The 64,526-nt window shown below is 36.2% G+C and overlaps 7 protein-coding genes and 2 pseudogenes across 7 annotated transcripts; 5 read left to right on the forward strand and 4 right to left on the reverse strand.

The window, feature by feature from the left end:
- Positions 1–10,212: 10,212 nt before the first annotated feature.
- On the reverse strand, positions 10,213–10,958 carry LOC112088038 (annotated as a pseudogene).
- Positions 10,959–12,449: 1,491 nt separating this feature from the next.
- Positions 12,450–13,002, forward strand: LOC112088045 (uncharacterized protein At4g04775-like). Its single transcript, XM_024158200.1, has 3 exons — positions 12,450–12,626; positions 12,704–12,936; positions 12,990–13,002. Exons 1-3 carry the CDS (start codon positions 12,450–12,452, stop codon positions 13,000–13,002), a joined length of 423 nt encoding a protein of 140 aa, XP_024013968.1.
- Positions 13,003–13,418: 416 nt separating this feature from the next.
- Positions 13,419–15,722, reverse strand: LOC112088051. Its single transcript, XM_024158207.1, has 6 exons — positions 15,330–15,722; positions 14,715–15,269; positions 14,595–14,646; positions 14,335–14,517; positions 13,566–14,230; positions 13,419–13,484 (listed from the first exon to the last, which is right to left on the reverse strand). Exons 1-6 carry the CDS (start codon positions 15,720–15,722, stop codon positions 13,419–13,421), a joined length of 1,914 nt encoding a protein of 637 aa, XP_024013975.1.
- A 167-nt stretch (positions 15,723–15,889) lies between these two features.
- LOC18010227 lies at positions 15,890–22,523 on the forward strand (annotated as a pseudogene).
- A 9,418-nt stretch (positions 22,524–31,941) lies between these two features.
- On the forward strand, positions 31,942–33,048 carry LOC112088062 (glutathione S-transferase T3-like). The gene is made up of 2 exons (XM_024158216.1): positions 31,942–31,945; positions 32,378–33,048. The coding sequence occupies exons 1-2, from the start codon at positions 31,942–31,944 to the stop codon at positions 33,046–33,048; spliced, it is 675 nt and encodes a 224-aa protein (XP_024013984.1).
- A 3,434-nt stretch (positions 33,049–36,482) lies between these two features.
- On the forward strand, positions 36,483–38,883 carry LOC18010252 (tRNA-dihydrouridine(20/20a) synthase). Its single transcript, XM_006392173.2, has 11 exons — positions 36,483–36,791; positions 36,887–37,141; positions 37,233–37,302; positions 37,387–37,489; positions 37,567–37,684; positions 37,794–37,875; positions 37,962–38,023; positions 38,119–38,191; positions 38,271–38,354; positions 38,440–38,520; positions 38,601–38,883. The coding sequence occupies exons 1-11, from the start codon at positions 36,649–36,651 to the stop codon at positions 38,769–38,771; spliced, it is 1,242 nt and encodes a 413-aa protein (XP_006392235.1). The 5' UTR covers positions 36,483–36,648; the 3' UTR covers positions 38,772–38,883.
- A 149-nt stretch (positions 38,884–39,032) lies between these two features.
- LOC18010251 (agamous-like MADS-box protein AGL49) lies at positions 39,033–39,650 on the reverse strand. The gene has a single exon (XM_006392174.1). It carries the CDS (start codon positions 39,648–39,650, stop codon positions 39,033–39,035), a length of 618 nt encoding a protein of 205 aa, XP_006392236.1.
- A 13,814-nt stretch (positions 39,651–53,464) lies between these two features.
- Positions 53,465–54,621, forward strand: LOC112088076. The gene is made up of 2 exons (XM_024158231.1): positions 53,465–53,669; positions 53,876–54,621. Exons 1-2 carry the CDS (start codon positions 53,465–53,467, stop codon positions 54,619–54,621), a joined length of 951 nt encoding a protein of 316 aa, XP_024013999.1.
- A 3,732-nt stretch (positions 54,622–58,353) lies between these two features.
- On the reverse strand, positions 58,354–61,049 carry LOC112088080. Its single transcript, XM_024158233.1, has 5 exons — positions 60,875–61,049; positions 59,923–60,502; positions 59,271–59,681; positions 58,717–58,988; positions 58,354–58,586 (listed from the first exon to the last, which is right to left on the reverse strand). The coding sequence occupies exons 1-5, from the start codon at positions 61,047–61,049 to the stop codon at positions 58,354–58,356; spliced, it is 1,671 nt and encodes a 556-aa protein (XP_024014001.1).
- Between the last annotated feature and the right edge of the window lie 3,477 nt (positions 61,050–64,526).

The following is a 64,526-nucleotide window of genomic DNA, read 5'->3' on the forward strand; positions in this document are numbered from 1 at the left end:
ACTTTTTGAAACTCAAAAGAATTTTGAAAAGTTTTAAGAAAACAGAAAAAGTGAAATTTTTTAAGAAAAATGCAAAATGCAAAGGCTCATGCAACAAAAAGTGGTCAGTAAGGGATTGAATCCTCCCCCAGACTTAAATCACACTGCCCCCAGTGTGAAATAAATCAGGCAAGGATGAGAAATATAGTATGTGAAAATTTAAAAAGATAGAGGAAAAGAAAACTTACCTGGTGTTGGTGATGGATTGTGAGGTGGTTGTGGAGGTGGTAGGATAGTGAATGGTGGATGGTGCTTGATGTGGAGTGGTGTTTGATCAAATTTGGACTGAGTTGAATCAAGGTAGAGGTGGAAGTGGCCAAGGGTAGCCGGATTGGTGCTGGCCGCGGTTCAGGGTGTTGCGGTCGCGGTAGAACTCTTGCTGGCCATGACTGAACCTCCTTTGGCCGCGGTCAGTTCTTTTTCTTCTCTTTTTTTTTAGATGCGTACTAAGGCTTGTCGAAAATAAGAAAAGCAAAACTTTAATAGAAAAAGAAAGTTAAACAAAAAAAACAAATACTAAATGGGTTGCCTCCCATCAAGCGTCTTGGTTTATAGTCTTTAGCTCAAATTAGATCTTGTCCTAAGACAAGTTTTTTTCGAAATCCTCCTGTTCTGTCTTGCAAGTTCTTCATCACTCCAGAGTTCTTCTGGTTCAAATGCCTGAGCTTTATACTTTCCTCCTTTGCTCTTAAAAGGTGTAGATTCATAGAAGATGTCCTTATCGATATTTGCAAAAGAAACTCTCCGGTTAGACCAATTATGGAATGAATTTTCGTGGGCCACATGCTAGGTAAGTCTTATAAACTTTTAAAAATAATTTTTTTTCCTAGAAAAACAACATTTTAAAAGAGAAAAGAGGATTTTTGCGTCAAAAATGATCTTTCTCTTCATCTTCCCCAACAAGCTTGGAGATTTTGAGAAAAGACCAGTTATCAAATCTGTTGATTTCCATTCATATTTTCGACCCTATCTCACTCTTTTTCAAAGGAGATTTCAAATCTATCATTATCTCACACTTTTCTCATGGATCCAAATTCTTCACTTTTTCATATGAACTCAATTTTATGTTTCTTTAGATTCAGTAGAAATTCACCTTAGGATAATTAGAGATAGCTATTGAGCTTAGGAGTAGACTTCTGGGTAGTTTAATTTCATATTTTAACACCTAGCTGCTATGAATTTGAGTTTTTAAAATCTGAGATCTGTAACACTTAGGAGAAAATCGAATTTAGAGAAGCTCTATTGTCTAGAATTGTTAAATTTAGGTTGATTAGTGATTTTTAGTAGATTTCATATAAAATTGCATCAAACACATCTAATTTTGAATATTTCATATGAAGAACATTATAAATCCGAAATTAGTCATGAACTTCCTGATTTGTGATATGCGATGCATTTATACCTTAGTCTTCATGACGACTTTTGCATTGTTGGTGGGACTAGCGACTGCTTCAACCCACTTAGAGACGTAGTCTACTGCTACCAAGACGTAGTCTATTGTTATTAAATCTCTGTTAGTTCGTTTCTTTTGTGTTCCTAATTTTTTAAAAAAATTAAAAACATTTCGTACTTTAAATGTAGTTGTCTAAATCGTATGATATATACAATTTAGGATGAGGGAGGAAAGGACATAGTTAGAGAGAAAGATTGAAAGAGAGAGAAGGAGAGAGAGAAAGATAGGGAGAGACAGAGGGAAGGACAGAGAGAGACAGTTAAAGTTTAGGTACAGTTATTTAATTGAATATAAAAGACTAATGTAAACCAAATAAGATGAAGTCCGCAGTGACAAAGAAAGATGAAAGGCAATGAAGAAAGAAGAAAAAGTCGAAAGAGGAAGATGATGAGGAGAAGGTGACTTGTCTCTGACTTACTGAGTAATGACTTGGTTAAAGCAGTGGTAGAGATGAAGATGGAATCAGACATCAATAGAGAGATAAAGATAAAGATAGAGAGAGAGAGAGAGAGAGAGAGAGAGAGAGATGGAGGCCAGGTTGGAGAAAGAGAAAAGGGTAGGGAAAGAGAGATATAGGGAGAGGGAAAGAATGAGAGAGATAGGGAGGGACTGAGAGGGAGGGGGAAAGAGAGGAAGAGAAATAGGTAAAGGGAGAGACAAGGAGTGATAAGGAGGGATGAAAAGAGAGGTAGAGAGAATGAGAAGGAGGGATGGGAAGAGAGGGAGATAGGGAGGGAGAGAGAGAGAGAGAAAGCAAGAGTAAGAGAAATGGGTCGAAACACTTCATACTTGATAGGAAAAAGAAGTTTCTGCGAGACGTAAGACATTATTTTTGGGACGAACCTTATCTCTACAAGAGATGTGTTAATGGGTTATTCCGAAGATGCGTGGCTGAAGAAGAGATGGAAGTAATCTTATTCGGATGCCATGGCTCGTCTTATGCTGGACATTTTGCAACTTTCAAAACTGTTTCAAAGATCTTACAAACAGAGTTTTGGTGGCCTACTTTGTTCAAAGATACTCAAGCTTATATATCGCGATGCGATAAATGCCAAAAGATGGGTAACATAAGCAAAAGGAATGAGATGCCTCAAAAATTTATCCTCGAAATCAAACTTTTCGATGTCTGGGGAATAGATCTTATGGGACCATTTCCGAGTTCTTTCAGAAACCAATACATCTTGGTAGCAGTAGACTACGTCTCTAAGTGGGTTGAAGCAGTTGCTAGTCCCACCAACGATGCGAAAGTCGTCATGAAACTGTTTAAATATGTAATATTCCCGCGTTTTGGAGTTCCCAGAATTATGAAAAGCGACAGAGGATCACATTTCATCAACAAGGTTTTCAAAAATCTTCTTAGAAAGAATGGAGTTACACATAAAGTTGTTTCTCCATACCATCCCCAAACTAGCGGTCAAGTAGAAATCTCAAATAGAGAAATCAAGTCGATTTTGCAGAAAACAACTGCAGTACATCGCAAGGACTAGTCTACCAAGCTTGACGATGCATTATGGGCATATCTAACAGCTTTTAAGACACCATTAAGAACAACACCATTCAACCTAGTTTATGGAAAAACATGTCACCTTCCATTAAAACTCGAGTATAAAGCGCAATGGGCTATTAAGAAGATGAACATGAACTTGAAAACAGCTGGAGAAAGAAGACTACTTAAATTCCACGAGTTAGAAGAAATCTGACACAATCCTTACAAAAACTTGAAGATCTACAAATAGAAGACTATAACATATCATAATAAGAAGATTATTCATCGAAATTTTGCTCCTAACGATAAAGTTCTTCTTTTCAATTCTCGTCTTAAGCTTTTCCCAGGAAAATTACGTTCAAGATGGTATGGACCCTTCACGATAAAGGAATTCAAACCATACGGAGCTATTGTCCTATGGGACGAAACCGGAAATTCATTTACAGTAAATGGACAACGTGTCAAGCCATATCTGGTAGAAGAAATAGAAGACGAGAGAGAAGTGATGCTTTTGATTGATCCATCATCGGCCAAGAAAGAGATCAGGGAGTGTCACGACCCCGGAAAAGTCTAATTGAGCGAAAATGTCAAGCTAACAACTTAAAACAAGCGCTTAGTGGGAGGTAACCCACTTGGTATTTTATTTATTTCCCTTTGACCTTTATTTTTCTATTTTACTGCTTTGCTTTCGTTTCATTTAATTTCAGGTTTTTACAAAGAAGAACAACTAAAAGACGCGCAAAGATCATAGACCGGAGAAGAAAAAAACACCACGATTTCATAGAGATCAGCCGTGGAACATCCTTTTTCGACCAAGTTCAAGAAGTTTGAACCAGCGACCATGTCTCTTGCAACCATGGTAACATTGTTCTACGAACAATATTCACTGGCACGATAATTACACTTAAAGCTCATTGTCACAAGTGTAAACCATGTTGCAAGATGCATAAGTGTTGGATTCCTCCTTTTTCTTTGATGCTTGTGCAGTGATTGAGAAGACAGCTTGATCAAACAACCTAGATCTGGTCACATGAGCTAGGTCTTCAGTTGAATAGGTTTCAGAAAGAGGTTGGAAGTTGTCCCAATCTGAGAAATCATGCTCCACCACGGGTGAGGAGCTCGGAGCCGCGGTGGAAGTGGCTCTGGCTGCGGGTGAAGTGCTCGCAGCCGCGGTCAGCTTCCTCCGGCTCTCCATGCTTGCTTCTTCAATCTCTTCTTCTCCATTGTTGTTTTCTTGCTTCCAGTGGTTGTCAGACATGTCTTGGGTATCCAAATCATTGATTCCGGAGTTCAGATCATACTCCTTATGATGTTTAGAAATTTTTTCAACTTTCTCTTCTACTTCATCTAAAGCATAGACAACTTTGTCTAAAGTAGCATCAAGCTCTTCTGTCTTGTTTTCAACCTTTGCTACGCCTTGCCACAGCTCCAATGTGTAGTCGTAGGTCTGGCTTTTGCACTCGTTCAGCTCCTTATCCAATTCATCGATCTTAAATGTTAGGGTTTGCTGCTCCCTTTCATTCTGCCAAATGTTGAACTTGTTTTTGTCTTGTTCTTCCCTGACAGACTCTATTCTCTGATCCAACTCGTCATTAGCTTTGGTTCTCTGATCCTCCAGTGTCTTCACATGCTCAGAGATCACCAAACCTTTTGTTAAGGTTGATGATTATGTCGTCTATCCTTGTTTTCAGGGCAGCATCGATGATGGCTTGGGAGGCAAGGAACTGATTCAGCTTGGCTTCCAATCGATTAATCAGGATGTTAAGTCGATTGTTCTCATAGTTCTGGTGCAGAATCTGATGAGGAAGAGGATGAGATGGTCGACGATTCACCAGGTGTGGCGATTAGGGCTCATCTCGATTGTGTGGAGGTCGCGAGTCTCCATGGTGGTGGTTCGGATTAGGGTTCCGAAGATGATGATCAACATCACGCCTGGAGGGTGATTCACATGCGCATGGAGCTTCACACAGGTTGCAAGACCTTCGCTTGAGATTAGGATTTCTTCTTGGATGATCCATGCTTCAAAGGTTTCTGAAACTAGGACAAACAGAAGAAAGAATAAGCAGAAAAAAAAAAGTTAGGGTGTTTATGAATTTGATTTACTTCCTATGTTACTTTGGCAGAAACTCGACATATATATAGTTTTCTGCAGCTTCAACCTCCCAGGTTTAGACCTCCAGAGACTAAAATCTTCCCCGACAACGGTGCCAAAAACTTGATGGGCTTGCGGGCCTAGGGTTTTTTTTAACAAGCCCATTGGTCCTTCAAAAGTTTTAGATTTATAAAACTCTAGTGTCTGCAAGTGTACAGATGTACATTGTAGGACTTAGGGTGTCGATCCACAGGAAAGATGTCTAATCTGTGAGAAACAACAAACTGGGAAATAAGCAAAGTCATAAACCAATAAAAGTTTTGAGGTTTTTGGTTAAGATCCTAAACTAAACCTAATTTAATATTCACAAGACTAAAATGCAATGCAGGATGAATTGTTAGAAGAGTATCTAAAGCATATCGACTCAAACTAAAGACTCTTAAACTCATAGGGTGCGACTTAGACTTCTCCAGTTTACTCTAATCGATGTATGATGGCATTTCCAATTAGCTTCCAGGCGATTTATCTTCATCTGTTTATGGGAATCTGCATGGAACTAGAATAGACATATGTATGATTAACCAACTCTCGTCACCTTAATCCACTAATCACTTAGATCTAGCAATTAACTCTTGCTCTCATGCTAAACTTTAGATCATGCATTAGACATTGAATTCGTTTGCTCACATCTTCTCTATAGGTAGCTTTCGACTCCTATAGGGACTATGTTCTTCTGAAGCTAGGTACTGATGATCTTATATAACACTCTTGTGGTTCTGATCGGTCCTAGGCTCAGAGAATAGGTCATGAATCTACTCTCATGCTTTATGAACAACTTAGAAGAGATGATATCCAGAATATGGTTTAGAACAATAGAAATCCTAATGGATATATATGCTTATCGATATCTTCAAACAACTTGACAATTTGAGACTAATCTACATGATGTAAGGAATGATAAAAGACATACAAGAATGCAAAAGAATTAAACAGAAAATTTAATAGAATAGAAAGGAGATAGAACGATGGATCTGGGGAAGAATCCCCATCTCCATGAAAAACAGAGTTTTGTGGCTCAAATTCTCACTACAGGAGCACACACCCGTTTATGGCTGCTAAGAAATGTATTTATAGGTCTTAAGATCTTCCAGGTCTCATTTAGGGCTTCCCTGAAGAAGAATGGCGAAGTGGGCTTTGATGTTGGGCCTTGTGGCTCGTCCTAAGGTCCACCGGGGGCGAAAGTCTTCTGGGACTGGTGAACTGGGTCAAATTGTTCTTCATGTATCTTTTGATTCCACCGTTGGATCTTTGTGATGTAAAGTGCTATGAAAAGTTGGTTGTCTCGTCTTGATTGTATCCAAATTTGAGCTGGATCAGAGGGTGAGAAAGTCTTCATTTGAGGCTGAACTTCTGACGGTTTGACTCTGATATGAAAAAGTGGATTTTTTTCATTTTGCCATCATTTTTCCTAAGTTTCCTGAAAAGAACCTTGAAACTACACATACATGGAAATCATAATAAAAGTTCCTAAAACTGATTAAAACCTTTGAAAAAGCATTTAAAATCAATACTGAAAATGGGTCAAAATCAGGTGTTATCAGACTTTTATTTATGGAGATTCTTTTTGACAGGATATACTAGCTCATCTTATTTGGAATTGACTTAACTTGCTCATTGAAGCATTAGATCAGGGAAACGAATCATACATTCAGGACTCCTTTATCCTTTTACCATTTTTTGTTGATCCTGAATGGCTAGTTCATCTTTAGCTAGTTCCTCACCTAACCTAACCACTTTCCAACCACATGCATTCTTGTTTTTCATTGCCCTATATGCAGACATGTGCAAAAGCGTCGGAGAGAAAAAGGATCAAAGCGGTCTTCAGTCACTGAAGACAGAGACCTGCGATTTCACCGGAATGATTCAACAAAGGAGAGCACTTGGTTTTGCCTCAGAAAAACTGAAAAGCATTGGTATATTTTCGTCATTTAGACTATCTCTCTTAATAAAAGGTTGTTTCCCCTTCAAAAAAAAAAGAGAAGAAAAAACGGAAAAAAATGAAGGGAAAGGAAATGTAAACCATAAAGAGTCTAGGAGGATCAAATTCTATCCTTGAGACGAGCCTTGGTTCGATTATTTGGAGTTAAGAGAGATTATCTTTCTGATTCCCGAAAAAGATCTAAGTCTGGGGGAAGTAGCTGTTTACGACCAAGGAGGAAGGATTATGCAACATTTGGCAACGAGAAGTGACTGAAAATTGTGGACATCAACAGGTCCACTCTCTCTTGCGGTTTTGCATAATATCTTGCATCCTCCAAATTCTTCAGGTAACCCAAAACACTTAAACTCCACCGCTTAAATAGCCCTTAATACCAAACGCCGTCTATCCTGAAATAATGTCTTCGATGAGAACTCACTATTATACTTAATGAATGTAGAGAGCTAGTTGACTAGAAGTTAGATCTAAGTGTGTAAATTTTTGCATGACGGATTAACGGACTAGTTTTACTTGTATTGTTGTGAGAATTTTCTAGACTAGATCCAAATAGATGTTCCACAATAAGTTATGGTTTAGAAGGACGGTCACTGAGATATTGTTTAATTTCTGTGGATTTTTAAAGATTCTTTCTTGGCTTGATCTATGTTTTGTTTGAGGACAAACAAAGGTTAAAGTCTGGGGGAGTTGATAACACTGTATTTTGACCATTTTTATGGATCATAATGATGTCTTATGCAATTGTGTCAACTCTGTTTTCAATGGTTTTTAAAATGTTTTCAATGTTTTATAGTTTCAAAAGATTTTTCAGAAAACTTGAGCACAAGATATGCAATTTGGAACAAATGAGCAATTTTAGATAAATGCAGACCGTCAGAAGTGTGGCAAGCGATGAAAACCTTCTCACTGTCTAATCACCTCCAATATTTGATACAACATAGAAGATACAACCAGATTTCTAATGCACTTGATTTGGAGACAATCCAACGGTTAGATCTTCAGATACTCTCGATGCAAAAAAGACAGAAAATATAGTCTCGGAAGACAGCACAAGCCGGGACCACGGCCAATTCATGTTTCCCCACGGGTACAAGCACCGCGACCGCGGCCAGACAATTTTCACTTCCCAGACGACCTAATAAAAGCCCAAGTCGATTCCTTTTATTATTTTTGAAGCCCTAAGTGTCCAAGACAACTCCAGAAGCTATAAATACCCTCTTTAGGTCATTCTAAAGGGGGGTGGGGGGGGGGCGCAGACGTAGAGAGAGACAGAGAGATTTTCGTGTGTGTACCTCAGGAACCCTAAGGAGGCCGCCGTTTTCGAAGGAGGAGCCTCCGAGGGAGAGCATCATCGCGCCTCCACCTGCAACTCTGTTTTTCGTTTTACTTGTTTGTTCTTTTTAATTTCCAGCAATCTCAATACGTTTAGGATGTTTTGTTACAATATATTTGAGTAGTTTCCCAGTTGGGTTTAAAGGAATTTTCAAAGGAAATTTCATGTGTCTTCTTCTATTAATCGATAAATTTAGGATTTATAATCTTCTAGATATTCTTGGTTTACCTTTACTCTTACTGCGTGATTTTCTGCTGGCCACTTAGAATTTGATCTAGATATGATATGTTGCGAAAGTTTTCATTGATTGTCTGACCTAGGTGAAACGAGCAATTCTACTATAGGAGTGTAAACCTATCTATAGATGAGTTGTGAATGTTGATGAGTCTTGTTCAAACTATTGCATCTACTCCCTTCCAGGATCAGAGTGGAAACCTACTGGTCAGGGTTTCGAGAGATAGTTGTTTAGTGCTGCAAAAGTAGGTTATTCATACTTTCGTCCCTCGAGTTCTAAAACATACGTAGTCGATTACCTTTATCATTTACTTATTTTCGTCATAGCTTTAGTCCATGAATCTTTGCGATACCCTTGAGCCCAGCGTTTGTTTTTAATTGTTTACAGCCTTTGATTTGCATTCTACTTTCATTCGATTTTCACCTGATTTCACTTGCATTCATTTTCAATTGCCTTTTACTTGCTTTTTAGTTTAGATTTAGTGACAACCAACACCAAAACCCAACCCTGTCTAATTCTAGTTTGATTTAAGCATTAGCGTGAATTCATACTGAAACAATTAAGTCTCTGTGGATCGATACCATAAGTACTACAGCGCACATCTAAGCACTTGCAGATATTTAGGGGTTAAAAATTTAAAATCTGAAGCTTTAACTCTTTTTTGCAGAAATCATGTACCAGAAAGCTTTAACTCTCTCTCCCCCCCCTTTCTATTTCTCATTTCCATCCCTATCTCCCTCCCTCCATTTCTCCCTATCATTCTCTCTCTCCTCCCTTCTGTCTCTTTCCATCTCTCGTTCTCCATCTCGCCCCTTATCTCTCATTCTCTCTCTCCATCTCTCCCTCTTCCAAAATTCACTACAAGAAAACTGTCGTTTTGATATACATTTTTATTCTTATTTACCTTCTTTCTGATATATATTTTTGTTTTTATTTTTCATCGTCTCTAACTTTTTTACCATATTCATATTTTGGACTTTCTTTTTTTCTCCAATTTTTACTCCTTTTCGTCCCCATCCTCTCTTTCATATTCTTTTTCTTACTTGAATTCTTATATTCTACTGATTTTTCTTAGTCTCTCTCCTTATTTTCACCTTCTTCTACTTCATCTACATCATCTTCTCGTTTTCTTATTCTTCTACTTCATTTTCTTCATTGCCGGTTTCTTTTTTTTGTCTTTAACTTTTCCAACTTCTTATTCCTATTCTTCTGATTTTTTTATCTTTTTCATCTTTCACATGTTTTTATCCTAATCCTTCTTCTATATTTTATACTATCCATTTTTTTATTTTTCTTCCAGTTTTTATATGTTTTTGTCTTTGTCTTTGTCTTCGTCCTCGTCATTGTCTTAGATGAAGGCATGCAATTGATTTTCTCAACGACTGGAATATTTAATTTTCTCCTAAAATGGTCAAGTGAAAGACACTTATAAATGTCTTACTTAGAACAAAGTTCTCATTGACAGCACTAATTCTTACACAATAAAAATGACATTCACATTTCATCTCCCGAACAACTCTTTTCTCATAAAGGAAAAGGAAGAAGGTTAACCTGATTAACTTTATCTCTAACTTGCGCTAACTAATATTCGTCTTTTCTTGTTTTCAGAGAATCTTCCCTTAGACCAGAAGTCCCATTGATGAAGGTATCTTCAGGACAAGGGATCGTTAAGCAAGCCACCCATGGGATGATCGAACCCGAACTCTTCCTCGGATTCACTAAGCAAAGCTTGAAACGAAGACTGGCTCAAATTTGAGTCATGAACTATATATCACTTCTTCTGGACCTGGTCTGAGTCACCATACACCGCAAGAAACCCTTTTGACTTTACAGAAGGGCTAAGAATCTTCTTTTCACTCAAGAGACCTCTCACTTCAGCAGAGAATTGGCTAAGCCCCTGAATTATGATACAAAAAGGATTAGCACTTCTATAAAGAAGGAAGATTAGTCAATAAGGACTTACGCGGCAATGTCGTGTCCCATAAGGACATACGACCATCGTGTCCCATATAGGAAAGAGAGACAAGGAAGATTTCATTGAGGTGGTTGAAGAATAAGAGTGTGGAAAAAGACATTCAATAATCAATTATATCATCTAATGGCCATGATTCATGGAATATTGGTTTTGAAATTTTTTTGAGTATAAGAAATAAAAGATACAACTGCAAACTAAATGTGAAAAGCAAAACAATCATGGGGATGAATCTTTACTCTCTAAGTCTGCTGGTCAGTGTTAAGCTTGTTGGAAATCGTACCTTGGGTTTTGCTGCAAGATTTTCGTTACAATGATTTTCCAGATCAGGATGATGGTGAAGTGTAAAGCAAAATGATCAACTGAAAAAGAAAAAAAAAGATGGATACACAAACAAAACCACCGGATCGACATCTCAAACATAATCATAAATGAACATATCTATAAAACAAAGGTGTAACGAACGAACATAACCTCAAAACTCTTCCTTTTGGCATCTCGACAATAGATGTATTTAGAAAAACTGTACAACATCAACAAAGAAGAACCGAGTTTCGTAATGTCGTAATGGTAAATTAATACACATATATTTATAAACACCAATTGAGTAGGGCTTTATACAAAAATTTACGTTTAATAAATAACAGGCTGCCGAGCTACGAGCTCCAGCCCTAAACCCCTAAAGACTTACATATTAACAACTGGAAGAACATCTACGAAAAAAAAAGAAACAATGTAGATGATTAAAAAAAACGTGATCACAAAATCAACAAAAAAGCATATCGTCAAACATATCAATTACAAAACAAAAATAAATATTAAGTACTAACCTAACCAAACAATAGATCCGTTAAACACTTCAGCGGTCTTGGATCACTAAACAATAATCCTGCAAGAGAAAAAAAAAGTAAAAGAAAAGAAACAAAAAAAACAATAAGAAAAAAAACACAAAATTAAAGCTAGAGATGATGGCTAACGTATTAAAAAAAAACAAACAAAATAGATAAAACGAAAAATACAAAAACATGACTCATAAGAATAGATATGTGTTACTCAAGAAACAAACGTAAGAACATAGAAGACGGACTAAATACTCCCAATAATTTGGTCAACCTATAATCAGAAAAACAAACAATTTTATTAATAATTAACAAAGGACCACGAACTGTCAATGTAGTTAAAGATGAACTCACCTGTATGTGAATTTTTAGAGGTGTTATTCGATGAATGAGAAAAAAAGTAGCTACAAAAACAATGAACACTACAAAAAAAATAGAAATTATTGTACTTAGGATTTTCAAACACAATTTAGACGATGTATATAATGGTTGTATTTATATAACTTATGATAGCTAGGGTTTCAAAAAAAATTTCAAATGAATGTAGCGATATCAAATTAGGTGCCGACATTAAATTAGGTCCACACTTTTTTAATGTTTGGTAAGCATTTTTTAAAATAGGAAAACGACGTATTTCCCCCCACCAAGTTTCACATAGTAACCAATCCACATGATCTTTGAGGTTCGTCTTAAATCCCCACAGCGGTAAAGTTAAATACCAATTTTATCCCAATTTCAAAGTTAAAAACATAAATAACTCTTACTCCTGATTTAACTGGTTTGTGAGCTTAACCGAAGGTAAAACCGTGTTGCTCGATTGTAGACGGTATCTTACGACCCGATCAACCTGACCCAAAATCTAAACCCGCTCCTATAACCCGATCCATCTCCTAACGGTAATATTATGAAATCCCCAAATCGATTTAAAATCCCCAAATCGAGAGAAGAACCCTAAAACCCGAAAATTCCCAAATCAAAATTCTGAAACCCAGACTCCTTTTACGATGAACAACAACGACTCTGGGGCTTCTAGTGTGAACTCAGGTGGTCGGGAAAGAAGAAGAAATGCAGGTGTGCCGAAAAGGTGCTGGTGTGGAGAAGCAATTATCGCGAAAATGTCAAAGTCCGAGTCCAATCCATACCGGAGATATTATCGATGTGCATTTGCCATTGAGAAAAAGGTACACAGCTATATCTCGTATTCTCATTTTAAAGATTCCGAGTTCTCATTGTTTAGTGATTGTGTTGTTTTTTGTAGCTTTCTAATGATAGCCACATTTTCAAGTGGGTCGATGATGCTTTGTTGAGTGAGATTGAGGCATTGACAGTAAGAACTGAAAAACTGGAGCAAGTCGTGGCAGATATTACGAATGGGACAATGGAGGTGGCTAAGAAAATGTTTGAGGAGCTGCAAATGAAGCTAGAGAATGAAAGCGATCAAAGAGTGGACGAAGCTGTAGCTGAAGCTAAAAATGAGATGAAGAAAATGATGTTAGTTATCTGTTTAGGATCCACTGTTGTTGTTGGGTGTACCAAACTTGTAGGTTGATGCTTTAAGAAGAACAAGCTTGATGTATGATGTGTGTTTTGTGTTTGTCATTGGTTTTTGAGACCTTGTTATGGCTAGAGATTGTGTTTGTGGTAGAGATTGTGTTTGTCATTGGTATTTGGTAGCTTGTTTGTATTTTTTGAGACCTTGTTTTGTTTTGTGTTTCATTACAAGCTTCTGATCATAACATAAAAGAGGTTCATAACTAAAACAACTGACCATAAGTAGAGTAAAATAAAACTGATCTTAACATAAAACAGGTTAAAAAAAAGCTGATAGCATACCAAAAAGACAGCCATAACATAGATGCCGCGACACAAACTGATAAAGCACCAAAAAGAAAAGCCGAGAACAAGCTGTTAGAGTACCAAAAAGACAGCCATAAACATGAAAAAGCATCTAAAAACATGAAAATTCTTCACTTTCAATCCACTTGACTGAGAATTCCTTGTGAGGGTTCAACTTGAGATGATGCTTCAAGTAAAGGGACCTGCAAAAAAAAGAAGAACAAATAACATTAGCATAGACATCAAAAAAGTCATAAGAAAGAAAGAAGAACCACATAGTTTACCTCAGATGTCGAACCTTTCTTCTTCTTATTATGCCAGCGAGAGTTGTGACCAGCAGCTCCACAAACACCACAATGCATGACCCTCTTCTTCTCCAATGGGTCTGCCCTCCTCGTAGGAGACTCATTCCTGTCTCTCTTCCTCTTTTTATCTTGCTTTGTAACCTTTTCCTTTGCCTTATCCTTATCCTTCTTCCCACCAGGCATATTTGGAATCTCAGGATGAACAATCGATGGCTCTTCTCCTCTAGGCCAAAACTTTGCACCTCTAACTGGGACAATGCCATCTATATACAGCCTTCTCCACTTATCTGTCCCAAACCAATGGCACACATAGTGTTGAGCTTCAAGACCTTTTTTCAAGATAACACCATATGCATGCTCACACGGGATTCCAGTTATTTCCCGTCTCCTGCAGCTACAAGTCCTATTCGCCAAGTCAACCCTGTGTGTGCATCCATCGAGTGAACAAGCATACTGCATGTTAGTTGAAGGCCAAACAAAGCATCCTGAAGCTGCATCATGATACTCTGCAAGGTATTTCTTCACATATGATGTACAGAAACCATCATAGTTAGAAGCTTTATAATATCTCTTGGCTATTCGAACCATTGCCAACCTTGCAATGGTCTCTAGCATAGGCACTAAAGCCTTATCCCTGGCTTTTCCTGAGTACAACAAGGGCAAAAAACAATGAAAACAACAATGAAAATACAGTTAAAACAAATGAACTATCACCAATTCATAAGAAACCAACTAAAACAATTCATACCTATTGAGTTGTTGAATGACTCCACTGAATTATTCTCCACATCCTCACAGTAAGACCCGAGCTTGTAAAAAGCCCTGCACCATGTCTCCGGTTTTGTTTTCAGCAAATCTCGGTACAATGCCTCATCATATAACTCAATCTTGTTCAAGTTTTCTCTAAAATCTGGCTCATTGTATCTCCAAGCTAGATGCCATATCAACCCCTTCAACTCTGGATTTTTCCATGCCGAGACTTCAGGTTCATGTATATGTGTCCTGTACACATTCTATGCTTAATCTTTGGCAGGATCCTCTGAACGGCACTGATCAATCCCTACAAAAAAAAAACCAATATAGTAGCTATAGAAGTGAACTAAACAATAACTAAACCACCCATTTTACCTTTTGTCGATCAGAGATTAGTACAAAGCCATCTCCATCATGTAGTCCTAAATCATCTCTGATCTTAGAAAAGAACCAATCCCAATTATCTGCATTCTCCTTCTGCACTACAGCCCATGCCACATGGTAGATTCGGTTGTCTGCATCTCTACCACTTGCCACAAACAACTCACCTTTGTGAACTGTTTTTAAGAAACAGCCATCCACTCCTAACATTGGCCTACAGTTCTCTTTCCAAGACTTTTGCAGGTTATCAAAACATACATAGAACCTTTGAAACACATGCTGACCTTGATCATTCACAATGCAATCAACCTCCACTGAAGAATCCGGATTAGAACCTTCAATCTCTTTTGCATAATCTATTAGGCGTGCAAACTGTTCCTCATATTCTCTTTCAATCCATGCCAAAGCTTTGTTCCTTGTGTGCTTACATTGAGGCCGAGAAACAGAGATCTTCCATTTCTCCATAACCAACTCTTCAATCTTCATTGGCATGAAGTACTCCGGTTCTTCACGAATCTTGTCCACAAAGAGGCGAGCAATCACAGGCACCTTCATCATCGTGCAAATGCCATTCAGAACACAACAATTTTTAGATTCAAACACCGTTACCTGCCACATTGACGATCCACCTTTCCGAGAGCAGTAAATTCGCCATGTACAGTTCTCTCCTAAACACTTAAACACAAGCTTCGTCTTGTCATATCTTTTTTGGCTGATATTGTAACCAGTCTTCAAGGCGTAGTCCAAGAAACCTTCCTTGAATGCTATTCCACTGATGAAGACTTGTCCGAGGTACAAACTCCCATTGCCTCGTCGGATATGGTCGCGCCTCCGAGCTTTACGTTGAGCTGCTTCTTCTTCATCCAAATCCGGATACACATTGTGCCTGACAGATGGCTCATCCTCAAAAGCAGCTACAGCTTCCTCAATCATCCAATCATTCCTCTCCCTGCGATCTTCACCGTCGGAATCATACCCAGCTTGCCACTCCACTATCGACATTTGCAGAAGAAATCGACAGCTACGGTTTGAAGTGAAGTGGATTCGGAGTTAGGGTTTGCTCGAGATTGAAGTTTGATTCAGGATTTGGTTACAATTTCGGGTTTTCGATTGCGTTTCTGGTTTTTTTTTTGTTTTAGGGTTCTTCACAATTTGGGGGAAATGAAAGCATGGGAGAGGTTTCGCGGGTTTGTGTCGGGGTTTTAGCCGGGTTTTTTTTTCGCGGGTCAAATTTTTAATTGGGTCTAGATTACAGGTCAATCTATGGTTTAAGCGTTAAATCGGGTTTAAATTAGATAAATCTCTGTATTCATTGGGTAAGTCAGTTATCGGTAAACAGTAAACCGATCTAAATCATGGTCTATGTGTTTATTCGTATTTAACTTTATTTGGAGGGTTATTTATGTTTTTAACTTTGAAATTGAGGGGAAATTGGTATTTAACTTTACTGCTGTGGGGATTTAAGACGAACCTCAAAGATCGTGTGGATTGGTTACTATGTGAAACTTGGTGGGGGGAAATACGTTGTTTTCCCTAAATTAATTAATTAAAAATATTTATTTTTTATTAAGAGGTAATTAATTAGCTGAAAGTCAATACTCGGAACCTCCAAAACTTATTCTGAACTCGCTTCTAATTTTATATGATATCTAAAATACATCAGCCAAGTCTTATGTTGGGATCGATTTTTACTTTAAGCGTTCGACTTATACCTTGACTTCCCTTAGTTTTTGATAAAGTTGACTTCCCTTAGTTGACTAGCAGAAATTTCATTTTCTTTAGCCCAAGGAAACACCAATCATCCGAAAGCCGACGACGATAGAGATAACCTTCAGCAGGTTAATCATGTAGGACCGTGAAAATCCGATTGAAATTACGAATCAAAAATAGCAATATTATAAACAATATGTTAAGGTAAGAGATTAAAACGAGAGTTAGAAAATCGATTGAAAAGAGACGAAAAACACGGAGTCGAGTTATGATCTCTTTCCTTAACTCAATAAATCGCCCGTAATCTGTGACGGTTTGTTGCGATTTTTGAATCCCAGGATACAACCGTGATGAGACTATTACGCAACACCCGTAATAGAATCTGCGAACTGAGATTATACTACGCTGTAGCTCTCGAGACACTTACGATATTAAGACGAGAAGGATTTGCTGGAAAGAATTATTTGCTGTGTGTTTGGAGTATTCGAGAATTCGATTATTTGGAATGAGAGAAGAGGGCGTCTATTTATACTGGAAGGTTCAGCTTGATCCGCAAAGAATAAACTTTGGCGAAAAGGAATATTCGCGAGATATTCTCCTTTTTCCGCAAGGAAAAGGATTCGGAAATCTTCCGTTATTATCTGGACGCAATCTTTTATTTTCTAAGATTTATCCTTTCAATATGCAAAAAATATTTTGCAGGAACTAAGAAGCCCACGACCCACACCCAGCTATATAGAGCCCAAGAGCCCAAGAGCCAAAGAGCCCAACTAAAAAATGCAGCGAGCAACGAGTAACGAGTAACGAGCAACGAGCAACGAGCCTGAGCCTGAGCCCGAGCCCGAGCCCGAGCCCGGCACCGGCACCGGCGACGGCGGTGGCGGCGGCGCGTGTAGGTGTTTTTGCATAATGCCCTTTTACTTCCACAATGCTGTTGACCCTTATTGTGAGAAGGCCATATATATACAAGAGATTTTTCTTCTTGGTGAGCAATGTGGGACAAATAGACTTCCACTAAACTTCCACTTTTAGTTATAGCCAATAGGAACATTTCATTTCCATAGGCTCAAATCCAAATATCAAATGAATTTATAAGGCACATTTGCTTATTAAACTTCATTTCTTATTCACACACAAACTCAATATTACAAGTCCAAATGCTTATTAATATTGGGTTCCAACAAATAATTTCATTTCTTTCTGATTTTATTTATTTTCTGTTCTTTCTTCTTTCAAATGATATGTCCGATCGAATCTGATCTTAGTTCAATCGAATCTTGAACTGGATTTCCTTTTTTTTTCTTTTGAGCTCTGTTCATGTCAAAATCAGATGAACAAATGCGAATACAATTCGTGGATCTCTATCTTCGTATTGGACCATGTTCGTTTGCTCATTTGTCATTTGCATCCAGATGATCCATTTAAGAGATTCATCTGGATGAATCATCTGAATGATGCATATAACAAATAAACAAACAAAAATTTAAATGAGAAATTGACAAATGAACAATGAATCTTTATTTGTTTGGTCATTTTAATCTGAATATATATATATATATATATCTTTATTTTTATTTTTTAATAACAAAATTATTAAAATCTTAATTTAATCAAAATTATTGAACAAGATTTACTTTTTTTAAAAGAAAAATGAAATTTTTTGTTTTTGACGGGAAAACAAGATTTTATGTTTTAACGGGAAAACAAGATTTTATGTTTTTTGACAGGATCACGAAATTTTACGTTTTTGACAGAAAAATAAGATTTTACGTTTTAATGAGAAAACAAGATTTTATGTTTTTTGAAAGGAAAACGAGATTTTACGTTTTTGACGGGAAAACAAGATTTTACGTTTTAACGGGAAAACGAGATTTTACAATTTTTTGACGGAAAAACTAGATTTTACGTTTTTGACGGAAAAATGAAATTTTACGTTTTAAAGAGAAAACAAGATTTTAAGTTTTTTGACGGGAAAACTAGATTTTACGTTTTTGACGGGAAATCGAGATTTTATGTTTTTAACGGGAAACGGAATTTTACGTTTTTTGACAGGAAAAGGAGATTTTAAGTTTTTGACGGGAAAACGAGATTTTACGTTTTTTGACGGAAAAACAAGATTTTACGTTTTTGACAGGAAAACAAGATTTTACATTTTAACGGGAAAACGAGATTTTAATGTTTGTGACGGAAAAACGAGATTTTATGTTTTTGACGAGAAAATGAGATTTTACGGGGAAACGAAATTTTACGTTTTTGATGAAAAATTGAGATTTTACGAAAAAATGAAATTCACCCCTAGGGGTGAACCCAAAAATTGTCCTTTTATGTTTTTGACGGGAAAACGAGATTTTACATTTTAGATAGAAAAACGAGATTTTACATCTTTAATACGAAAACGAGATTTTTTGGACCGAGCCATGTTCATCCAGATTATTCAATTTGAATCAGTTGGATGAGTTTCAAATTTCTTTATAAATTTATAAGTCATTTAGGTGATCAGTCTAGATGATCCATCTAATTGAATTGATTTATGTGATTAAACGAACATCATTTGAATGCTTTCATCCAGATGAGCAAACGAACAGGCCCTTGCTGTTTTGAAATTATGATGCTAATTCTCCCTCTTCATCTATAATAGCTTGACTTCTGTGTTTTATACTAATTGAGCAGAAACTTATAGCTGCAATTATGTCATTTGGAGTCCAGAAGCTTTGGGAGCTCCTAAGCCAAGAATATGAGTGGTTGCATGGAGTTGATGGGCAAGTTATCTATTATATTAAAAACAGAAGCACTTTTAGTGCTTGCTTTCAAACACTCCCAAAGTATTTTTTATGATATTTTATTTTATATTTATATTTAATTTCTAAAAATTAATTATTAATTTAAATATTTTTAGATTTCCTAAAATCTAGATTATTTTTAATTTAAATTTCAAAAAATTATTAGAAATTTATGATAATTAAATTTAATTACAAAAATCTGCATTCAATTTAATTTAAATTCAAAAAATTCAAAAAAATTATAATTAAATTTTTTTACGAAAATTTAGATAATAATTTTAATATTTTAAAATTTCTTAAATACATGTTAAATTTAATTTAAAATTTTTGTACTAGCACAAAAAAATAAATGCAACATATATTAGAAATGAAAAATAAAAAATTCTTGTGTAAACGCAAGGGGTTAAAATCTAGTTACTGAATTAAAAAGTGATCTGAATATGTTAAGGTCTTTTTTGGAAGATGCAGATGCCAAGAAACATACAAATGCAATGGTGAGAAACTGTGTGGAAGAGATCAAAGAAATCGTTTGTGACGCAGAGGATATTGTGGAGATATTTCTCGTATAGGAAGAACTCAAGAAAACAAGTAGCATCACGATGCGTATGAGAAGACTTGCTTGCATTGTAGTGGATCGCAGGGAGGTTGCTTTAGATATGGGAGGCATAAGTAAGAGGATCTCTAAGGTAACCCGAGATATGCAGAGTTTTGGTGTACAACAGACCATTGTGTATGATAGGTATACACAATTTCTACATCAAAGACAAAGGGAAATACGAAAAACATTTTCTAGTGCCTTTGAAAGTGATCCTGTGGGGTTGGAGACAAATGTTGAGAAATAGGTTGGCTATTTGGTGGAAGAAGATTGTTTTCAAGTGGTTTCTATAACTGGGATGGGTGGTATTGGTAAGACTACCCTTGCTCAACAATTGTTTAATCACGAGATGATAAAAAGTCATTTCGATGGACTTCCTGGGTGTGTGTTTCGCAGCAATTTACACGAAATTATGTGTGGCGGACCATTTTGCAGAGGCTTAGTGCAAAACATGATGAACATAGGGACTCAGAGATGACAGAAGACGAACTACAGGACAAACTTGTACGATTGTTGGAAACCAAAAAATCTTTGATTGTTCTTGATGATGTATGGAAAGAAGAAGATTGGGACAGAATCAAACCAGTATTTCCACCCAAAAAAGGTAACCTCTTATGATACAAGGTAAACTCTTATGGTACATAGATTAGATATTAAATGTCACTTCTTGATTAAGATCAGGATAACATACATCCGTTGTGAAACTTTTTAAGTTCCTTTTTGTTTGGGCATTATTTAAAAAGAGAGAACATTTTACAGGCTGGAAAGTACTACTTACTTCTCGCAAAGAGAACATTGCATTTAGCCCACATCCAACATATGTTACCTTAAAATCAGAATCCATAACTCTTGAAGAAAGTTGGACACTTTTTCAAAGGATAGCATTTCCAAGGAAAGACACAACCGGTAAGGTTTCAAGATGAAGTTATTATTTATGTTGATCAAAATCAAAGGGTTCTTTTAACGTCCAAACATAGAGTGATTCTTAGTGTCCGCTGATGCTGTGCAGAATTTAAGATTGATGAGAAAATGGAAGATATGGGTATGCAAATGATCAAACATTGTGGAGGACTACCATTGGCTGTCATAGTATTAGGAGGCTTGTTAGCTACACAATACACATTGCGTGAGTGGACGAGGATATATGAAAATATTGGATCTCAAATCGTGCGAAGAACTAGTTTCAATAATGAGGACAGCAGTTCGGTTTACTATGTGTTGTCCCTGAGCTTTGAAGAGTTGCCTATTTATTTGAAGCACTGTTTCCTCTACCTAGCCCATTTTCCAGAAGATCGTGCAATAGATGTGGATAAATTTTCCTATTACTTGGTTGCAGATGGTATACCAAATCCTAGCTATTACGATGGAGCAACTATTCGTGATATTGCAGAAGGCTACATAGAAGAGTTAACAAAGGGAAACATGGTTATTTCTGAAAGAGACATTATAACTTCAAGATTTCAGACTTGTTACTTACATGACATGATGAGAGAAGTTTGTCTTCTTAAAGCCAAAGAAGAGAACTTTCTACAGATATTTAATATAGCTAAGTGCTCCGCAGACATCCAATCTCCTTATAAATCTCGCAGACTCGTTGTCCACTGGTCCGATACATTTCATGAAGAGGAGGAGATAAACAATCCAAAACTTAGATCTATTTTGCTTGTGTGGGAATCGTCTACAGAAGGTTGGAAGCTATCTGGTTTGTGCTTAACGAGGTTACAAATGTTGAGGGTGTTAGATCTTTCTAGAGCCAAGTTTCATGGAGAGAAGTTACCCTCTAACATTGGAAAGCTCATCCACTTGAGATACTTGAGCTTATACAAAGCTCGGTTATCTCATCTACCTTCTTCTCTTCGGAATCCTAAATTTCTGCTATATTTGAATCTACACAAATTTTCGAAGTCTCCAATTTACGTGCCCAACGTTTTGAAGGATATGCGAGACTTGAAATACCTTTCGTTACCAGGGCGAATGCATGAGAAGACAAAGTTGGAATTGAGTAATCTAGTGAAACTTGAGACCTTGGAGTATTTTTCAACGGTACATAGCAATGTGAGAGATATACATGGTATGACAAGGCTCGAGACTCTGTCTATCTATGTCAAAGGTGAATCCGGATGCAACATGGAAATTCTGTCTTCATCTCTCCGTGTATCGAGGTATCTCAAAGAACTTACTATACATGATAGCAGGGATTCTGGCTTGACGGGTGATGCAGGAGAATTTGTTTTGGATTGTATTCATCTCAACAAAGTAAATTTGAGCATATATATGCCAAATTTGCCTGATGAACAACACTTCCCTTCTTACCTCACAAGCATTACTCTAAGTCATTGTTGTTTGGTGGAGGATCCGCTGCCGCTTTTGGAGAAGTTGCTTCACTTGAATGATGTCAGTATAGGGGCTCTATCTTTTGCTGGGAAGAGGATGGTTTGCTCAGGAAGCGGGTTTCCTAAATTACAACATCTTGCCCTAAATCAACAGCTTGAGTTGGAAGAATGGATAGTAGAAGAAGGGTCCATGCCACATCTCCATACTCTGTTTATTAGTCAATGTGAGAAGAAGCTTCCTCATGGACTAAGATATATAGCTTCCTTAAAAGAACTGAAAATTGAAATGATGAAAAGGGAATTTAAAGAGAAATTGGAGGAAAGAGGAGAAGATTACTTCAAAGTTCAACATATTCCTCAAGTTGTGTTTATCTTGTGTGAATGAAAATTGATGACTCCTCAGCAACAAGAAAGTAGCAGGTAAAATATGCTTCTTTTTTTTGTGCGAAAGGTAAAATATGCTTTTCTTTCTTTCTTTAATTGAACAGAAGCGGAAGCGTACCTTTTGGATTCATGATTTATGCTCTGAATTTGGCTATGGTTCTTCCACAACAAACCCTGAATGGCTGTAGGATGGGATGCAGACAGTTTTCTGTATTTCTCGTTAGAGTTGCTGCGGGGACCATAACCTCTCTATTTTTATAGAGAATAATTTCTTATTCGGCCCGTCATCAAATTAGAAATTACTGAATGTATCCTCACATTAATTTTTCATAACACTTATACCTTTTAGTCTTTTCTTTAATACCAAAGTGACCACATAAGTTTTGACTACTAAAAATAATGACCCTAACACATTGATTATACATGTATGACTCCAAATAATTTTTACAATCTCCCACTAGGTCACATGTATATCTAAAAATGTGATAGACTTTATGAGCTCAAAATTGTCATTATATATCAGGGCATAAACAATCACGTCCATTAACTATAGCAACATAGGATCATAGCGGTCTTCGTTATAACAATCATAACTACACATTCTATGGTCACTGAAATCAGTATAGTTAAATGACAGAGATCAATTATGAAAAGTGAAGCATGAAAATCACATGAAAAGTGATCAATACATGTCGATTTTCAACTGGTCCTTCTTTATTGAGATCCTTTAACTTTATTGCACAAAGTGTAAACTGTAAAACTTTATTTCTGATCAGAATTAAATGTGCTGAAACACAACCAAAACATAGAACCCAAAAACAAATGACAAACTCTCACTAAACCAAATGACCATCAAACACTGAAACACCCGTTCGAGCAGTATGCTCACGAAAGACCTTGGGTGGAATACCTTTTGTAAGAGGATCAGCAATCATGGAGTTTGTCCCTAAGTGTTCTATAGAAATCTCTCCACTTTGTACCCTCTCCTGAACAACCAGGAACTTAATTTCAATAAATTTGAACTTTGTCGCACTCCTATTTTTGTTGGAGTACAAAACAGTTGATTTGTTGTCACACTATATCTTTAGTGGTCTTTCAATTCCTTCAAGAATTCGCAGCCTTGTGACAAAATTCTTTAGCCAAAGTCCCTGATTGGATGCCTCAAAAACTGCTACAAATTCTGCTGCCATTGTGGAGGAAGCTACGAGTGATTGTTTTGCAGTACGCCATGCAATAGCTCCACCAGCCAACAGAAACACATAGCCTGAAGTGGACTTTTTACTATCTTGACATCCAGCAAAATCAGAATCAGAATACCCAATGATCTCCAAATTATCTGATCTCTGATATTTGAGCATAAAGTCCTTTGTTCTTTACAGGTACCTCATGACCCTTTTGGCTGCTTTCCAAAGGTCCAAACCTGGATTACTTAAGTATCTGCCCAAAACTCCAACAATATACGCTAAATCCGGACGCGTACAAACCTGAGCATATATCAGACTTCCTACAGCAGATGCATAAGGAATCTTTTGCATTTCCTGAATTTCCAAATTTCCTTTAGGGCACTGACTGAGAGAGAATTTATCTCCTTTAGCGACTGGGGTATCACTTGGTTTGCAATCCTGCATGCCAAAATTTTTGGGTACTTTATCGATATAGCTCTTTTGTGACAATCCAAGAATACCTCGAGATCTATCTCGATGAATCTGGATCCCGAATACAAACGATGCTTCACCAAGATCTTTCATCGCAAAATTTTCCTTAAGAAATCTCTTGGTCTCATGCAACATGCCTATATCGTTGGTAGCCAGAAGTATGTCATCAACATATAACACCAGATAAATGCACTTCCTCCCACTGAACTTTTGATACACACAATCTTCGACCAAATTCACCTCAAAACCAAAGGAGGTGATTACCTCATGAAATTTGTGGTACCATTGACGAGAAGCCTGTTTTAGCCCATTGATAGATTTCTTTAGTTTGCAGACCATTTTCTTTGAGTCACCTATTACAAAGTTTTCTGGTTGCTCCATATAAATCGTCTCATCAATGTTTCCATTGAGAAACGCTGTCTTGACATCCATCTGATGAAGCTCTAAATCATAATATGCAACAAGAGCCATGATTGTCCTAAAAGAATCCTTTGAAGAAACTAAATTAAAAGGTTTCTGTGTAGTCAATCCCTTCTTTCAGAGTATATCCTTTAGCCACTAGACGAGCCTTATACCTCTCGACATTACCACTTGAGTCCAATTTGGTTTTAAAAATCCATTTGCAACCAATTGGTTTCTTTCCTTCTGGTAACTCGACGAGGTCCCAAACTTTATTGTCTAGCATTGACTGATACTCTTCTTCAGAAGCTTTAACCCACTTATCTGATTTGGAACTACCCATTGCCTCACGGAGGTTGATAGGATCATCTTCGAACTGGTTTTGATTTTCCTCTTGTTCCATAAGAAACACTATGTAATCATCCGGAATAGCGCTTCTTCTTTCTCTAGTGGATCGCCGCAAAAGCACTTGTTCTTGTTGCACCACTTCTTGAGGATCTTGAATTTGACCTACATGTTCGATAACATCGTCATCTTCATTTGGAGGAAGGACATCTGTATCAACTTGAGGTTCCAAATTTGCATTTTCAAAAGAAACTATATGAATCGGATTAGAAACTGGAACCGACTCTTCCTCAAAGATGATGTCCTTAACTTTATTTCTCCCCCTAAAATCAATATCCTCAAAGAACGTGGCTGTTCATGTCTCAAAAGTAATTTTCTGTGTGGGATCATAAAACTTATAGCCCTAGATCGCTCCGAATAACCAACAAAGTAACTTCTCACAGTTCTGAAGTCCAATTTCTTTTCATATGGCCTGTAAGGCCTTGCCTCAGCTGGACATCCCCAAATGTGAAGATGCTTCAGACTAGGTTTCCTACCAGTCCAAAGCTCATAAGGTGTCTTTGCAGTTGCTTTAGTTAGCACTTTGTTAAGAATGTAAGCTGCAGTCTTTAGTGCCTCTCCCTAGAGTGATTCAGGCAGGGAGGAATGACAAATCATACTCCTTACCATGTCCTTAAGAGTGCGATTGCGTCTTTCAGATACACCATTCATAGTGGGAGAACCAGGCATAGTGTATTGAGGAACAATTCCACACTCCTCTAGGTATCTGGCAAATGGTCCTGGACGTTGTTCAACCGTCATACCGACCGTAATATTCACCACCACGATCAGATCTGACAGACTTTATCCTTCGCTCAAGTTGGTTCTCAACTTCAGCCTTAAACTTCTTGAACACGTCTATAGACTCTGACTTTTCATGAATAAGAAATAAGTATGCATATCGAGAATAATCATCAATGAATGATATAAAGTATTGTTGACCGTTCCAAGAAGCCGTAGGGAATGGTCCACAAATGTTTGTATCTATCAACTCAAGGACTTCCGTAGCTCTATATGCACCTAATTTCTTCTGTTTAGTCTGTTTTCCTTTAATGCAATCCACACAGACGTCACAATTTGTGAAGTCAATAGAACTCAATATACCATCTGACACAAGTCGCTCAATTCTATTTCTAGAAATGTGACCTAAGCATTTGTGCCACAGAGTTCCTGAACTTGCATTTTCAAACTTTCGTTTAGTACCCCTTGATTCAATACTTAAACTTTCATCATGAGAAGTTAAAGTATCAAGCATATAAAGACCGTGATTTTTCATAAGTGTACCAGTTCCAATTAAAATTGAATTTAAAGACAAAGTAGCTTTTCCATGCTCAGTCAGACAAGAATAACAAGATATGTCTAAATAAAAACCGGAAACCAAATTCCGTCTAAAAGACGGTACAACAAAAGTGTTTTTCAAATCCAAAAATTGACCAGTACTGAAAAACAATCTAAAATGCCCAATTGCCTCAACATCCACCGCAAAACCATCAGCCACATGAATGCGTCTCTCAGCTTCAATTGGTTTTCGGTAGCTCAGGCAACCCTGTAATGAAACACTGATGTTAGTAGTTGCACCTGAGTCTAACCACCAAGTGTTTTTGGGTACTTCAATTAAGTTACCTCTGAACAGACCATAGCAAGGAACATACCTTTCTTACCACGCCAAACATGGTACTTTTGGCAGTCCTTCTTCATGTGTCCAGTTTTCTTGCAAAAGAAGCAGGTATCTTCATCCTTAGTCTGCTTCTTTTGAAATGGACCCTTAGCAGCATCATTCTTAACAACCTCAATTTTCCTTCTTTTGCCCTGACCCTTAGAGGTGTTAACCATATGAGTACTTTCAGACCTTTCTTGTTTCATCCTATCCTCCTCATTCACACAATATGAAATAAGCTCATTAAGAGCCCATTTCTCCTTACGTGTGTTGTAACTGGATTTCAACTGATTGAATTGAGGAGGAAGGGAGTTCAAGACAAAATGTATGAGCACTTCTTCCGGAAGCTCAATCTTGAGAGTCTTGAGTTTTGAAACAATGTTGGACATTTCCAAAATGTACTCCCTTATGTTTCCTTTGCTGTGATACCTCATGGTACTAAAGCGATACAGAAGTGAACTTATTTCTGCCTTATCGCTACTCGCAAAGCGCAAGTCCATCTCAGCAAGGAACTGTTTGAGATCAGAGATCTCCTCATTACCTCTAAATGTTTCTGGAATGGTGTCCAAAATGATCATTAAACCAATGCGATTAGAACGTTCCCACTTCTCATGAACTGCCTTATACTCAGCAGTGCTGGTATCTGTAGGAGAAGCTGATTGTTCCATCCTTAACGCAAGGTCAAGATCCATACACCCTAAAACAATTTTAACTTTACTTTTCCATTCCTTGTAATTAGAACCGGTAAGTGTTGGAATTGAACTTAAGTTTGCAGATACTGCAATAAAATTTGCTGCAAAATTGAACAATCTTTATTAGTAATTTACTACTAAACCGAACTAAATCAATAAATAAAAAATAAACAATTGTACAACACATCTCAAGATATCAAGATATCAAGTGCAACATTAATATCAAGTTTTTGGACAGTAATATTAACTGCTAGTGATACTCTTGTTGTAACAATCAAACATTGACAATAATGCATGATAAACAATAAACCTATCTTTGAATCGATTTATCATTCACATGTTTATTCCTAATAATTATCACATGTTTATCATCACAGGTATGTATGTTATTCGGCCAAATACAAACCTACCTTTGGGTCGATTTAATATTCGCATGAATATACATCCACACATAACATTTAATATTATCAGTGGAAAAATATCCACAATAGAGGTTATTTTGGCAACATATTGTATCTATTAATCCACTTCAAATATTAAACTTGTACAATCAAAATTAATTTATTAATTAAAAACTTAATTAGATTCTTGCGCAGACATATAACATAAAGTATGGGGGTTCTATATGCAAGAATATTACAGTGGCAAAATGGTTAAAAACAAATAGGAAGGAATCGCCAAGACTGAAACCAGATCTGAATTTTGCTCAAAATTTTCGAAAATTCTTTCTAGAGTTTCGAAAAAAAATTTATGAGCATGAAACTTTAAAAAAATTTTAAAGACTAATTCTGATAATTGCTCCCAAAAATTCCGAAAATATATTAAAATTTTCAGAAAAAACAAAACCACATGAGCAATAATCTAGATCTTTTGTTTTTAAAAAAAAACAAAATAAATCACAGATCCCAGAATTCTAATCTAAGCATAAACTTTAGAGAAAAATCAGATTTAACAATCTAAAATTTTTTCACACAAATAATCCGAATTTATTTCTTAAAATAACCTGATTATCAAACAAAAACTGAACATGATGGCTCTGCTACCAATTGTAAGGATTTAAATCTTTATAAACCATTATAACATGTCAGTTTCTGATTAATAAGAACAGAAGCGGAAGCGTACATTTTGGATCCATGATTTATGCTCTGAATTTGGCTATGGTTCTTCCACAACAAACCCTGAATGGCTGTAGGTCTCTGTTGATGGGATGCAGAAAGTTTTCTGTATTTCTCGTTAGGGTTGCTGCGGGGACCATAACCTCTCTATTTTTATAGAGAATAATTTCTTATTCGGCCCGTCATCAAATTAGAAATTACTGAATGTATCCTCACATTAATTTTACATAACACTTATACCCTTTAGTCTTTTCTTTAATACCAAAGTGATCACATAAGTTTTGACTACTAAAAATAATGACCCTAACACATTGATTATACATGTGTGACCCCAAATAATTTTTACAATTCTGACAGGTACGCCTCTCATTTTCTCAATACTATAGATAAACATAATTTATACGAGAATTTTTTCAAAAAAAATAACAAAAAAAAACATGCACAAATTAAATTAAGCTCGTAAAAAAATTTATATGAGATTTTGTATATACAGCTTCTTGATGGCTACGACGATGAAGAATAAAGAAACCAGGGACTGTGTTTACGCAACAAGTCTAGGCAACATTTATTTCGCAAAGAAGAAAAAAAACATGTCTAGGCAACATTGTTTAGTTTAAGCAACATGTCTCTTATTAGTATGTTTAATATATTAGTGTAGCTGTCTAAAACACTATGCCTTATTCATTTGGTTTTTTGTCATTTGCATCTAGACGAGCTATTTAAATGGTTCATCTGGATAAATCATCTGAAATGTTTGTTTTTATTTGGGTTGTTTATTTGGATAATACATCTCAATGAATCTTTGTTTGTTTTATCATTTTAATTTGAAGTTATATTTTCATTTAGATGGTTTAATAAAAAAAAATACTAAAATACTGATTTAATCTAATTATAAATTTTTATTTTTGTCAAATTTTAAATAAATTATATTTACATTTTAAATATATGTCGAATTTTACATGATTTGATGTTTTTGACGAAAAAACAAAATTTTCTATTTTTGGTGAGAAAATGGGATTTAATGATTTTTATGAGAATGAGATATTAAGTTTTTTAGAAAACCATGATATATTTTTTGTGAGAAAATGATACTTTATATTTTTGCAAAAAAACAAAATTTTACGTTTTGACGGAAAAACAAGATTTGATATTTTTTTTACAAAACAATAAGATTTTATTTTTTCGGCAGAAAACCGGAAATTAAGTTTTTGGCAGAAAAATAAAATTTTATGTTATTAAAAACGAGATTTTACTTTTTTGCAGAAAAAAATTATTTTACGTTTTTACGAGAAACAAATAATTGAAGTTTTTGGCAAAAAATAAGATTTACGTTTTTGGAAGGAAAGTAAGATTTTACGTTCTCACGGAAAATGAAATTTTATGTTTTTGGCGAAAAAATAGAATTTTATGTTTTTGACAGGAAAATGAGATTTTACGTTTTAACGGTAATCTAGTGGGAAAATAAAATTTACGTTTTGGCTGAAAAAAATAAGATTTTACGTTTTTGACGGAAAAATAAGATTTTACGTTTTGGATGGAAAATAAAATTTTTGTTTTTTACGAAAAATAGAATTTTATGTTTTTGTGGAAAATCAAAATTACATTTTTGGAGGGACAATGAGATTTTATGTTATTATCAGAAAACATGATTTTACGGTTTTAGCAGAAATTTGGTGGAAAAATTAAATTTTAAGTTCTTGCGAAAAAATGAGATTTTATGTTTTTTGCGGAAAAATATAAGTTTATATTTTGGCGGAATTTATATATGTATATATATATATATATTTGGTAGCAACAAAACTGTAAGTAAACAAAAATTGTTGTTAATATTAATTATTTACTATTTGTTTGTATTATTTATAAATTTTTATTAATTATATTTTTGTCATTTAATTTTTTGGACTGAATCATCTTTATACAAATGCTTCAGATAGAATCAGCTGGATGAGTTTAAAATTTCTTCATAAATTTATAAGTTATTCAGATGCTCCATCTAGATGATCCATTAAGATGAGTCGATTAATGCAATTAAACAAACATCATTTTATTGTTTCACTTGGATGATCCATCTAGATGAGCAAACAAGCAGTCCTATGTATTTGTGTTATACTCTACATTATTTAAGATTGGGTTAAAATTGATCTGAGTGTGAGAAAGCAAAGCATTTTTAGAATGATAAAAAAAATGTGAACATGAGTTGAATATGATGGTGAGCCACAACATGGACAAAAGAGAGCAAACAAAAATCATAAAAAGATTTTAACTTCAACAGAAGTAAGAGATTCATTGGCTACATATTCCATTTACAATTATTTCTTGACAGTTCTAACACACACAACTGTAGAAAAAAAAACTTGAAAATACCATAAGTATCAAGAGAGAGAGAGAGTAATAACCAATTTGTAATGGTAACAAACAAAAAAGATAGACGTAGTCAGCAAGAAAACAAGAAAAAAGGCAAAAAAAAATGATTCATTTCTACTTTTGCTATGATCCTCTATAAATATGATCCAAAATCTGCCAAGTTTATAGAAAATGAGGTGTTATAGATAGTTGGAAAGAAGAAGAAGATTTTAGATAGAAGAAGACGTTTGGCATCCCAGAGAAATGCTTTTGTGGGCGAGCAGTGAAACTGGAGTCAATGACCGATGCAGGACCAAGGATACCAGGCCGCAAGTACTATACTTGCCCGGACTGGCTCAAAGAGGTAAGTTGAACAAGTCTTTGTGGTAATTTTTACTTGCCCTTTATACTGTTTTGAATTGTTACTTATGTTATTGCAATTGTTTTTGATTAGGGGAATGATGAGCATCATATATGGCAGTGGTGGGATGAGGCGGTCACTGAGCAGTTCTCCATCGTGGAGAGGAGGCTTTAAGAGCAGAAGGAGATGCTGTTTAGGATGGACAGACATGATGTCTTTGATCCAACCATTGGAGAGCTAAACGCAGCGGTCAGAGTGCTGCAAGCAGAAGTGTCAAGACTGAAGGAACAGAATGCCAAATAAGGTGAATGATTTGTGATGCTGTTTTTTATTTTTGTTATTGCAGTCATTTCGTATTTGTTTAAGTAGCATGACTGAGTAGCATCAGTTATCTGGTTTGTTTAACTAAGTATTTTTCCTTAGCTACGTGGAGTTAATTATGACAACAATGTTTGATTGTCTTTATTTAAGTAAGTAGGACAAAAATGTTGTATTGTTCTCGTATGGATATGTTATGAAGCTATTATGTTAAGTACTCGTTTACTTGTCCGTTGATTGATGTTTCAAACTTGGTTAGGTGAAATGGTAGATAGTGTATTGCTTGTTGATAACTTATTGATTACTTATATGTTTTTGTGTGAGGTTAAATGGTGGACAAATCGAAAGAGCAATGTAAAGGCTACCTACGATTCTGGTTCATCAATCTGTTAAAATTAGTTTTCTTCTACCTCTATCGTTAGCATTAGTAGTTAGTTGAAGGAGTTAGTAGTCGCTTAGGGTTGTGATAAATGCATTTGAGCTTTAGTTAGGTAAATGGGTATGTGTTCAATGCTTGATAACTTTGTTAGGTAAATGTCTTTTTTAACAATGCTTGATAGCTTTGGTTAGGTTTCTGTAATTAAATGCATTGCGATAAATGTTTTGCTAGTTAAAAAACAAAAACAGACTATACTTATTTCTAAAAACGTAAAACTTCTATCAAAACTTCAAAGCCTTACAAAACAGATTCGAAGAACTCCTATCTTCTTAAAAACTTCGATCAAAACTTTTTTCTAAAATACTTCATTCAAAATGTTATTCTTTCTAAGAACTCTTTCCTTTTTAATAACTTCTTTCTAAAAACTTTTGTTCTTTTAAAACTTCAAACCCTAAACCTTCTTTATCAAACTTCTTTCTCTAAACATCTTTTTAACCACTCGCTTTTAACTCATTCCTTAATGGATTCATAACCCTTACCAAAACACTGAAGGTTTTGTTAACCTCTTAACTAGTCAGCTAGTTAATGAGGGTAACTCACCTACTATCGATCTAGGATTATCAGAACTCCCACAGTTTAGTACACATGGGTATGATGATCCAGGTCTAGGTGGCAAGAATCAGGCCGAGAGAAGGAAATGGTCACTTAAGGAAGATCTGGTTCTGATCACTGCCTGGCTGAATACAAGCAAGGACCCGGTGGTTGGTACGGACAAGAAAACTATAGCCTTCTGGAAACGCATCGTCTCCTACTTCAACTCATCTCCGCAGCTTGTCGGCCAGGCGAGAAGAGAAGTCAGCACTTGCAAACAACGATACGGGAGGATAAATGATTATGTTTTTAAGTTCCCTGGTAGTTATGAAGCCGCTGTGAAAGAGAAGACCAGCGGCCAAAACATAAACGATGTCATGAAAGCTGCTCATGACATCTTTTACAACGACTACTTGATGAAGTTTACCATTGAGTATGCATGGAGGGAGCTACGTTTTGATACTAAATGGTGCAAAACATTATGTACTAAAGATTCAGCAAGCACAAAAAGAAGGAAGTTTGAGGAGGGGTCGGCTCAGTCATCAACCTCGCAAACCGAATGCAATGGCGATGATGTCTTTGAGGTTCGACCGCCGGGTGTGAAGGCTGCAAAGGCTAAAGCCAAGAGGTAAAACGGTGTAAAGGAAGAAGGGAAGGCCTTGTATGAGTTCCAAAGCCTGTGGGATATAAAAAAAAAGACTTGGAATTGAAAGATAAGATCTCCAAGCAGAAGTTGCTTGAGAACCTCCTATCTAAGGCCGAGCCACTTTCCGAGATAGAAGTGGCTGTAAAGAATAAGCTGATTAATGAAATTCTGTCATAAGTAGTGAACTATGAAGTCTTTTATGAGGGTTTAATCCTGTATGAACTCTGTAATGTTGTGGAAGACAATTTATCAGTTTGTTTGGTATGATGTTTAATCGGTTTTATTGTTATCAGTTTGTTTTTGTATACTAGCAAGGATCTGTAGTTTGTATGGTATGACTTTATGTTATGTTTTTGTTGTTGTATATTTGGGATCAGTGTGTTATATTCGGTTATATGAAATGATATTTGGATTTATGGTATGGTTGTATTCAATATATGGTTATGGTTTAGCAGTCGTCTATGATGGACCAGGTGGAGGCACACACAAGATGTGAAGGGCCAAGATATATCACGGGTTGTTTTTTTTTGGTTGTATGTCAATTTGTAACCCAAGGGTTTAGTTGTACACACGGGTCATTTTGTAGACTAAGGTCATATTGTTTTGTTTTTTTGCACTATCAAAGTAACGGGTAAAGATGTTTTTGTGGACAGAATATGGGTACCAATATTGTAAACACAAGTACTTGGCAATATTGTTAACCACAAGCTCTTGTAAAGGAATCGATTTGTTGTGCCTATATATATGTAAACCAACGCTTTTATAATTGGGAAGGAAACTCAAACTCTTGTTACTTTTAAAAACTCAAACTCTTGTTCTTTTTAATTTCTCTTGATTTCTCTCAAAATTCTTCTAAACCAAACTCCAACCTTTTTTCTTTTTCTTTCTCCATTAAGTAAACATAAAATACCACAAATTATGGCATTTTCTTCAAACATGGTCTTGATGAATCTTTTGATGATACTTTTGATGAGATTTTTGATCAAAAATGCGAAGATATGTTCGACGTCGTTCTAGACCGTCATGCAAGGGCAAAGCAGAAGAAGAAACGTGCATATATTGAAAGAGAATGCGAACAAGGCCACAACCGCTTATAGAACGTCTATTTCTGTGAAGGTGCAACATACCCGCCTAATCTTTTTCGACGCCGTTTTAGAATGAACAAAAACTTTTTCATGCGCATTGTTGATCGCCTCTCCAATGAAGTACCGTACTTCAAACAAAGAAGAAATGCTGCCGGAAGGTTTGGTCTATCCGGACTACAAAAATGTACGACATCAATTCGTATAATGGCATATAGTTGTGCGGCTGACGTGTTTCACGAATACCCCTGGCTAGGTGCAAGTACTGCATTGTTATGCTTGGAACACTTTACTGAAAGAATAATAAATTTGTTCGGAGATGAGTACCTTAGAAGACCCATACTAGAAGATCTTCAATGCCTACTCGATATAGATGAGATATGGGGGTTTCCAGGATGATAGGAAACATTGCATTGGGAGTGAAAGAATTGTCCTACCGCTTGGAAAAGATAATATTCACGTGGTTCTGGAAAACCGAAAATCGTCTTAGAGGCAGTTGCATCACAAGATCTTTGGATATGGCATGCATTTTTTGGGCCTCCAGGTACCTTAAACGATATTAATGTTTTTGATCGTTCACGTGTTTTTGATGACATATTACAAGGTCGAACTCCAAAAGTGCACTACTAGATTAACAGACACGAATATCATTTGTCGTACTACCTCAGAGTCGGTATTTATCAAAAATAGACTACTTTCATGCAATCTATTCCACTTCCTCAAGGTCCGAAAGCAACATTATTTGCTACTTGTAAAGAGTCAGTCCGCAAAGATGTCGAACGTGCTTTTGGAGTTTTGCAAGCTCGATTTGTGATTGTCAAAAATCCAGCTCTTTTTTGAGATAAGGAAAATATTGGCAAGATTATACGAGTGGCTATCATATTTCACAATATGTTTGTAGAAAACGAACTAGCTGGCTACACTGAATATGACACAACAAAATTCGAACAGGGAAAAGGAAGCAGAATTTTATAAGTGGATATGACGTATTCTATAGATATGCCTTTAAATCTCGGCAATATGATCGGCATTCGAAATCAAGTCCGTGATAAAAAAAAAAATACATCAACGTTTAAAAAGAGATTTAATCGAGCATGTGTGGAACCAATATGGTTCCTCTCAATATTAGATCTAAAGTTTTTATAACTTCAATATCTATATTTTGTATGTTTTAAATTTCTTGTAATGAATTAAACATCTTTTTTTATAAGATATAAAAGTTTAAAGTTAAGAACAAAATAAAAACAAATACAATTTTTTTCTAAAAAAATGTTGTTATTCTATTTTTAAGAACCCGTAAATGGGGTTTATCAATGAAAGCCTAAAATGAGCTCAGGTTTTTCACTGTTTATACATCCAAAAATGAACAATATTTAAATGCTGAAAATCCCTTTTGACTTTTTAGAGGTTCACTGATGTACATGCGCTAAGGATCCATAAACTCAAACCTGAAAAAAAATCTGTACCCATTAACCGTGTGGAAGTTGGCTTTCACAACCTTTACAAATTCATAGTGTGTACGCTCCTCTTTGTTGTAGTATTCAAGGGAATTTTGAGATAGCCTCAACCGCTGGTTTCTGGCTCCTTAACGAAACGATGTCCATTGAGATCAGTCATCAACAAGACGGTAGTTGAAAATGCATCGGAACAATGTGTAATCGATATCGAACCCCTATTATCACAAACAACCAACTCTCAGTTTCACAACTGATTACATATCAAACCATAAGCATTAACATCAATTATAAACCTCGCTTTCCTCGATTTGTTTATTGATCATGGAGATTTCTTCCTCTACTGTATAATGAGGCTCATCTTTCTCGCTTCTTGTGATATATGGATGGTCCTCACGCTCGAAATCATCAGGTGCACACAGCACATACGCAGATGCCATGTAAGGAGTCAAAGCTGACACATGTAATGAGGGATAATTGATCAGACGAGATTGTTCAAAGCTAAAAGTTGAAAACATTGTTTAAATTTTGCTATATTTACTGATTTTAAGTTAAATCATAAATTTTTTTTAATATATTAAATCTTTAGAAAAATTATTTCTGGCAAATACGTGGGTGAGAGAATCTAAGTATTTTATTATGGAACTCTTGATAAAATATGAGATGAAAAATAAAAGTTTTTTTTTTGTTAAGTCAAGCTTAGTAGTAAAAATAAATATAACATTAAAAAAAGCTTAGTAATAAAATTATCTGAAGTTCACTTAGTTATGCCTTAATTATTTATTTATTCGCTGTTGTATTCTTTGCCTATTAATTTTTTTTTTTTTAAAACTGCATTCCTGCTTGGTCCACGTCCATTTCTTATTTTTCATTATCTTATCCCTCCATTGTATCAGTGCATTAGCGTATTGTCGTGTTTCTTGAGGAAGTGGATGATGCGGTCAAAAGTGTTCGATGAAATGTCTCAGTGATATTTGATCTTCTTCAGGCACGATATCATCACTCAAATTTGAAGCTTCATCTTCTCCAACTCGCGACGGACAATTCTTCATGTGGTGCCTACCATCTGTTCGACCTAATGTCTCTGTGATGATGATCAAGTCTTCTTTCCATCATCATCCTCCGATACTCAAACTCACTTGTAAATTCTCAACCACGACCACTTCCTCCCCCTATCTTCCTCCTTTATTCAGGTTTGTTTTCTCTCTCTCTCTCTCTCTCTCTCTATCAGTCTCAGCTTCCCCACTGTTTCTTGATTCCGATCCTCACTAAGAGCTTTTGGCTCCAGCATCGCCCCAATGATGGAATGGACAGATAATCATTACCGGACGCTTGCTCGCCTCATAACAAAGCACGCTTGGCTTTACACAGAGATGATTGCCGCTCAAACTATTGTTCACCAGCAGAACAATTTGGACAAGTTCTTAGCTTTCTCTCCTCAACAACATCCTATTGTTCTTCAAATCGGTGGGAGCAATGTGGAAAGCCTTACAAAAGCTGCTAAGCTTGCTGATGCTTACGGATACGACGAAATCAATCTCAAGTTTGTGCTTTTTCTTTTTCTTTCAGTATTGCGTATGGACTTAGTTAAACTTAAAGTGGGTTTTGTTTTCTTTCTTCTTTTGTTGAGATAGCTGTGGATGCCCTAGTCCTAAAGTAGCCGGCCATGGATGCTTTGGTGTTAGCCTCATGCTCAACCCTAAGGTCCGGTTACTCTTCCTGATGATTTCACGATTTATATCTGCTTTTTCTTTTAGGCTCACACTTTGTTTACTTTGATTGTGTAAGCTTGTTGGAGATGCAATGTCTGCCATCGCCGACAATACTAACGTCCCTGTTACTGTGAAATGTCGAATTGGTGTGGACGATCATGATTCCTATGATGAGCTCTGTGAGTGTTTTAAGTCTCGTATGGACTTGGTCTTGATATGCCACAACGTACTGATACTTGTTTTCCTTTACTCTTAGGTGACTTTGTTTACAAGGTTTCTACTCTGTCACCAACCCGGCATTTCATTGTACATTCACGCAAGGCACTGCTTGGTGGGATTAGCCCTGCAGATAATCGGAGAATCCCTCCTTTAAAGTATGTTTAACGTCACTTACCTCTTGATTACCGTCTTGTGAAAAAGTTTATTATATGTGTAATCTGCTGTTTCTTTGAAGTAAGTCACCTGTTTTTGGGCGTAGTTCAGGTACGAGTATTACTATGCCCTTGTGCGTGACTTCCCGGACTTGAGATTCACAATTAATGGAGGCATTACTTCTATATCTATGGTGACCATCTTGGATATGAGAATACTAGCTTTCTGCCCTGATGGTTCTAGCAGGATAAGACTGAGAAAAAATGTTGTGATTGTAAGGTAAACGCTTCATTGAAGGAAGGAGCTCATGGAGTCATGGTAGGCCGCGCTGCATACAACAAGTATGTGAATATATATAGCTGATTAGTCTGAGTGCTCTATATCAAAGCCCCTCTTTTTGTTTTTCTTTTCTTTTGATTCGCTGTATGTTTGGCAGCCCATGGCAGACACTAGGACATGTTGACACTGCAGTTTATGGTGTTCCAAGCAGTGGCCTTACACGGCGACAGGTTCCGTGGAAATATTCAGCTATTTGAGTTGCTTTGTCTGCCAAACCTGGGGATTTGCTAATATCTGAGTGTTGAGCAGGTTCTTGAGCAATATCAAGTATACGGAGATGCTATCTTGGGAACACAGGGAAACGGGAGGCCTAATGTAAGGGATCTAGTGAAGGTAGGTGTGGTTTAAACAATAAAGCGAGTAAGAAAACGAATACAAGTCATGTGTGTGAACTGAGAATATTCCCAATTCAATGCAGCCTCTGCTAAACATTTTCCACTCAGAGAATGGAAATAGCTTGTGGAAGCGAAGAGCAGACGCTGCTTTCAGAGAGTGCAAGGTAGGTGTATGCAAGAATAATGCTATTTTTGTAGTAACATTTTAGAGAGTTTGTAATATGTGTTGGAGTGTTGATTGCAGACGGTTGGATCATTGCTGGAAGAAAGCTTGAAGGCGATCCCAGACTCTGTCTTAGATTCACCGATTGCTGTGAGTCCAGAAAGTGGAGAAGAAGATGTGTTTGCTGATGTGCATAATGTATTGCCACCTCCCTACAAAGCTCAAGAACAACAACTCATCTTATGTGCTTAGTTGGTTTGGTTAGTTGTCTTTGTGTGTGGTATTTTTTGGAGCAAAGCTTCTTCTATTGATGTATTTATGCGTTTCACAGGAATGCAGAATGATACACATGTTGCATCTAAAAGCAAATTGAAAACTACTTTCATATATTGAGATAATACGAAACCTTACAATTATCGAGTCCATAATTTCACCATGGATACAAATTGAAAACAGCGATTAAACAACAACAACAACAAAAGCTATGAAATTTCAAACTAAATAATTCGGAATCTATTGTCCACAAAGTGGCTGCGTCTTGAAACCGAAAAACTCCAAATCCAGCTGAGAAGAATCCCAAATACAATCATCCCCACAAAACCCTTTAACCGCCATTGGGTCCTCCGCCGGAAAATAATCGCCGCCGGGAAACCCTAATGCCAAATCTACTTCCTTTCCCGAAACGGAAACGTTCTCTGAGACTGAAACCCTAGGACGACCATCTTCTTCCGGCACCGTCTTGATCAGAATTTCTAACTTCTTCTGTCTGATTCCGACCAATTGTGAGTTAATGTCTGCGAGATGATTTGTCAGTTCCTCAACAGACAAACCCTCGAGAAGATATTGGAAATCATCAGTGAGTTGAGTTGCGTATCTCTGTCTCTTTAGATTGCTCTGTTTGTTAAATTCGGAGATGAGTCGTGGTAAGGCTTGTGGGTTATCTTGCGGCTCAGGCCACACATAGAGATCATCCTCGTCGCCACCTGGACCGTAGCATATGAAACCCACAGAGTTTCCACAGAGAACGGAAAGCTCCGAAGCTTTCTTCTTAAAACCTGGAAACATCTTTTTGAAGGTTGCCTTCTCCCTCTTTCTCGAATCATCTACGCAATTTTTCTGTCGAGGAGCCATGTTTGCTTTTCTCTTTTGCAGAAGAACAAAAAAAATTCTGAGGCCAGATTAAGAGAAAGAGAGAGAGAGAGAGAGTAATGCAATTGATGAGAACTGAAAGTAGGGTTTAGATGCAATATATATACACGTTTTCTTTTCCGCAACGGTCATATACGCGTTAATTTTTTTTTTAAGTTTCCCGCCAAAGAACCTTATATATTTTTTTCTGTGTTACGTTTATAACTTTATATTCCTAAAAATAATCATAGAAAAACCATTACAAATCTGCCGTCGTTAATTGCTAAAATCATATAAAATCAATCATACGAAACATTTTATTTCGAAAGTTCTTTATATATATTATTTCGACAGTTCTTCCAAAAATATTTCATACATAGATAAAAATAAATTGGCCGAATATTTCTTGCTCTACTATATACTGAGGCTCATCTTTCTCGGTTCTTGTTATATATGGATACTCCTCACACGCGAAAGCATCAGATGCACACAGCAAATATGCAGATGCCATGTAAGGAGTCCAAGCTGAGACACATGTAAATGTAATGAGGTTCAAACCATATATATTTTTGTCTTTGCTTGGGACTTGGGAGGGATGTCGTCGAACCTTTAATCAAATATAAATATATAATTCATAGGGTTGTTTATACCTTCAAATTGACTCATACCTTCAAAGATTTATATAGTAACAGCACGTATGTTCAGGAACAGATAACTCCCTGTGTTTCTAGAACTCTTTCTTTAAGTCTAAGTGTCTTAACAACATCTTCTTATATTGCATCCAACTAAGTTTCTTACTCTCCTCTTCTTCCGGCCGGTCATTTCTGCTCGTCTTCTCTTTCTTTCCCATACTCACCACCGCTGCTGCTCAGGAGACTTCTCCTGCTTCTTAATCTCCGCTTCTCCGGTGGTTGGCGCTTTATTAACGAATTAATGATTCTCATTAATTTGGTAAAAAATGTTTGTACAAAGTATATATACACGAGGATTAAGCTAAAGGAGACTCAATCTCTCTATACATATAACATTATCTAACCAAAACTAAACCAAGTATTAAACCGGATATAACCGTTTCTCTATTAGACCCCCCTCAAGTCTCTGAATTCGAAGCTGGTGAAGCAGGAATAAAGAGACTTGAAATTGACATCCTCTGAAGAAGCGAATGAAAGGGTCCCGGATGCAATGCCTTCGTCAAGATGTCAGCATGTTGGTTAGCACTAGAAACATGAAACAACTTCATAAACCCAGATTTCACCTGATCCCGAACTGTATGACAATCGACTTCGATATGTTTGGTTCGCTCGTGAAATACGGGATTGGTGGCAAAATGGATGGCTGATTTACTGTCACAGAAGAGCTTTGCCGATGTCTTGACATTAACCTTCAAGTCTTTGAGAAGTTGAGTAAGCCAGAGAAGCTCACACGTTGCTAAAGCCATACTCCGATATTCTGCTTCAGTACTACTACGACTCACAGTTTGCTGCTTCTTTGACTTCCAAGTAATCAATGATTTACCAAGATAGACACAAAAACCACTGATTAAACGCCTTGAATCTGGACAAGTTGCCCAATCCGCATCCGCAAATGCATTTAAACAGAGTTCAGTGTCTGCAGCAAAAAACAAGCCTTGTCCTGGATTACCTTTAAGATACCTTAATATCCTGTGAGCGGCCTGAAGATGTACATCCGTTGGAGAGGACAGGAACTGACTCAAATAATTCACCGCAAAGGTGATATCTGGTCTCGTGATCGTTAAGTAAAGGAGTTTACCGATAAGTTCCCGATATGGAGTAGCATTGTCAAGCTTTGTACCCGAGTCTCTGGTCAAATGAACCGATGGATCCATAGGAACTGTAGCTGGCTTGCAAGCTAACATTCCTGTTGTTGCCAGAATGTCTAGAGCATACTTGCGTTGACAAACCGATATCCCTTTGCTGTTGCGCGCAATTTCCAGACCAAGAAAGAACTTCGGAGCACCCATATCCTTGATCTGAAAAGCTTTATGCAAAGCATCTTTTAAAAACTGCAATTCAGTATCATCATTAGAAGCAATCATGATATCGTCCACATAAACCAATAAAGCCGTGAATGAAGATCCATTTTGCTTCACAAAGAGTGTTGTGTCACTCGGAGATTGTACAAAACCAGCCTGAAGAACAACATTGGAGAAACATTGATACCATTGGCGTGAAGCCTGTTTCAATCCATATAACGATTTGCGAAGCCTACAAACTGGATTTGGGGGCAAAGGGTTGGTAGGGTCTGGAGTATAACATTGAGGAAGACTCATATAAATCTCCTCATCCAAGTCCCCATGAAGGAATGCATTAGTAACATCCATCTGTGTAAGCTTCCAACCAAAACAAGAAGCAAGTGACAAAATCAACTTCACACTAGCAAGTTTTGCCACAGGAGAGAAAGTATCAATGTAGTCTATACCCTCCTGCTGTGTATATCCTTTGGCAACTAAACGCGCCTTATATCTATCAGTAGAACCATCTGGATTATACTTAATAGTATAAACCCATTTGCAGCTAATCACATGTTTATCAGGCGGCAAAGACTCAATAACCCATGTTCCCTTAGACTCAAGAGCATGCAACTCAACATCCATTGCCTTTGGAAAATGTGGATGAGCCATGGCCTGCTTAAAGTTTTGTGGCTCCGTCTCAGTAGAACAGGATAGAACAAAAGATTGGTATGAAGGTGAGAGTTTGGAGTAATCAAGGACAGAAGAAAGTGGATAAAGGACATTGGAAGAGATAGTTTGAGCAAGGTTACAATGATAATTGGATAAGTACCTTGGAGCTTTCACCTGACGTTTAGGTCTATCCCGAAGCAGTGAAGCCTGACCCGTACCAGAAGTAACAGTCTCACGAGATATAGGTAAGGCACTAGCTCGGGTAATGGATGCAGATGGTAAAGTCACATCAGTATTATCAGAATGCAATGCATGAGAACCCAAATCAGTAATAACAGGTGATTGTATAGAGGTTTGTTCATTGTCTGTATGAAAGTGCAAAACATTATCCAATGCAACAGGTATCGGCATTGGTAATATAGATGAACTAAAAAGATCAGTAGACACTGCAGAAGGAATATCTTTGTAAGGGAAAATTTTCTCATGAAAAACAACATTCCTAGAAATAGAAACAACATTAATATCTATATCTAAGACCTTATAGCCCTTGTAACTCGAAGGATAGCCTAGAAAAACACAAGGCTTTGCACGCGGTGTAAATTTGTTTCTATCTTTATCAAGAGTAGAAACATAACATAAACAACCAAATGTGCGTAAAAAGGAATAATCAGGTGCTCTATGATATAGTTTTTCATAAGGGGAAAGTTTGTTCAATACCAATGACGGATTTCGGTTTATCAAAAATACTGCAGTAGTCACACAATCAGACTAATAAAACCAAAGGAAGATGAGACTGAAAAAGAAGGGCTCTAGCAACATTAAGCAAATGTTGGTGTTTACGTTCAACAACAGAGTTCTGCTGAGGTGTATATGCACAAGAGAAAGGATGAATGATTCCATGTTCTTTAATAAGTTTGGTAAAAGCAAGCTCAGGAGCATTATCACTTCGAATCACTTTGATTACCGAGTTATACTGAGTCTTAACCAACTGAATAAAGGAAGGAAATATAGAAGAAACATCACTTTTATTTCTTAACATGTAAAGCCATGTAACTCTTGTACAATCATCAACAATAGTGAGGAAGTAACGATAACCCTCTACAGACTCAACTGAAAAAGGACCCCATATATCTAAATGTACAAGATCAAATGGTGATTCAGACAACCGATTATGAGAAACAAATGGTAACTTCTTTTGTTTAGCTAATGGACAGACTTCACAAGGACTGACACTAGACTTAAACGAGGGTAATGAACCTGAGATATGTTGTAACTTGAGAGAAGATGGATGTCCTAGGCGTTGGTGCCAGAGATCTCCATCTGCTAACAAGGATCCACAGAACTTGGTAGAGGAAGTAGTGACATCAGTCTCCAGAATGTAGAGATCATGTATAAGTTTGCCTCTACCAATCATCAAGGCCAGAATATTGTCCTGTATATAACAAGCATCAGTGTAAAAGTGAGCAGAGCTACGATTAGAATGCAGCAAAGAACTAACACTTATCAAGTTGAATTTGAAAGTAGAGATATACAGAACATCATGCAAAATCAAATGATTAGAAATATGCACGGTTCCAGTATATGTAATGGGGACGCTAGTGCCATTTGGAAGAGAGACTGTGACTCCTGTTACAGGAAAAACTTCACTAAAAAGAGATAAATCTGAGCAAATATGGCTAGTAGCCCCACTGTCTATTATCCAACAACCATTGGGAAGGGAATTATATAGTGTGGAAAGGCATTGATGTTGGAAAGTAAAGGAATAATTTTCATAACGAAGACTAGTGGAGGGGAAATCTATTGAGACATTACCGGATGTGGATGTAGCAGCCATAGCTCCATTTTCAGTGATGGAAGCAAGAGGAGTTGTCTGCTCTGAAGTCCGTACATGTGCAGTGAGGTGGTGAATCAAAGACTGAACCTGATCATTAGTGAAATGACTAAGATCAAAGGCATTCGGAGTAGGACCAGCAACTGCATTTGCCATTGGTTGATTATAACCAGACTGGAACTTCGATTGAGGTGGAAAAGTAGGTCGAGGACCAGAAGGAGCTTGACCACGAGGTTGAAAAGATTGCTGAGGAGTCGGTGCCTTAGAGGATGCCTTTTGACCTGGTGGATAGCCATGAAGTTTGTAACACTTCTGAACTGTGACTAGCACGACCACAATGAGTGCAAATCGGTCGTTGCTGTTGTTGAGAAGGTCTAAAAGCAGCACAGGCGGTGTTCTCAGCTGAACCATTATATCCAGTCGGTTCTGTAGACGCCTGAAAAGCAACATTATCTATCTTTGTAGGAGGCTTGATACACTTTTGTCGTTCATCTTGTGCAACCATGTTAAAAACATCTTCTATAGACGGAATGGGCTTCAACATCAAGATGTGACGACGTGTAGGTTCAAAGACCTCATTCAGTCCCATAAGAAACTTAGTCACACGACTTCGTTGCTGAAGTTGTTCCCAAAGAATTGCAGCATTGCACTCACATTTCCCACATGTACAAACCGGTAATTCAACATAGTTCTTATATTCCTTCCAAAGAGTGACAAGCTCAGTATAGTAAGTACTCACATCCATAGACACCTGTTGAATCAGACTTAGACGCTGTTCTATCTCATATACTCTAGGTGCATCATCTTGCTTAAAGCGAGACATCAAATTCTTCCATATAGCCTCAGCTGTGGGCATAAAGAGCAAGCTCTGACCTATCTTCTTAGATACAGAGTTCATAAGCCATGTAGCAACCATATCGTTACACCTAGACCAAGATCCAGCATCCCTATGACCTGAAGGAGGTTTAGCGATCGTACCATCAATGAATCCGAGCTTATTACGAACATTAAGAGCCATCATGACGGAGCGACGCCAAGAATGAAATTCCGAACCGGTAGAGAGACGATCGGAGACTAGAATCAACCCAGCGTGATCCGAAGCATGGAGGAAATACGGATTTTCGGATCGATGGATTGAGACTGTGAGTGAGCTGGATTTCCAGTAGATAGATTCGCAGGATTCGAACTAATCGAAGCCATTTCTAAGGCAGAAATTGACAACGATGGAGAAAATCAAGCCGAGAAAAGACGAGAAAACAAGATCCGGCGTTGAGATTAGATCAAAAAAGGAAGAAAGATCGGAAACAAGAAGAAAAGTGAAAGAACGAAAAGAAAATCGATCACTGGAAAAATCAACCGAAGAATGAAATCGGATATCAACTGAGCTATCGAAGAACTCATAATCGAAAGAATCTATCACAATTTCATGAAGAAGGTTGAAGAAATTTGAACGAGAATCAATGGCGGAAAAACTCTATTTCGTAGAGATAAGCTCTGATACCATATTAACGAATTAATGATTCTCATTAATTTGGTAAAAAATGTTTGTACAAAGTATATATACACGAGGATTAAGCTAAAGGAGACTCAATCTCTCTATACATATAACATTATCTAACCAACACTAAACCAAGTATTAAACCGGATATAACCGTTTCTCTATTACGCTTCTCCGGTGGTTGGCGCTCCTCGCGGCAGAGAGGCCTCCGTCCTCTCCAGTTTAGAAATGCCTAGGGTGTTGCATTGAGTTGGGCTCCGATGGTCCTGCGCGGAGGCTTGAGAGAGGAGTGTGGCGCTTGGAAAATCTCTCGATTAGTCCTCCAGTTGAAGATCCGGTGGCGCACGGTGTTTGGATCTTTCATCTAAGTGTGTCAGTCACGTCTCTCACGGTGGTGTGGTTAAGCAGGTTTCTTGGTGGCGTGTGGTGTGGGATCTCTGAAGACGGATTACTGCATGCTCTCAGATCTGATTTTTTCTCATCGCCCTGGGCTTTCCGGAGCTGTGGCATCCCTCAGCGTGATTTTTAGGTTAGTCTGCATCAGTGACTTTTTCAAGGCGGTGGCTTTCTTGGTGGTTTTGAGCATGTGAGACTTGCTGCTTTGGTGTGGCATTTGTTAAGATTTCATCTTGTTTCGTCTCTGGTGGCTCCTTATTTTGTCGTTGATGGGTTCTTTGCTTGTTTCTCTCGTTGGCATGTTTGTTTCTTTGGTGGTGTTAGATTGAGGTTTTCTTAAGTTTGGTTTTGTGACTCGTTTGTCTTGCTTTCAGAGGAAGTAGTAAGGCTGTTGAGCTGTAAAGTTGCTCGTTTTAGTGCTACTGACATCGGGAAAGTATCTTGGTAGCGTGAACTTGCTAGTCTTCGCTTGATAGTTAGTGTAATCTCGTCTTATAGTGTCGGATCTTTGTTTGTTGGTTGAGCGTCGAGCCATAGACGTTGAAGAAAGTCTTCGTTCGGGCCTTCCCTGACTCCATAGAGGAATGGGATGAAGCAGTTTCTGATTTGCGAGATATACATTTGGCGGTCCTTTCTTTAGGGATCCCCTTTTAACCTTATCTTAGTCTCATCTTTCTTTAGGGCGTTCAAACGCTTTATCACTACTGGACACTTGTTACTTCACACATTTAGTGTCGATTCAGTATCGACTGAATTTGCTTCCATGTTTTTTCTTTTTTTTTGTCATGTGACCAATATTTTAGGTTGATCAATTATTTTTAACAATTTATAACACCTAAACTTTTTCATTTTCAATCAAATATTTAAAATATAGAAAAAAAGTTTTTTACTCTTCTCCTTTTGACTAGCATTTTTAGCTACCCATATTGGCGACACTTCCTTTTGCAGTTAATGTGGAAACTAATTTCACTTGAGATATAATTAAAGTAGGGAATTAGATAAGAAAGACAATGTATTTTATACCTTTTTAATGCTGTAACAGTAATTTCTTTCATAATTTTATACCAATTAGGGTTAAGTCCGCGCTTCATGCAAATATTAATTTATGTTCGTGTTTTTATATGTTTTATATGCTATTTCTTAATAAATAATTTTTTGCTAGTTTTATTTTCTTAGTTTAGTAGTTATTTTTATGTTTGTTGTGTTAACAATGCTTATATGCTGTTAGTTTATCCTTATTATTGTTTTTATATAACATAAATTTTTCTTAATTATGTTATTAACTTTTGTTAATTTTTAATTTCCTATGTTTTTATATATTATCAGTCACTATTGTATGATTCTAATTGCAGTTTTAAAACTATTTTTATTTTTGTTAATTTATGCTATGCGCGTTATTGAACATATATTATTACGAATTGTTGAATAACTAATTCATCAAATGTCTTTTTTTCTTGATTTTTTGTTCTCCTTTATCATCTTCATATTATCATAGTCTGTTATCTTCATTTTCTCCTTCATTATTTTTAACATCTTTATGTTCGTATTTATCAGTTTTATGTTCATTTTTCTGTTGTTTTTTTTTTCATTTTCCTCTTCATAGTCATCGAGGTCTACTTCTTTTTCTTCTTTTTTTTTGCCTTCAAGTTTATCTTCATCTTCTTCTTCTGATATTGTTTTGTCTTCATCTGCATGTTTTTTTGTATATTTTGATTTTTTTTCTTTCTCTTATTTTTTTTTTCATTGTTTTTTGATTTTTTTTTTATTATCATAGTTTTCTCTAACTTTTTTTTAGTTTAGTAATATATCGTTTTAATTAAATATACATATTTTTAATCCAGTTAGTATTATAATTTTCTTTAATTATTAATATCTAATTGTTATTTATCTTTTTATTTATACTAAATTCTTATTATTTTATTTAATTTTTATTAAATAAACTAATAATAAATATAAATATACATGTATTAAATATATGATTTAATGTTAAAATATGTAGATTTTTTGATTTTGACATCCTAGATGGAGAGAAAACTCTCCCATTATATATTAGATTCTGAAATTTGTTCAAATTCTGAGAAATATTTGTATTTATTAAAAACTCATAACATTTCAGTTTCACAGATAATTCAATGAAAAATGTACAAAATATATAATAATCAGATTTTATAACTAAATTTAGAAAAACTAGGAGAAAATTAGTATACATTTTAAATATATAAAATTTGAAAGGTAGAAAATATATAATGTATTTTGAAAAGCTATATTTTTAAAAATAGAATATTAAATTTTATTCAAACAAAAAAAATCGATGTAGTCCTCTACTTGAAATTATGAAAAGTTTGAAACCTAAATCTACTTATGTACTCTTTGATGCAAACCAAATTTGAAGAGCTTCGTCCAAGTTGTGATCTTCACGAATCGACAAAAAGCTAAATTTAATAATTAAAGGACAACTTTAAAAATCTGGAACCAACAAAAAATAGAGAATGAATCTATAACTAATAAGCAAAACATGCAAACGCCACTCTGCGAAAACGTGTGTGAGAGATCAAAACGTTTCCGAGCGGCAAACGAAAGTAATCTTGCGAGTAGGGCTGGGCAAAATATCTGTTATATTTGCTTTGATCCGTTATTCGTCTCAATTCGATCCGAAAAATCCGGATATTCATAATTTTATGGAGCAAAGCAAATACTAAAACTTAATATCCGTTAAAAACGAAGCAAATCACAAATACTAAAAAAAAATTAAAACGGATATCCGCTCCGCTCCGATATAAATATATATGTATATATAGATAGATAATAATTCATATAAAGTGTATAATTATTATATATAAATATAATTTTTTGAGTTTTTGTTTATAAATTTGATTATTTAAATATTAAAACTTAATAAATTAAGAAAAAAATATTTTTTAAAGAAAATATTGTCATTTTTAATTAAATTTTGATTTTTTTATTTTTTTATTTTAAATATATTATTATTTAAATATTTTTTTTGGGCCGAATCGGATATACGGCAAATATTCAGATTTTTGGCGGATATCCGGAAAACGGATATCCGAATAATTACGGAGCGGATACGAATCAGAAAAATAATTATCCGGCCGGAGCGGAGCGGATCACGGATATCTCCAAAATTCCGGATATCCGCTCCGCGCCCACCCCTACTTGCGAGGGTAGTAGTATTTATTTTACCAATACCGTAAAAAGCTCTCTCGAGTGTTGGAAACACGAAAGGATTTGATTCTCCTTGATGTTATATCTGGAGAGAAGCAAGAGCGGATGTAGTTGTGGAGGATCGGGGTCAAGTGTTTCCTACTCTTTTTTTTTGTTTTTTAATGTTTAGATAAATTTAATCAAAATAAATTTAATTTATTGATAAAAAAAAGTTTTTTGTTTCCAACTAACTTTTGTTTTTCCTGTTTATAAATTTATGTCCTCAACTAAAATTTTTTTTAGATCCGCCACGGGAGAGAAGATCGGGACAGGATAAAACCAATGTTTCCACGAAAAGAAAGTGACATCATATCGTATGATACATTCATTTAATAATACTCTTTTAATATTTACGTTTTGGGGAAAAAGAAAGCTCACACCTAGCCACCTCAACTACAAACTCTCAAACTCCTCGTAAATCAGGCAGAATCGTCATAAATTCGTCTGATGATTTAATTCTTACAAAAGGTGTCTTTAGAACCCAAACTCTCATGCATATCAAGCAATATTTTCAAGGGTTTCATGGGTTGGGTTCAGATTTACGCTTTACAAATTACAAGAGTGATGAGGATTTTAGATTTCTCTGATACTAAGTTTAAAGGGAAGAATTTATCCTCTAACATTGAGATCTCATCTAGTTGAGATTCTTGATTTTATATGGGGCACATGTCGCTCATATACCTTATTTCAAACACTTGCCTGCTTGAGTTAATGGTTTAACAAAAATCCAAACACTTTTATAGAATACATGAATTATTAAAATCCAAATACTTTTACAATTACGAAAGCTTAAATAAACTTTAAAGACTATTATCATTTTTGGGGATCAAAACACCCTCAACGCCTCTTTTTCCCTAAAAGAATCTTATCTAACGTCCTCTTCATCTTTTCCACATCAATTCCTTGTCCCCTCACGGTAAAAACGGTGACTTTAAATTCATTAGTATACGTTGATACATAGGTAACTCCTAACATAGAGAAAAATTCATTAGTATACATTGTTTAGAAATTTAAAGCCTACTTGAAATGCTTATATATCTATAACTATAATCAATGGATTATTTTCGGTCAGCATAACCATTGGATTGTGTTTGTGTACCTTTACAATTATCGATAAAATCATGAGCTTTGTTCTTGTTATTTTCATCAGTAAATGCCAATGCGAACTTATATTCTTCCTGCAAAAAAAATGAAATGAAATTATAATTTTAATGAAGTCATCATAAAAAACAATATCGGTTTCTGAATGTGTAAAACTATATATTCACAGTTGTTTTCTTACGGGCTTCCAGACAATTTAACTAACCATATTTTGAAAACTTAAATTGTTTGGAATTTGAATAGAGATGATAAAAACAATGTGATTGCAACTTAGTAACCTTCTTATATAGCATCTATTTATATTCTTTTTTATTTATTAAAATGCACAATTTTGATATGATTTTGTAGTCTTACAGCAATGTGACACATATTCATATGATAATTAAGTTTCCGAGATATGTCAAAATTTTATAAAAATTGTAACATGTCTTAAGAAAAGCCAAAAGTAAGATAAACTAAATAATAGATATCTTTCAAGAACATAAAGAGAAAATAAACTAATAAGTAAAAAAATAATAGAGTAAAAAATGTCTGAAAATTAAAAATTAATTATTTTATATAGAAACAAACTCTTATAAATTTATGATAGCATTGTCAGACATGTTATCTTGTAATTTCTAAGATTTTAGTTTGTACCAAAGTTCTAAAAACTTTATGAAAAATAAATCTCTATAAGGAAAAAAAAAAGAGTGAAGAAAATATGTTTCCCTCGATAATTTTTTATATTAAATATATAAATCTAATGGTTACCATAGTCGCAAAAGCGATACATATAATATTATGATTGTACTACAAGAATCATGCACATCTTTATATTATTATTTGAGTAGATATTTCATAAATGAACCTTTATTTGTAAGATATTACGGAATATTTTACATAAATAAACATTTATTTATAAGATATTACATAAATAAACTTTTACTTAGAAAATATTATTTAAACAAACTTTATAAATATAGAAAGCTCAATTAAATATATGGATATAAATCAAAAGTATTTAGTTTCTTTACTTATTAAAATATTAAAATATATTCTATTATTTTAAATAATAATCAATCCATATATATGAAAAAATCAATTTAAATTTTTGCAATATTTTTCATTTGTAATTTTATTATTATTTAATATCATTTTCGAAAATCAGTACAATTATTTATATAAAAAATGAAATTATGTTTTCAAAATTAAAATTTTTTTTTAACGGGTTGGCCAAAAAATAGTTTAGTAAATTGTAAAATATATTAAGTAGACGGGTTTTTCCATTTTGAACTTATATATAATCATTGTTAACACATATTATATAAGTTATTCACTAAAAATGATAGTTTGATCTCTAATAAAATATTCACAATTAAATTTTTATTTTATAAATATATATATATATATTATATTTTAATCCATGTTGGTATGTATATAAATATATATTAATATCATATCACTTTCATATTTAAAAAAGTTACTAATAATTAAACCGCATAATAATATATATAAGTAAATATCGGTTATGTGATATTTATATAGGTATTGTTATCTAATTGTCACCAATTTTATTTATTTATATTTTTTGGTAAAGAACTTTTGTCACCAATTTAATTCCAAAAAAATAAATTAAATTTAAAGATAATTAAAAAAACATTACCCCGCATAATATGCAGGTTAATTCCTAGTGCTTATGAATTTTACAACATAAGTGTCTTAGACCATCTGTAATGGTGGTTTTAAGGAGGTTTATAGTTGGGGTTTTTGGGTTTTTGGGAATTAAAATAAATCAGGAAAGCCCATTTTTCTTAAAGTCGGGTCTTAAATTGCAGCTTGTAGACTCGGTTTTGGGAGAGGTTCACGGGTGAGGTGGCGCAATCTCATTGGTTGAACTTTTGGAAATGTTTTTTGTCGCGTCATTCTCACAGTTAACAAAATTTCTCAACTTCTCTCAATTTTCTTCGACACACACTCTCCATCTCTTCGCATCTCCTTCGACGGAAATCGTTGACCGTTAATCGGAGCCGATTTTGCCATCGGTTCTCTTTTCTGTCTTCAACTCTCTTTCTCTTCGGTTCTCGGTTCGAATGAACCATGTTTCACCTCTCTATCTCTTCGGTTTTCGTCTGGGTAACTCATCTGTCTTCATCGCTTCTGTGAACGATCAGGAGTTTGACTCGGAATCGACGATTTTGCTTTGAAAAGGTATGTAATCGGCAACTCTTCGTTTCTATAGATCGTTGATTGTGGTGAATATGATTGAATTTAGGGTTTTCAAAATTGGGGGAAATTTAGGGTTTTCGAAATTTGGGGAAATATTAGGGTTTGTGTTGCGATAATCAATTGATTGAGATGTTTAGCGTATTTAAGCTTGATTACCTTGTTTAAGCTTCGCAAATCTGGTTCGATTAAGCTTATGTTATTCGATTATGTTATGTTATTTACGTTGGGAATTTTATTTAAGATTGTTTGGTTTTCTTGAATGATCATTTGTTTACATGGTTGTGGATCATAGGACTGAGATAATAAGATTGTTTAAGATTACATAGTGAGATCATAAGATTGTTTAAGACTGTTTTTTAAGCTTATTATGTTGTGGATCATAATATTACATGCTTGCTTTATTGTTTTGGTAACCCTTTGGATTTCTTTTGCGAGGTGATATAGTGAGAGATCGATAGTCTGCATTTAATGGGAATGGAGTTGGCGTTGAGAGGCTTTGAAGCAGGTTAGTTTGGTTTGAATTCTAACTAGAACCTAGTTTGCATTTGGTTTAGTTTGCATTTACTTTAGTATGTTATACCGTTTGCTTTACATGGTTTAAATGTTATTTGCAGAAAGAATGTACTTCACTGCCGATTCCTTTCATCAAAGAATACCACAACCATTCATCAATGCATCAAGGTCAGTCAACTTCTTAACTCTTTGCGTGTTAGGTTGGGTTTAGGGTTTAATGTTTGTTAGCTGGAAAGAGTTGGTAGGTTTAGGGTTTAAAATCAGAATGGGCTTTGTTATCAATGCTTGGTAGGTTTTGTAGTTAAAAAACCCTTTAACCAAACACTAATGTGATAAACTTCAACAACCATCTCTTGAAAAAAATATCTTTCTTAGTAAATCTTCTCTTCTTCTTTTCCCTTATAATCAACATGGCTTCCTCATCAAACAACAATTTTTATGAAAATTCTCTTGATGATACTTTTGATGAATTTGACCAAACGATTGAGAATGTGTTTGAAACCGCGGTTGATGCCGCTTTGGAGTATCAAGCACCAACAAAAGCAAAGAAGAAACGTGCCTACATTAAAAGACAACGTGAAATAGGCGACCAACAGTTGTGGAACGACTACTTCCGTGAAGATGCAACATAGCCGCCGCATATTTTTAGACGCCGTTTTAGGATGAACAAACCGCTCTTCATGCATATTGTCGAGCGACTTTCCGAAGAAGTTTCTTTTTTCCAAAAAAAAGAGATGCTACTGGAAGGTACGGTCTATCTGCAATACAAAAATGTACGGCAGCAATTCAGATTTTGGCGTATGGTTGTGCTTCTGATGCAGTTGACGAATACCTACGCCTTGGAGAAACAACTGCACTTAGGTGTTTGGAAAATTTTGTTGAAGGGATCATCAATGTATTCGGGGAAGAATATCTAAGAAGACCCACCCCAGATGATCTTCAATGGTTACTTGATGTTGGAGAAAACTGCGGATTTCCAGGAATGATAGGAAGCATTGATTGTATGCATTGGGAGTGGAAAATTTGTCCTACCGCATGGAAAGGGCAATACACACGCGGTTCAGGAAAACCAACAATTGTGTTAGAAGCTGTAGCATTATATGATCTTTGGATATGGCACGCGTTTTTTGGACCTCCAGGTACATTAAACGATATCAATGTTCTAGACCGTTCACCTGTTTTCGATGATGTTTTACAAGGTCGAGCACCAAAAGTTTCATACGGGGTCAACGGACGTCAATACCGTTTGGCGTACTACCTCACAGACGGTATTTATCTAAAGTGGGCAGCTTTTGTCCAATCAATTCCATCGCCACAAGGTGAGAAGGCCAAAGCATTTGCGAAACGTCAAGAATCCGTAAGAAAAGATGTTGAACGAGCTTTTGGAGTGTTGCAAGTACGTTTTGCAATTATCAAAAACCCTGCTCTTTTTTGGGATAAGGAGAAGATTGGCAAGATTATGAGAGCATGTATCATATTACATAATATGATTGTTGAAAACGAAAGAAATGGGTATACTCAGTTCGACACAAAAATTTTCGAGCAAGGGGAAGGAAGCGGTCGATAGGACATATTCTACAAACATGCCTACAAATCTCAACAATTTGCTCGAGAAAAGAAATAAAGTTCGCGATAAAATAATACATGAACGACTAAAACAAGATTTAGTCGAACATATCTTGCAACAATTTGGCAATTCTCAAGATGAAGACTAAGCATTTTATGATGTAATTTCAATTTCAATATTCTGTATTTTTTTTCATGTAATGTCTCAATAAAATTATTTTTAAACAAAGTTATATGTTCATAATTATATATATATAAATAATTAATATGCCAAAATCGAATTAATAAATAAAATTTGATAAAAAATAATAATATTATTTTATTATTAAGAATTCCATAAGAAGTTTATCATTGTAAGTATAATATTGTGAGAGGTTCTAATTTTTGTGGGAAACAAAATTTTAATATAATTAAATATAATTAGAACCCCTTATGGGGTTCACCAATACAGATGCTCTTATAGCGTAACTTGCTACAAATTTACGATAAAGGTTGAGACATAATAAATTTTCAGAATAATTAATTTTGCAGGGACTCGCGCGTGGGTATATGTTTCACAACGATTTATAAGAAAGTTTGTATGGCAGATGATCTTGCAAAAACCTAGGCCAGTTGCAATAGTCATAAACATGTGAAAAAGTTCAGATAAATTGTTTACGATGCATAAGATATAATCAAAACCTTTTTTTTCCGAAGGTAAAACCAGAAATATACAAATGGTATGAGGAACAACGAAACGTTAAAAGATTTTCTTGCTTTACTTTGTAATGCAGGGGACTTGTTTTGATAACACAACAAACATAAAAAATTGAGGTGATCCATTATTGCAGAGTCTTGGCGCATAGCATCTCATTGGCAATGAGTCTCCACAAGAGATTTCCACTACTAAAAATATGGGCATTGTTAACAATAGAGAAACGCTGTTATATGCCTATGATAGCGAATTATCAAACGCTGTCTCTGCCCCAGCTATAATAGGTCACCACCATATTATAGCGTTTTTCCATTTTCTATCGTATATGTCACATATGATAGTGTTGTTTTTGACTTGCTATTGATTTGTGTAGCTTACGATAACGTTTTACATCAACGCTATAAATGTTATATGACAGCGTTGTTTTTACAGACTATTATTCTTTTATGATAGCTTTTGAAATTCACGCTATATCAGTTATATTATAGCAATGCCTACATGTTATATATTGTTTTGTTGTAGCACTTTTTTATGCTGTAGTAATTTACAAAACAGATCAAATAATGCTATGCAATATAACTTTCATACGATCCTGAAACCTGATTTCACAAACTGATTTTACACAATTCTCAAACATGTCTCAAACCAACACAAACAAGTCTCATTACCAATCCAACAATACAATACATTACAGAATTCTAAATCATCATTCAAGTCTCAATACAAATAGAAATAGTAGTAGAGTAAACCTGATAAGTTTAACATAATATCACTTTCTCCTTTGGCCATGCAATGGATGTTCCTATTACATCTCCTATACACTCTATTTCAGACGATGGCCTCCAAACTACTGGAGTACTCACCTTTACTATATCAACCCAAACCCTAACTGCATTAGGACCCAAGGAAACAAAATGAACAATCTGGTCTGGATTGTCTGAAGTCTAACGTCATTCAGCAACAACCTGGTTCTTTCCACTAATTTCCATAAATTTTCACTTCTGATTTTCTTTGAGAGCATCATTTGGACTGTGACACTAGAATTTTTGCAATAGAAAAAAATTATTTACAGTTAAAACAATAAAATCTAAGAACCACTTAATACCATATGTTAAACAAATTACCAGAGATCTTCGAAGTGGAGACTGAGCAAGTATTGGTGGATTTTTCTTTATAGGCGCTTTTGGAGTACATGATGCTGTTGCTTTCTTCGTAGGAGATTAGAACCTGGAGATGCAGAATTTGTACCTTTTGATGCAGTTTTTGGAGTTGGTGCTTTTGTAGAGGCTGTAGGAGCCTGCATAGTAGAATTTTGCCATGGTGCTTATGTGGTCTCATCAAAAACACACTTATTCGCAGGCCATGCTACGAATGACTTCACAGCATCTCCAAGGTACCTAATTTGTGTCGTAGGCCTCCATAGGAATGTTTGTTGTCCATGTACCACATCGACAAAGATTTTCACAGAATTTGGTCCTAGAGGAATATCACTAACCAACGCTTTTGGTTCTTTACACTGCCAACGGACTTCAGCAACCACTTTATCATTATCACCAGACCAATCTAAGAGTTTGCATTTGTTCAAACAATCTGTTGTTGGACTCTATCAAATGCATAAAAAAATAATATAAGAAATATATCAACACATTAAACTAATAAGTAATGTTAGTTAATAAGAAATTTAACCCTAAAAGGAATGTCTTCACAATAAAGCCCATTGTCTGAAGGAACACAGTTACTGATTGGCCATGCAATCATTTGGCCAACAGTTTGATCAACAGTATACATCCCTGGTGCAGGTCTCCAAAGGGAAATATCATGACCACTTAATATTCTAGACTTTCGCCCATGTTCCGAATGTCCATCAAACCAAGCCTTCTTAACCCGATACCTATGCGCTGGTGGAAGACCCTTTCTATGGCGCATGTAAACATGCTTTTTTCCATACTTGAGCCACATACTATCAGTATGTTTACCACACAAAGGGCAACTCATTTTTCCCTTCACCTTGCATCAAGCCAGATTTCCATAGGACGAGAAATCACTAATAGTCCACAGAAGCATTGTCTTAAGAGTAAACACATATTTACTCAAGGCATCATAAGTTAACGCTCTTTGGGTCCACAAATGGTGTAGGTCCTCTATTAAAGGTTCTAAGTAGATGTCAATACTGTTACCAGGGTGATATGGACCAGGAAATTAGCAAGGTGAGAATAATATTCTCCTCCTTCATACATAGATGTGGTGGAAGATTGTAGTTTACTAACACAACAGGCCAACAACTATACTGAGTATTCTTCATGTTGAAGGGGTTAAACCCATCTGTGGATAGCCCTAGGCGGATATTCCTTTCTCAGCTGCAAATGAAGGATATTTGTCACTCATTTGATCCCAAGTGACAGAGTCTACATGATGTCTGAGTTTCCCATCAATGCTCTTGTTAATAGCATGCCACCTTAAGTTTTTGGCCATTTCGGCATTTCCTCAGACCTAAACATCCGCTCCAGCCTTGGTAATATGATTCTCCCTGAAATCGACACTCACTAAACTGGATCAAAGGGATAGCCTTGCAAACAAACGAGTTGTATCAAGGTTTGTAGGTTTAGATAAGACTCCAAGGGTTGCGGAAGACCCTTGATGACTGGATTTCCGAAACAACAAAGGATATTACACACCAAAGGTGAATCGAAAAGGCCTTGAAGGATATTACACACCAACAAGAGGGTTTGATCTTACTTAGAAAAGATTTTTGATAAAAGATAAGATGGTCTCAAAAGAGAGTTTACAAGAGAATATAAAGAGAAGAACAGGCGAGTCTACAAAGCATTAAAGTGTCTAGGAACTAGTTCTTTGAAAGCTGGCCAAGTTTGAATTCAAAACTCTTCTTCACACGCTCCTCTCTTCTTTCCTTGGACTCGGCTAATGGCTTAGATGTGAGGTGATCCAAACTATGCCTCATTAAAAAACCTATCTCAAGAAAACCCATTGGGACAAAACTTGAGATAGGGAAAAAGAGTACATAGTTGGATCACAAGCCCATTAGCCTTCTCGGACTTGGATCACAACTAGTGTAGTTGTACCCATCTCTTTTCCCATTTGTTCCATAAGCACTCCTTGCTTAAGTATAGCTCCAACAGCTTCCTTGAGCCTCTTGGTCCTTGCTCGGGTCATAAGACCTTTTGAAATGAGCAAAGGGTTTTCTTGTTCCATTCCTTGATCCTTGTCTTTGCTCCTCAGCTCCTTAGCTCCTTGCGCTCTCCTTATGGTTCTAACTCTTTATTGATGCTATCCAAGATCATATCATCCCCCCTTTTTGAAAAATATTTGTCGTCAAATCTGGATCATCTGCAAAATAAGGAATCAAGTCAGCAATATTGAAAGAAGAACTTATCTTGTACTTACCTTGTAGATCAAGTTGATAAGCGTTATCATTGATCTTTCTAATTATCTCAAAGGGTCCATCAACTCTTGGCATCAGTTTAGAGTTCCTTTCTGCTGGAAATCTCTCCTTCCTTAGGTGCACCCAAACGAGATCTCCCTCCTCAAAGGTAAGCTTGCGTCGGCTTTTGTTAGCGTGCTTGACATATTGCTTTGTTTTCTCCTCTATGTTAGCTCTGGCCTTTTCATGGATCTGTTTAACAAGCTCTGCTTTTGTCTTTCCATCTAGGCTAGTTCTTCACTCAAAGGAAGAGATGTTAGATCCAAAGGCAACAAAGTGTTAAAGCCATAAACAAAACTTAGTAGCCGAATGCACTGAATGATTATATGTGAATTCTACATGAGGCAAACAGTCTTCCCATGCTTTTAGATTCTTTTTGATCAATGCACGCAATAATGTAGACAATGTTCTATTCACTACCTCAGTTTGCCCATCAGTTTGTGGGTGACAAGTAGTGGAAAACAATAGCTTTGTACCTAACTTAGACCAAAGAGTTTTCCAAAAATAACTCAAGAACTTGGTAACCCTATCAGATACTATGGTTCTAGGCATGCCATGTATTCGAACAATGTCCCTAAAGAACAGATTAGCAACATGCGATGCATCATCAGTCTTATTACAGGCAATGAAATGCGCCATCTTAGAAAACCTATCAACTACAACAAAGATCAAATCCTTTCCAGTCCTAGATCTAGGCAATCCAAGCACGAAATCCATTGATATATCAGTCCAAGGGTGATAAGGAATATGTAAAGGTGTATAAAAACCGTTGGACTGAACCTTAGCTTTAGCTTGCTTACAGGTTGCACATCTTGCACAAACTCGCTCAACGTCTCTCTTCATGTAAGGCCAATGAAAATGATCTTGTAATACCTTCAAGGTTTTGGCTATGCCGAAATGACCCATAAGTCCACCTCCATGAGCTTCCCTGACTAACAAGTCTCGAATAGAACAGTTAGGGATGCACAATCGATTATGAAAGAAAAGAAATCCCTCTTGTCTATGATAATAACCCGAAGCAAACTTAGCGCAAGACTCATAAGCGTTTTGAAAATCCGAATCAGATAAATACAGAAGTTTTAGTTGTTCAAAACAAAGAAGTTTAGCATCAAGAGTAGAGAGTAGAGTGTACCTCCGAGACAATGCATCGGCAACTACATTGTCCTTACCTTTCTTGTAATTTGATGACATAAGGAAAGGTCTCAATGAACTCAACCCACCTTGCGTGCCTCTTATTAAGCTTTTGCTGTTCTTTTAGATGCTTGAGGGATTCATGATCGGTATCAATGACAAACTCCTTGTGCCACAAGTAATGTTGCCATGTTTGTAAAGCCCTGACCAAAGCATACAGCTTTTTTTCGTAGGTTGGGTAATTGAGGGTGGCTCCTCCAAGCTTTTCACTAAAGAAAGCAATCGGATTCTTTTCCTGCATCAGCACAGCTCCGATTCCTATACCTGAAGCATCACATTCTATTTCAAAAGTTTTAAGGAAATCAGGTAAAGATAATAGAGGTGCATTAGTAAACTTATGCTTCAAAGCTTTGAACGCGGCTTCTTGAACTTCTCCCCATTGAAATCCAACATCTTTTTTGATAACTTCTGTGAGAGGGGCGGCTATAGTGCTGAAATCTCTGACAAATTTTCTATAGAATCCGGCCAGGCCATGAAAACTCCTAACTTCTCCGACAGTTTTAGGGGTTGGCCAGTCTTTGATAGCCTTGATTTTCTCTTCATACACCTTAATGCCATCTGCACTCACAAAAAAACCTAAAAAGACAAGGTTATCTGTTCCAAAGGTGCATTTTCTTAGATTGGCATATAGTTCTTCCTTTCTTAGCTCATCTAGAACAGCTCTCAAATGCATTACATACTCATCTAGATTCTTGCTATAAACGAGGATATCATCAAAATAGACAACTACAAAAACCCCTATGAATTCTCTAAGGACATGATTCATTAATCTCATGAATGTACTAGGTGCATTAGTTAAACCAAATGGCATAACAAGCCATTCATACAAACCATGTTTGGTCTTAAAAGGCAGTTTTTCACTCATCTCCTTCCTTCATTCTAATCTGATGATATCCGTTTTAAGAACAATTTTAGAGAATATGCTAGAACCATGCAACTCATCTAACATATCATCGAGTCTAGGGATAGGGTGGCGATACTTTACAGTGATATTATTGATAGCTCTGCAATCTACGCACATTTGCCAACTCCCATCCTTCTTGGGCACCAACAGAACCGGTACTGCACAAGGACTCATGCTTTCTCTTATGTGTCCTTTCTCCATTAGTTCATCGACTTGTCTTTGTACTCCTTTGTCTCAATCGGATTGGTTCTATAAGCAGGGCGATTTGGCAATGAAGCACCAGGCATGAAATCAATCTGATGTTCAATGCCTCTAAAAGGAGGTAACTCTTTAGGATTATCTTCAGGGAAGACATCATTGTATTCCTGCAAAAGAGTTTGAATCTTACTCGGCAAAGCCGGTGTGAGGTTAGTCATATTGGTGAGAGCCTCCTTAAACACAAATAAAAGAACCGAATGGTTAGAGTTAAGAGATCTTTTGACATCACCAGCCTTTAAGTAGAAGTTAGATGCTTTAGTAGGCGGCTTTGTCTTTTGCTTTAGCTGCATTTAATCCTGGTAGACTTCTTGAGGCGTCAGAGGTATGAGGGTAGTCTTCCTGCCTTTTTTTAAAAAAGGAATACTTGTTAGTAAACCCATCATGAATAACTTTTTGATCCAATTGCCATGGCCTGCCTAGAAGTATGTGTCATGCGTCCATGGGCAACACATCACACTGTATCTCGTCTTTATATCCTCCAATGGTAATAAGGACCATGACTCGGCTTTTGACCTTTAATTCCCCATCATTATTCAACCAGTTGAGCTTATAAGGTCAGGGGTGCTTCTCGGTGGCTAGGTTGAGCTTTTGTACCATCTCTTGACTTGCTACATTAGTGAAGCTACCTCCATCTATGATGAGGCTACAAACTTTCCCTTGCACAAAGCATCGGCTATGAAATAGATTCTCTCTCTGCTCCTCTTCCATAGCTTTGGCTTGCACGCTTAGAGACCTTCTTGATACAAGTAAGGAACCTTGAGCTGGAAGTTATTCATGATCAGAATGAGACTCGGCTTCAGATTCAGCTGTTGATTCCCATTCACCATCATCCCTGAGTATCATAATCTTCTTATTTGAACACTCATTTGCGTAATGTCCTATCCCAAGACACTTGAAACACTTGACGTCTCTAGTTCTTGTTGACCCCACGGCTTTGTTGCGGTTATCAGATACTGAAGTGAATGACTTAGGTTCTTCCTTAGAGATTCCTGTTGGCTTCTCTTCTTTTGATACTGAACTCGGCTTCTCCTCTCGAGAATACCTCGGTTTAATAGGCATTGTCCCAACTCCATAAGCGGTTTGGTGCTTCTTCTCTTGAGTTGTTGTTCTATGAGGATAGCTTTGTGAAACATATCTTCTAATTCCTCATATTGCTGCATCTCAAGCTTGTCTTGAATCTCTCTGTTCAACCCTCCTAAGAATCGAGACATAGTGGCTTCAGCATCTTCTCTGATATCAGCTTGTAGCATCAAGGTCTCCATGTCTTGATAATAATCTTCAACGGACCGGCTGCCTTGTGTGAGCTGCCTAAGTCTTTGGTGCAACTCTATATGGTAGTGGCTCGGCACAAACCTTTTCCTCATGAAGGATTTCATCTCCTCCCAAGTATCAATCGGAAATTGCTGATTTCTTCTTTTAGTTGTAACAACCTGATCCCACCAGCAAAGAGCATAATCTTAAAACTCGGTAGTAGCTATCTTTACTCGATTAATACCGGCGAATTGTTGACAATTGAACAACAATTCGATCTTCTTCTCCCACTCTAAGTAGGCGTCAGGGTTGTTTTTGCCGTGAAAAAGAGGGATCCTGAGTTTAACTCCTCCAAAACCTTCTTGAACTCGATCCTCCTTGTGTCGCATATGCCTTCGTTGGCTGTCTCTTGAGGAACTACTAAGGTGACCGTAATAATCTGTGGCCGCATCATCTCTGAGAGGTCTAGTCGGCTCCAAAACTTCCTCAGGCTCTTTCCCTAGATCCCTTCTCTTATCTTTGCTAGCCTTTGTTTTAGTTTGCTCTTGAATCTCCTATCGAAACTCTTCAAGACTCACAGACACAAGCTTCTTAACTTCGGCCAACATCGCCTCCATGTATAGCTTGTTAACACCATTAGCACTGGACTCTTCTTGTTTCTCACTCATCGTTCCTGAAACACAGTTAACACAGAATCACCAGCAACAAGTCTTTGATCGTTTCACACAACAAAAATGATTATTCATGTTCCACAAGAAATCATGTTCGATAGTTTGAATGTGAAAAGTCAGATTGCAAAACACAGAGCTGATGCTTAGAAGTTAAAAGGTTACTTAGATCTATCCTGACTTGATGTAAAACAGCAACTAGTTCACAGGTAATCGATCTCGCTTTAAGGAATCTAAGTCGATTTGATGCAGTGAAACACAAATAACAGATTCGATTAATGATTATGATGATCAAACTTTTAAAACACAGAAATAATCGATAAACATCAAGGGTAAGATACAACCTGATGTTTTCGACGATCCAGCGGTTTGAGTGCTTGCTCTGATACCACTTAATATGATTCTCCCTGAAATCAACACTCACTAAACTGGATCAAAGGGATAGCCTTGCAAAAAAACGAGTTGTATCAAGGTTTGTGGGTTTAGATAAGATTCCAAGGGTTGCGGAAGACCCTTGATGACTGGATTTTCGAAACAACTAAGGATATTACACACCAAAGATGAATTGAAAAGGCCTTGAAGGATATTACACACTAACAAGAGGGTTTGATCTTACTTAGAAAAGATTTTTGATAAAAGATAAGATGGTCTCAAAAGAGAGTTTACAAGAGAATATAAAGAGAAGAACAGGCGAGTCTACAAAGCATTAAAGTGTCTAGGAACTAGTTCTTTGAAAGCTGGCCAATTTTTAATTCAAAACTCTTCTTCACACGCTCCTCTCTTCTTTCCTTGGACTCGGCTGATGGGCTTAGATGTGAGGTGATCCAAACTATGCCTCATTAAAAACCTATCTCAAGAAAACCCATTGGGACAAAACTTGAGATAGGAAAAAAGAGTGCATAGTTGGATCACAAGCCCATTAGCCTTCTCAGACTTGGATCACAACTAGTGTAGTTGTACCCATCTCTTTTCCCGTTTGTTCCATAAGCAATCCTTGCTTAAGTATAGCTCCAACAGCTTCCTTGAGCCTCTTGGTCCTTGCTCGGGTCATAGGACCTTTTGAAATGAGCAAAGGGTCTTCTTGTTCCATTCCTTGATCCTTGTCTTTGCTCCTCAGCTCCTTAGCTCCTTGCGCTCTCCTTCTGGTTCCAACTCTTTATTGATGCTATCCAAGATCATATCACTTGGGATTATGGGAAAGTATCATAAAACTTTATGTGGGACCCCTTTCTTCACCTCACCGGTTTTCATGTTGATCTTCCACCTTGAAGCCTTGCAATTTGGACAATAGTCAAGCTTGTTTAACGTCTTCCTGAATAGGCAGCAGTCACTGATACACACATGAATCTTCTCATAGCCGATATCAAAAGACTTCAAAAACTTCTTCACATCATACAATGATGTATGCAGCACGTTGTCATCTGGTACATCTTTGGCAGTGTCTCTAGCAGTTCGTTAAGCTCTTGTCAGATCAGCCATTCTCTGTTCTTGAGTCGAAATA

This window comes from Eutrema salsugineum, unplaced genomic scaffold (assembly GCF_000478725.1).
Source record: "Eutrema salsugineum unplaced genomic scaffold, Eutsalg1_0 scaffold_8, whole genome shotgun sequence".
Classification (NCBI taxonomy): Eukaryota; Viridiplantae; Streptophyta; class Magnoliopsida; order Brassicales; family Brassicaceae; genus Eutrema; species Eutrema salsugineum.

Bases quoted from the DNA above. Each gene is read 5' to 3' on its own strand.
- LOC112088045 (XM_024158200.1), top strand. From the start codon at position 12,450: ATGAACAACAACGACTCTGGGGCTTCTAGTGTGAACTCAGGTGGTCGG. The intron at 12,627-12,703 runs GTACACAGCTAT...TGTTTTTTGTAG, and splicing joins CATTTGCCATTGAGAAAAAG to CTTTCTAATGATAGCCACAT.
- LOC112088051 (XM_024158207.1), bottom strand. From the start codon at position 15,722: ATGTCGATAGTGGAGTGGCAAGCTGGGTATGATTCCGACGGTGAAGAT. The intron at 14,647-14,714 runs GTAAAATGGGTG...TTTTTTTTGTAG, and splicing joins TAATCTCTGATCGACAAAAG to GGATTGATCAGTGCCGTTCA. The intron at 13,485-13,565 runs GTAAACTATGTG...TTTTTTTTGCAG, and splicing joins AGAAAGGTTCGACATCTGAG to GTCCCTTTACTTGAAGCATC.
- LOC18010252 (XM_006392173.2), top strand. From the start codon at position 36,649: ATGTGGTGCCTACCATCTGTTCGACCTAATGTCTCTGTGATGATGATC. The intron at 36,792-36,886 runs GTTTGTTTTCTC...TTTTGGCTCCAG, and splicing joins TATCTTCCTCCTTTATTCAG to CATCGCCCCAATGATGGAAT. The intron at 37,685-37,793 runs GTATGTTTAACG...GGCGTAGTTCAG, and splicing joins CGGAGAATCCCTCCTTTAAA to GTACGAGTATTACTATGCCC.
- LOC18010251 (XM_006392174.1), bottom strand. From the start codon at position 39,650: ATGGCTCCTCGACAGAAAAATTGCGTAGATGATTCGAGAAAGAGGGAG.
- LOC112088076 (XM_024158231.1), top strand. From the start codon at position 53,465: ATGGCTTCCTCATCAAACAACAATTTTTATGAAAATTCTCTTGATGAT. The intron at 53,670-53,875 runs GTGAAGATGCAA...CTTCTGATGCAG, and splicing joins GTTGTGGAACGACTACTTCC to TTGACGAATACCTACGCCTT.
- LOC112088080 (XM_024158233.1), bottom strand. From the start codon at position 61,049: ATGGAGAAAGGACACATAAGAGAAAGCATGAGTCCTTGTGCAGTACCG. The intron at 60,503-60,874 runs GTTCTAGCATAT...TTGTGAGTGCAG, and splicing joins TATGTTAGATGAGTTGCATG to ATGGCATTAAGGTGTATGAA. The intron at 58,989-59,270 runs GTTCTTGAGTTA...CTTTGAGTGAAG, and splicing joins GTATCTGATAGGGTTACCAA to AACTAGCCTAGATGGAAAGA.